At 42.5% G+C, this 71,196-nt stretch overlaps 2 protein-coding genes across 8 annotated transcripts in view; both read right to left on the reverse strand.

Annotated features, from left to right (window-relative positions):
* Nucleotides 1-8,915: 8,915 nt before the first annotated feature.
* On the reverse strand, nucleotides 8,916-50,150 carry RFWD3 (ring finger and WD repeat domain 3). 5 transcript variants are annotated; one of them, XM_079799566.1, is made up of 13 exons: nucleotides 50,052-50,150; nucleotides 45,853-46,378; nucleotides 40,142-40,347; nucleotides 36,147-36,217; nucleotides 34,271-34,462; nucleotides 34,083-34,174; nucleotides 26,446-26,560; nucleotides 25,306-25,525; nucleotides 18,066-18,216; nucleotides 16,569-16,745; nucleotides 14,535-14,749; nucleotides 12,763-12,974; nucleotides 8,916-11,438 (listed from the first exon to the last, which is right to left on the reverse strand). In XM_079799566.1, the coding sequence occupies exons 2-13, from the start codon at nucleotides 46,374-46,376 to the stop codon at nucleotides 11,295-11,297; spliced, it is 2,319 nt and encodes a 772-aa protein (XP_079655692.1). In that variant the 5' UTR covers nucleotides 46,377-46,378; nucleotides 50,052-50,150; the 3' UTR covers nucleotides 8,916-11,294. The 5 variants fall into 5 exon arrangements, with proteins under 5 accessions (XP_079655692.1, XP_079655689.1, XP_079655693.1 ...); XM_079799563.1 differs by having other exon boundaries at nucleotides 34,271-34,465; XM_079799567.1 differs by having other exon boundaries at nucleotides 34,271-34,465; nucleotides 36,147-36,244.
* A 6,486-nt stretch (nucleotides 50,151-56,636) lies between these two features.
* MLKL (mixed lineage kinase domain like pseudokinase) overlaps nucleotides 56,637-71,196 on the reverse strand; it is a 20,514-nt gene continuing 5,954 nt past the window's right edge. For 2 of the 3 annotated variants that reach the window (XM_079800420.1, XM_079800418.1), the window contains exons 3-12: nucleotides 68,071-68,136; nucleotides 67,017-67,200; nucleotides 64,808-64,905; nucleotides 63,409-63,544; nucleotides 62,930-63,011; nucleotides 59,895-60,046; nucleotides 59,637-59,686; nucleotides 59,239-59,379; nucleotides 58,355-58,421; nucleotides 56,637-56,963 (exon numbers count right to left, since the gene is read on the reverse strand). In XM_079800420.1, coding sequence (XP_079656546.1) covers nucleotides 58,378-58,421; nucleotides 59,239-59,379; nucleotides 59,637-59,686; nucleotides 59,895-60,046; nucleotides 62,930-63,011; nucleotides 63,409-63,544; nucleotides 64,808-64,905; nucleotides 67,017-67,200; nucleotides 68,071-68,136 — 953 coding nt within the window. In that variant the 3' untranslated portion in view covers nucleotides 56,637-56,963; nucleotides 58,355-58,377. Of the gene's footprint in view, nucleotides 56,968-58,354; nucleotides 58,422-59,238; nucleotides 59,380-59,636; nucleotides 59,687-59,894; nucleotides 60,047-62,929; nucleotides 63,012-63,408; nucleotides 63,545-64,807; nucleotides 64,906-67,016; nucleotides 67,201-68,070; nucleotides 68,137-71,196 lie in introns of all 3 variants that reach the window. The other variant, XM_079800419.1, reaches the window with a different exon arrangement.

Raw genomic sequence — 71,196 nt, forward strand, 5'->3', positions numbered from 1 at the left:
CTGCGGACTGAAGGGTCCCATGTTCGATTCCGGTCAAGGGCATGTACCTGGGTTGCGGGCACATCCCCAGTAGGGGGTGTGCAGGAGGCAGCTGATCAATGTTTCTCTCTCATTAATGTTTCTAACTCTCTATCCCTCTCCCTTCCTCTCTGTAAAAATTCAATAAAATATATTTTTTAAAAATAATAAATAAAATGAAATTATTTTTACTTAAAATATATATATTTTTAATATATTTTCATTGATTTCAGAGAGGAAGGGAAAGGGATAGAAACATCAATGATGAGAGAGAATCATTGATTGGCTACCTCCTGCACTCCCCCTACTGGGGATGGAGCTTGCAACTCTGGGCATGTGGCCTTGACCGGAATCGAACCTGGGACCCTTTGGTCCACAGGTCGATGCTCTATCCACTGAGCCAAACCAGCTAGGGCTATTTACTTAAAATACTTTTAAAATATATTTTTATTGTTGACAGTATTACAAATCTCTCCCATTTCCTCTCTTTACCCCCCTCTTCCCATCCCCTACCCATCCACCTCCAGGTCTTCACTACCCTATTGCCCATGTCCATGGGATATGGATATAAGTATATAAGTTCTTTGGTTTATCTCTTCTCATCTCCCCAACCCCACATCAAGATATGTCAGCCTGAGGCCGTGGGCCCCTGGATCCGGGTGAGCCTGCCCCCGGGTCGGGGTGAGGCCGTGGGCCCCTGGATCCGGGTGAGCCTGGGTCCCGGGTCCGGGTGAGGCCGTGGGCCCCTGGATCCGGGTGAGCCTGGCCCCGGGTCCGGGTGAGGCCGTGGGCCCCTGGATCCGGGTGAGCCTGGCCCCGGGTCCGGGTGAGGCCGTGGGCCCCTGGATCCGGGTGAAGCCGTGCCCCTGGGTCCGGCCGAGACCAAACCAGAGGGAGTCGGACCTGCATTACCACCATTTGTCCACCATCCAGAGCTGAGGGGTCAGTGCCGACATGTACTCATAAGGAACTGGTGGACATTGATATTGGGTCTCAAAAGAACTGTTGGTCCAGAAAGAAAGTCACTACAGACTGATTCATTTGCCTGTCAGCATAACTATTATTGCTCGTCGCACATTCAATTCTTATAAGTATATCTCTAGTGACACATGATTTCGCTCATCTAGGGGAAATGATGAACAACATGGACTGATGAACAAGAACAGAACCAGAAACAAGGAGGCATCGATCGGACTATCGGGCCTCAGAGGGAGGATAGGGGAGGGTGGGGGGAGAAGGGAGAGATCAACCAAAGGTCTTGTGTGCATGCATAAGAGCCTAACCAATGGTTAAGTTCAACAGGGGGTTGGGGCATCCATGGGGAGGGGTGTGGGATGGGAATGGGGGGATGAGGACAAATATGTGACACCTTAATCAATAAAGAAATTAAAAAAAAAAAAAGATATGTCAGCCTGTTCCATGCCTCCATGCTTTGAGTCTTATTTTGTTGATCAATTCATTTTGTTCATTAGATTCCACAAATATAAGTGAGATCATGTGATATTTGTCTTTCTCAGACTGGCTTATTTCACCAATGGATCAAATTTTAAAAATATATATATATATATTTATTGATTTCAGAGAAAAAGGGAGAGAAACATCAATGATGAGAGAATCATTGATCAGCTGCCTTCTGCACACCCCCTACTGGGGATTGAGCCCACAACCCGAGCATGTGCCCTTGGCCAGAATTGAACCTGGGACCCCTCAGTCCTCAAGCCAATGCTCCATCCACTGAGCCAAAACGGCCAGGGCTGGATCAATTTTTTTAAAAGTGACATGAAGAGGCCTTTGTTCTTCCCTCCCCCTCCGGGTGAGTGGTGGAAATCACTAGCTCTCTTCTCCTCTGGAGGAAATGTCTGAGTCAGGAGCCCCTGGCCAGGGGCCAGACAACACTGTCACATGAAGGTTACATAATACAGACTCCTAGCAAGCATCTTTTATCCAGTGTATGAAGACATTTCTATACACTGCAGTGAATAATCTGAAACAAAATTAAGGAAACAATTCTATCAAAAAGAACAAAATACTGCCCAGCCAGCATGGTTCAGTGGTTGAGCATCAAACTATGAACCAGGAGGTCACAGTTCAATTCCCAGTCAGGGCACATGCCCAGGTTGTGGGCTTGATCCCCAGTGGGGGGTATCAATGATTCTCTCTCATTGATGTTTCTATCTCTCTCTCCTTCTCTGAAATCAGTAACAATATATTTTTTAAAAAAGAGAACAAAATACTTAGGAATAAATGTAACAAAGGAGGCAAAAGACTTGTACACAATACTACAAAACATTGATGGCCCTGGCCAGTGTGGTTCAGTTGGTTGAGTGTTATACCATGCACTAAAAGATCACAGGTTCAATTCCCATTCAGGGCACATATCCAGATTGTGGGTTCCATGCTTGGTTGGGGTGCGTGCAGGAGGCAACAACTGATCAATGTTTCTCTCTCTCTCCCTCTCCCTTCCTCTCTTTCAAAAATCTATAAAAAACATATTAAGGAAAAACACTGCTGAAATGAAAGACATAATTAAGTAGAAAAACATGACACCTTTGTAAACTGAAAGACTTTAATATTGTTAAGTTATGAATAGTTCCAAAAGCAATCTACAAATCCAGTGTAATCCCTATCAAAATCCCAATTATATTTTTTGTAATAGGAAAACCCATCATAAAATTCATTTGAAATCTTAACCCTTTGCACTCGCTTGCTTTTTTCTCGATTCCTTTATTCTACTCGGGATTTAATTTTTTAAATACCCCAGATTTTACAAAGCGCGGCAGTAGAATAAAAAACTGGAGTTTCTTTTCATACAAATTTATTTATTTGGATTTTTTTTATATTTTAAATTATTGATACACTCAAAGAGTATAAAAAGAGCTGCTACCGATGCTAACCGTGTCGAGTCACACTCGACATCCAAGTGCAAAAGGTTAAGAGGTCCAAAATAGCCAAAAGTCTCATAAATAAATGAACAAAAATGAGGGTACCCACTTTCTGATTTGAAAATATACTAGAAAGTAATAGTAATCAAAACAGTATAGTACTGGCAGAAAGACATACAGACCAATGGGATAGAATAGAATGCCCAGAAAGAAACACTCACATGTACAAATGATTCTCGATAAGGGTGCCAAGACGATTTAAGTAAAAAGACAGTTTCTTTGACAAATGATGTTGGGAAGACAGTACCCACATGCAAAAAAATGAAGTTGGACTTTTAACTCACTTTATAAACAAATATTAACTGAAAAAGGATCAAAGACCTAGTGGTGAGAACTGTAAGACAATTAGGCAACAAAAGAAAAAAATAGATAAATTGGACTTCATCAAAATTTAAACTTTTATGCATCAAAACACAATATCGATAGAATAGAAATGCAAACCACAGAATGAGGGAAAATATATCCTAATATATAAAAACCCAGAGTCTGTAACATCCAAAACAACCAAAGGCTCAACCAACTGGAAGTCAGTGCTGGGTTGCAGCGACCCAGCACTGACTGCCCGCCACTGCGGGTGCTGACCCAGCACTGACTGCCGAGAGGGTTGCAGATCAGGCCTGAAGAGAGGCCTGGAGAAAGAAACGGTCTGATCCGTAGCCTCCATGGCAGCTGTTGATCACCCCTTGCCTCTCTCTTTCTCTTGGGGCCTGGCCAGCAGCCTCGCTTCTCTTTCTCTAGGGCCTCTGCTGGGGCTGCTGATCAACCTCGCCTCTCTGATCAGGCCCATTGATAGGCCCAGAGATGCTGACTGGCGTAAAAACCGATCAATCAGAACCAAATCTGGGTGAAGTGCGAGGAGCCAATGGCTGCCTAGGAGGTGGAGCTTTTGATGCTGACTGGCATAGAAACTGACCAATCAGAACCTAATCTGGGTGAAGTGGGAGGAGCCAATGGCCACCTAGGAGGAGGAGCTTTTGACACTGGCTGGCATAGAAACCAACCAATCAGAGCCTAATCTGGATGAACTGCGAAAGGCAGAACCTTAGGTGGGGATTGAGGAGGGGTTTTAAGGGCAACAGCTGTTTGGTGTAAGGTGTAAGAAAGTGGTTCAATTTTTTAATGACCAGTTTGGCAGTATAGTGCATATGGCTGGCTATCAGCCCAGAAATAGGGATTATGTGTTTTTGTCTGCCAAGAGCATCTCCTCCTGATGAAAAAGGCTATCCTCCCACACACATTTAAGCAATCCTATCTTATATAATCTATCTATACTACTAAAAGGGTAATATGCTAATTAGACTGGGTCAACCGGCCATCTTCCGACGTCTGACTTCTTTCTGGACAAAGCCATGGTGGTAGGGGCCAAGGCAGAGGCCATTAAGGGATAGGCCGGCAGAGTAGGGCAGTTGGGGGCGAGATCAGTCAAGCAGTTTGGGGTGATCAGGCAGGCAGGCAGAGAGGTTAGGGGTGATCAGGCAGGCAGGCAGGCAAGTGAGCAGTTAGGAGCCAGTGGTCCCAGATTGCGAGAGGGTGCAGGCTGGGCTGAGGGACGGCCCCCCCCCATGCATGAATTTTGTGCACCGGGCCACTAGTCTATATATATTAAAAAGGCAGCTACTGTAACAGCCATAACGACCTAACAACTGGTTGCTATGACCCCCAATGTGGCCAGCGAACTGGCTGATCAGGGGGAGGGGCCAGCGGCCAACCTTGCAGCCCCTCCCCCCTGCTGACCTGCCTCTGATTGGACTCTCCCACCCCGATCAAGAGTGGGGCCTGTTGGCCAAATGCTCCCTCCCTTCCACCCTGGCCGGCCAACTGCACCCCCAATCAGCCCGCCCCACCTCAATAGGCCCACAGCCCCTTCCCGCACCGGCCTGCCCCTGATCGCACCCCTCTACCCCAATAGGGGGTAGGGCTGGCTGGCCAACCTCCTGCAGCCCCTCCCCCCACCTGGCTCCACTCCAGATCAGCCCCCCTCACCCTGATCAAGGGGCAGGGCCAGCTGGCCAACCATCCATGGCCCCTCCCCCAGGCCACTGGCCCCTGATCGGCACCCCTCTCTACCCCATTCAGGGGCGGGGCTGGCTGGCCCACCACCCACAGCCCCTCCCCATGGCCATCCCCACCCCCAATTATCCCCCCAACACCAATTGGGGGCGGGGCCCACCGGCCAATCGCCTGTGGCCCCTCCCCACAGCCAGCCTGGCCGGCCAACCCCCCAGCATCTACTCTTCCCAACAGGCCCAGCCCCAATCTGCCCCAATCTGCCCCATCTGTGCATGAATTCATGCACTGAGCCTCTAATATATTTGATAAAAAGTTAATGTCCAGAATATATAAAGAGCTCCTAAAATTCAACAAAAAGATAAAAACATTAAAAACCCATGCTTTATTTTATTTTTATTTTTAAAAAATATATTTTATTGATTTTTTTTACAGAGAGGAAGGGAGAGGGATAGAGAGCCAGAAACATTGATGAGAGAGAAACATCGACCAGCTGCCTCCTGCACACCCACTACCGGGGATGTGCCCGCAACCAAGGTACATGCCCTTGACCGGAATTGAACCTGGGACCCCTCAGTCCACAGACCGACGCTCTATCCACTGAGCCAAACCGGTTTCGGCGTCCCCATGCTTTATTTTAAAAAGAAACGATAAACTGTAAATAACATTGCCCCATGAAGTTCTAACACTTTCATCCTAAAATTATTTACCTTTACTGCTTATCTCAGAATTCTCAACTTTTTGAAGCCTCCCTGGGAAAATTTACCCTTTATCAACATGTCATTTTTATATTCATTTAATAATTTATATTCACTTATTTAATAACTAGAGGCCCGGTGCACAAAACTTATGAGCTTGGGGTGGGGAGGGGCCTCAGCCGGCCTACGCCCTCTTGCAGTCTGGGAGCCCTCGGGGGATGTCCAACTGACAGCTTAGTGCCACTCACCACTGGCCTCTCCCGCCACTGCCACTGCACTCGCCAGCCACGAGCCCGGCTTCTGGCCGAGAGGTGCTCCCCCTGTGGGAGTGCACTGACCACCACGGGGTAGTTCCTGTGTTGAGCATCTTACCCCTGGTGGTCTGTGCGCATCATAGGGACTGGTTTTTCCACTGTTTGGTCAATTTGCATATTAGCCTTTTATTATATAGGACTAGAGGCCCGATGCACGAAATTCATACAAGAGTAAGGCTCTTGCAGCCACGGCAGCTGCCTGGATCCCTCCCTTGCAGCCATGTCATCCCAGGACATCCGGTCTAATTAGCATATTATGCTTTTATTATTATAGACTATTTTCTGAGCACTTCCTATGTATTTTCTGCCTTGGAGATAGCACTGTGGTTAGGAAAACCAGCCTAGACTGTCTGGGTTTCATTATCTACTCCACTATTTGCCTTCTGGTGGGTTCACTTGGGTCCTGTAAAAGCAATCTTCAGACAGGATTAGCTATGGAGGACTATTAAGAGGAGAGCTTTCCAGGAATAAGTCTGCTTTAACTTCTCTGCCACATTCAGTCATTGCTTGGGAGTAAGGCTTGGTGAGTGTGGCCTCAGAGTGAACACAATGGATTTCAGAGCACAGCAGCTGGGACATTGGTCAGTTACATTCCCCACAGTTGGAGATCTGAGACATATTTTATTTTCATGATCACAAAGATTTATTTCTCCACACAATTGGGTTACCAAGCTACTCCATAGTTTCCATGGATCTGGGAACAAGCCAGAGCAGTTCCACCTCTTCACCTGATCTGTGATGAGCCTTAAACAGGTAGTTCTAGCCCATGTCATAGACTCTTCCATTGAAGAGTAATGTTCCCAGGCTCACTACCCAGAAACCCAAGACAAATGAGGGCATTTGGAAGAGTGTTAAGAGTCACAATAATGATATTATGCTGCTATAAAAAAGAAGGAATTCTTTTTTTAAAAAAATATATTTTTATTGATTTTTTTACAGAGAGGAAGAGAGAGGGATAGAGAGTTAGAAACATCGATGAGAGAGAAACATCGATCAGCTGCCTCTTGCACACCCCCTACTGGGGATGTGCCCGCAACCAAGGTACATGCCCTTGACCGGAATCGAACCTGGGACCCTTGAGTCCGCAGGCCGACACTCTATCCACTGAGCCAAACCGGTTTTGGCAAGAAGGAATTCTTACCATTTACAGCAGCATGGATGGACCTGGAGAGCATTATGTTAAGTAAAATAAGCCAGGCAATGAAAGAAAAATACCACATGATCTCACTTATTTATGGAAAATAAAGAACATTATAACCTAATAAACAAAAAGATAAATACAGAGGCAGTAAAGCACAGAATAGACTGTCAAATTACAGTGGGAAAGCAGGGGAGTGTTGGGGGAAGAGATCAACCAAAGAACTTGTATGCATGCATATAAGCACAATAAATGGACACAAACACTAGTGGGGTGGGATGAGGGCATGTGACAGGGGGTAGAGGAGGCTGGGGGAAGGTCAATGGGGGAAAAAAAAGGAGATATATGTACTACTACATGTAATACTTTAAACAATAAAAAAATATTAAAATAAAATAAAATGTCACAATAACTTGCATGGCTGCCTGCTTTATTTTTTAAATTCTCACCCAAGGACATGCTTAGAGAGAGGAAGGATAGAGAAACAGAGAGGGAAAGAAACATCAATTGATTGCCTTCTGTACAAGTCCCAACCAGGGATTGAACCCACAACCTCAATGTACCCTGACCAGGAATTGAACTAGCAATCTTTCAGTGCAAGCGGTGATGCTCAACAAACTAAGCCACTTCAGCCAGGCTATTTTCATTTCATTATTATCATTTTTAAGTATGTTTTTATTGATTTTTAAGAGAGAAAGGGAGAGATAGAAACATCATCATGGATCAGCTGCTTCCTGCTTGCCCCCTACCGGGGATCAAGTCCGCACCCCAGGCATGTGACCTGACCGGGAAGTGAACCAGATACCTCTTGGTTCATGAGCCACACAGGCCAGGCAGACTATTTTCATTTTAAATGTAGAAGTTATGGGAAATTATCCCAGGCTATTCTGGAGACAGAGAAATAAAAAAAAAAAAATGAAAGTGAGCTTTTATCCAGGTTTCCCAATTCCTCCTTGGCTAACAGTAATAGAAAGTATAAAGTGGGAGTGGGAAGACTAGGATATGTAAAATTAAATGCCTAAATGTCATTTTCCTTTAATATTTTAACCTATTTCTTCCCCTGTAAATTAGAATAATACTTATTTTATAACATTGCTTAAAAATTAATATATTGGGAAAGGGCTTTATAAACTATTAAGGGATAAACAGTAGAAATTATTACCAATTAACAGTATTTTTTTTTTTTTTGTGTGTGTGATTTGGGGTTTACTTCTGTCATTTTCTGAAGGAACACCAGGTTCCATGACAACAGTAAACTTTACCTATGGATTCAGTCCTCCTGGAATCTGGTAAACTCCATTTGCTATTCAGCTGAAAAACATTTTCAGCCTTTCCAGTCTAATCCTTAAATGCCATCATTTATGGCAATAGAAATTCCTGAGCTAAACAGAACAAAGAAGCTAAGATAAGTAGCCAGAACTGTCCTGAGCAAGAACCCAGGAGCCCATACTTGCCCAATGCTGCTGCCACCACCAGAAAAGCTTTCTTCTTGTATTCTCCCACATTAGTCTCCTGCATTCAAAGAAACTAATAGGAAGCTAGCAGACAAAGGGAGTCTGGGAAATAGAGGCAAATACACAGCTCCCTATTAGCAACAGTAAAATAGAATTGCTAGCTAAAGCTTCAACTAGCTCATCAATTTAAATAATATGTTTACTTCAGATCCAGGGTAACTGTGTAACTCAGACCTTGTACTGCATGAAATGGAGAAATCTACCAGGCTGGGATCATAGCCTTCTCCCAAGAGACAATCATGTTCCTGCCTCTGACAGTTAGAGACAAAAGACACCAGGAGCTGTTACACACAGCAAATTCTTTATTTTCATATTAACATTAAAATAGAAAACACAAACATTAAAACATATTAACAGAGATCCCATTGCTCTGTTTTGAAAGCAGGTACAAGGATATATAAAACAAGATGTTTTGCGTTTGCTTAACTTCATATCCTCAAATGGGAAAACAACCTGAGAGACAGGAATGAAGAAACATGGCAGGGCCTGGTGCTATACAGGACACCAGAGCCTGGATCTACAAATGCAATCTCCTGCCAGGTGCGGGGGTGCAGGGAGGCTAAAGGTGAGGTTTTTTCCTTTGGAGAAATCAGTCACACGAATTTGTTTCTAAAACATACAAATTTACTGAAGGAACCCAAGGATTGGCAAGAGGTGAGATTCACCCAACCTCCCTAGTAGTAAGTCCCTTGGTTCCTATGCTTAGGCCAATCAATCAGCATCCCTTGAGTGTACTTCAAGGCTAGTCAAATCCTAACCCTGTCCAAGACAAAAGGCAGACAGGGTCTGACCACCTGCATCCCTACTGAAACCAGATATGTTCTGCTTTTTAATTCAAATCCCAATCTGCCACTGAAGCTTTAGGCCTGGGCAATCAAATCATCAACATATCAAAAGGAATATATCCTCTGAGGAAAGGGGGCTCTTTCCCAGATCCTGGAAATTGGATTTCTTCTTTTTTTTTTTTTTTTAAATAAATAGGAGGATGCCATTTTTAAAAGGCACAAGTAGAACTTGGAACTCTAGGGAAATCTGCAATAACCCCTTCCTGGTGAGAAATGCTGGAAAAGGCTCAGGAGTTGACAGGTCAGAACTATTTTGAAATAAAAATGTTTCTACAACAATTATTTTAAGAAAAATCACACTCCTGAGCCCTCTACTGGAGAAAAGTGCAGGGCCCAAATGTGGACAATCCAGAGTTAAAATGAATAAACATTTCCCTCAACACTCAGAAAAGTTTAGGAACGGAGGCAAATCAAAGAAACTTGGGCCCTGGCCAGTGTAGCTCAGTTGGTTGGGTGTCATCCTGTGCACGGAAGAATTGCAGGTTCCATTGCTGGACATAACACATAGCCAGGGTGTGGCTCGATCCCCAGAAGCGGGGCCTGCAGGAGGCAGCTGATCAATGTTTCACTCTTACATAGATGTTTCTCTCTCTCTCTCTAAAAATCAATAAAAATGTTTTATATATATATATATATATATATATATATATATATATATATATATATGTATGTATATGTATATATATATATGTATATGTATATATATATATGAATGAAACTTTGAATTAGACATCATCTTCACATGGGGAAGGCTTTATATGGGAATTCTAAACATGCTCAAGAACAGCCTCTCACTCCAAAGGGGTGGCTTTATTCAGATGGGAACTTTCAGAAGTGAAGTGACAGGCCCGTCTTCTATTTTCAGCAGCAGTCTGAGCAGCTTCTCTTTTGTAAGTCTCTTTTGCAAAGTTAACCCATTGCTCCTACTATGATACTGAGATTTAAGCGCTTTAACATATTGCTTGCTCATCTTTTCCTAATGAGGGAAAAGGAACGGTCTTCAAAGCATTGGTTTATATAAAGCTATCCCTGAGATTTTAGGCTGGCTACAAAAAGTCTTCCCCACTGCTCAAACAACTGGCTTCTTTCCTTGGTTCTCACAATGCAATGAACTTAATGCCTTCAGCATCAGGAAAGTTGTCTATAGCTCATTACAGCTGCCTCCATCATAGGGCTTGCCCATATTCTAGCAACTGCACAACTGGAACATAACTGTGGCTGCCACAAAGTAGACCAGATGTGCTCTACCACATACTTCTATGGGGATGAGACCGAGTTACTAAAATGTCAGCCCACAAGGTCAGCAATAGACAAAATCCTACACAAGGTTCTATAATGCCCTCTGTGTTCAACTGAAAAATTCTGCATCCACTTGCATCCAAGTAGCCTCAAATGGTTAGCCCCTTTAGGGACATAAGCATTCCCAAACCAAATAGCCCATGTGACAAGACCACTCAAACAGGGCCTAGAACATGGTTGGTGCACAATTATATCCTAAATAACTGCTGGAAAGATACTCTGTGGTCCAGCAAACAGTCTGAATGAAAATATCGTTTCTCCACAAAGATTCATGAAGGCTTTTAATCCAAGAAATGGTCAATGTAGACAGGAACAGTCACTTACTCTTTTGATGGACATAATACACAATCTGTAGTTTTAGTGACCTGGAGTCTTAGAATCATACTAAACCAAAGGAATCATGTTCCCAAAAGTTCTAGGCCAGACAATAAGCAGGGATCTTGCTCAAGGCTGTTAGATGCTAGCAAACAACGCTGAACATTAACCAGTGGCAATGCCTTGTAAGTTTCAAGACCATGGTCACTCCCACTTATAGATTTGAACCATCTTCTCTGTTAAGGTAGCCACGTGGCTGCTATGGTTCACCTCAAATGGACAGATGTCCAAGACAGGCTGATCAGTCGGCAGACCCTGTAGCAAGGAGCCACTGCTAGCATCCCATACCTAAAGAAGACAAATAAAGATAAAAGGTAAAAAGTCATTCAATTAAGCTAGGGGACTTTCTTTCACATCCACTTTGAAAGAGTTGCAGAGAGCACTGCCTGGGTAGCAAAGTCCCTACCCCTCATCAGGTGGCAATCAGCACATTGACACGATCCAGTATGATCACCTACTATAATCAGCAATTAGTTTATCTGTGAGCAGATCTGAAAATCAAGCCTTGCTAGCATTCATCCCCTTGAATATATGTGCTGGGCAGTCCTCTAGGAATAATAGGGACAATATGACAAAATCCTTGTTCCTGTCTTCATGGAACCTATCATATTCTTTTTTTTTTTATTTTGCCTCATTTTATTTATTTATTTATTTATTTATTTATTTATTTATTTATTTATTTATTTATATTGAGGTATTATATGTGTACATATCTTACCATTGCCCCCCCCACACACGAACCTATCATATTCTAATTGGTACTTTCTTTTTATTTTACTGTGAAATTTCTTTTATTGTGAAATAAAAAATTTTAAGTATTAAAACCCATACACAGCTGATTAAGCTTTTACTACACCTGCTTCATTGATCCTATTTTTTTTTTTTTTCTGATTTCATGTCCTTTTACCCTTAAATTCTTAGGTAAGGCTTGGATTCAAGTTCAAAAACACCTCATAGAAGGCACCCTCTGCTTCATATTGCTTTACATCAAGAGGGACATTATCTGGTAAGCTCACCTACCTAAAGTTGATTGATTTGTTTAGGTGGTAACAGGTCGACTCCTCTCCCCATTGTGAAATTTCCCACTAACCTTTCATCTATTGATAAAGCTGATGCCTGAATCATTATTTTATAGGGGTTTCAGCAGTGTTGTTTTCTTTTTATTAAGATTCAAAGTACAGCCCATGGAACACTTTAGCTCAGGGGTCCTCAAACTTTTTAAACAGGGGGCCAGTTCACTCTCCCTCAGACCGTTGGAGGGCCGGACTATAGTTTAAAAAAAACTATGAACAAATTTCTATGCACACTGCACATATCTTATTTTTAAGTAAACAACCAAAACGGCAAAAACACCCACATGTGGCCCGCGGGCCTTGGTTTGAGGATGCCTGCTTTAGCTTATGTAAAAAGAATGAAGGGAATCTACAGATATTGAAATGAAAAGAGAGCCAAGATAGGAAGTTAAATGGGAAAAGAGCAAACCATAGAAAGCAGTAGTAAAGTGTGACTTATAATACATACTCACTTACACATATGCAAATGTATATAATCATGAAGGAGAACTTTGGCTTTTTGCTTTATAGATTTCTCTATAAAAATATAAAAGGCTCACCAGGGCAGAATATGATGCTTCATCCCCAATACACACCAGGATGCTGCCACTCTTCTCTGGGTTTTGGAAAAGAGCACTTTTGGTCAGTAGTTTGCAAGTGCGCCCCCCAAGGAATGTCTGTACAGGACGGCAGGAGCAGACTGGCTCTCCAGCGTCATCCAGCTTGTAGGACATCTCCATCAGAACACTGCGTAAAGTGTTGTGGTTTTTATCTACGGGATAGAAAAATGTATTGCTCCATGAAGATGGTCCAAATAAATTAACCAAGCACCTCAGGCACAACCTAGTTGAGTGAAAAAGCCTCAATTTATTAAACCATCAAGCATAGCTAACAAAGCAAATATAATAACAAGCCCTATGTGAGTTTATCAGTGGTTAGCCCTCTGGCCAGTGGACTGAAGGGTTGCATTCTGGTCAAGGGCACTTACCTCGGTTGCGGGTTCGATCACTGGCCCTGGTCGGGGCACATGCGGGAGGCAACCAATTGATGTGCCGCTCTCACATTGATGTTTATCTCCCTCTATCTCTCCCCTTTCCCTCCACTCTCTCTAAAAATCAATGTGGAAAAAAAAAATCTTCTGGTGAGGATTAACAACAACAGAAAACAACACACACACACACACACACACACACACACACACACACACACACAGAAATAGTCTGTTCTTAAAAAACACACACAAAAAAACACACATAGTAACAACAAAAATAATACAGCACAAATGAAATTCAGAACCCTAGCCTAGGATGAAGCAGGTTATCTACAAAAGGTTTTGCCTATTAGGGAAACAATCTGAGAATGGACTATCTATCCTTTTTAGTACAATCACTGTATCCTGCAGACCTCTGCTGCTTGGGTTTTTATCTTCCTTAACAGTTCTGACCACATTTTTCTTCCTTTTCCCCAGTGAGGACTCTATTAGCCCCAGAACTGCACATTTTTATAAATGTGTTACTATAGAAGGGAAAACATGTATCTACGGCACTTCTGGGAGGCAAATGAAAACTAGAGAACAAAATAGAGCCCCCAAGTTTTCTTGGAGACAGAGACCTATGAGATACTAAAAACAAAAAGGGTCAGAAGACTCTGCTGAAGCAACTCTACATCTCCAACAAAATTGTAAATGATTACAGAGCCACTAATAGCAGAAGTATAGCACTTTAATGACTATCTCTGATGAAACATCTGCCTAACCATCAGTATAGCTCATCAAAATAGATTCATACCTTTCAGGCTAAAAAGAACCTATGAATTTAAGTAGAGTTGGTTGTCATGGGTTTCAACTTGGTTCTGGAGGCAGTGAGAAGTTCAGTTAGCTAGGCCCACACAACAATGGTTGTCCTTCTATTTTCCACTTAACTTTGTTGGCCCCAAATAAGGAACAGCTAAGGCCCTAATCAGAGTCCTACATGGCTGCCTTCACCGGGGCCTTTCTGTTAAGTGAAGTGAGGAGCAGGCAGAAGACATAAAACTGATCTGAGGGTGGTCCAATGGCCTCAAAAGCAGGCCTCCTCATCCCATTACTGTTTTAAGTCGTAGGGATTCCTAAAGTGGCTAATTTACTTCCAGGAAGTACCTAGCAGAATCTGTCCTAGTTTACACAGTGAGGAGCAGGAAGGCAGGCTCCATGCAGAAACTTGAAGCTATCCTTCTCACTGTAGTAGTAATAGCTGTCAGTCTGTGAGGGGCTTACCAATACTACTGAAGGGTAGGGAAAACTCTCCTCCCAAACAAATCACAGGAGGTCCCATGAGGGCATCCTAACACTCACCAGGCCTGTAGGTCACAAGACAGTGTCGGGTGCTGCTTTCTGTCTGAAAGTCTATGCAGCCCCCTGGCTCTATGGGCAGCACATGAGGCTGATGAGAAGAGTCCGTTTTTCGCTCCCAGAAGGTAGCATTCTCCAAGGTTCCAGCCAACACTCCACCATATGGAAATACAGCCGAGGCAGCTCTGGGTATGTATGACAGGGACACCAGTGGGCATCTGAAGGGAAAAAAGGGAAACCATGCCTCACATTCTAATACTTGGACTATTCCAGACCCCACTATCAGGAGCCCTCCCTTGAGCACATTTCTCTCTCTATAAAAGAGGTTAAAAATCGTCTGAGTCACTAGCTGACATCTGATAAAAATGACCAACCCACTCTGTAGAAATAAAAGGCCATCCATATAATATTCTACATCCAATTCCAGAAGAGATACCACATGCTCTAAATGCAGTGAAAACAAATGGACAAAGAAATTAAATAGTACAAGATCACAATGACAAGAAAAGAGAGTTAGCCACGTAAAGAAAAGTTAGAAAAAAAATACAGCTTATACATCTAAATAAAATAAAGCTTCCAAGCTGTAGTTGACAGACCTCTCGATTAAAATATAGCTTAAAGCAACTAATTTCAATTCAAACAATTATTTCTTTATAGATTTTCTAAATCTCTTTTTGCAAGCATATATCCAGGACTATGTCAAGAATTCTCTCAGAAATATTAGCCTATAGACTATGTCTTTATGAACTTGTTTCTGTTCAAGTTGCCAAAATGATCACTTTGCCTGCCTTATTTCATTTCCCTGTCACAATGAAGGTAACCAAAACAAACTCAAACAGAAATAAACAATATTTACAAATATTTCCTTGCCATTTTCTGTATTTTATTATCTACTCTATGTGGTCCTCTACATCAATGGCAGTTACCTTGTTTGCCTGGGGTTGACATTTGTGCAAGTTTACATCAATCATCTTCAGGCCCACAGACCACATCACTGAAGCATGATTCTACCCCATCCAAATAAAAAGAAAACCCCAAAGTGTTGAACCTAGGTTTCAGTAAATAATTATTACTGTAGTGCTATCTTTTTATTTAGATCATGTTGCCCTCTTTTAATATATATTCAAATTGGAAATGGAAATTCTTTCTTAAGACACTTCTCATTTTGGACCAGGTCATAAACCCCTCTCCGTTTGAAAACTTTGTGTGTCCAGGATTATTATGCCCAAATGGTACTCAACACATTCTGAAAAGCCACCGTGATGCTGATGGCCACCCACCCTCAGAACTCCAGCTGACCTCACAAACCTAACTCTGTAATTGGATTATAAATGATTAAGTCATAGTAATATGGTATCCTTAGACCAGTGGTCGGCAAACTCATTAGTCAACAGAGCCAAATATCAACAGTACAACGATTGAAATTTCTTTTGAGAGCCAAATTTTTTAAACTTAAACTTCTTCTAACACCACTTCTTCAAAATAGACTCGCCCAGGCTGTGGTATTTTGTGGAAGAGCCACACTCAAGAGGCCAAAGAGCCGCATGTGGCTCGAGAGCCGCAGTTTGACGACCAAGGCCTTAGACCAAGTTGGTTTAATTGTGCATTAGGGAAGTTTTAAATCACTTTTTATTGAGCTACCTTTTACTGTTTTCTTCATGTGTTAGACATGTGGCTGTAAAAGCAAGTGTTTGCTAACCATATTTTATAGATGAAGAACACAACAGGCTAAGATGAGATCACTCATATGTAGTGGACCTGTGTGTTGAACATAGATCTGACTTCATTTTGCAATGTTGGATAATGAGTAATTCCATGAAGCTGGTTATACTTGGCACCAGAGTTTTCTACCATGTGAAATATAAATACAAACTTTAAGGATCTTACTGATATTTAAGTAAGAATTAATCAGTGGACTCAGAGAGAACTGCCCTCTGTGAGGAATTATGATCAACTGTGAAACACTCTTGGAAAGAGAGAATTAATACAATAACTGCCCAAGAGAAAGACGCTACCTACAAGTGAATGGCTCCCTACCTGGCTTTTTGAGGTACTAATTCCTGGACATAACAACTCGTGTTTCGAAGGTCATATACCAGAACTGAACCGTTGACCAGTCCAGCGTAGATGTAATTGTTTTCATCAAGACACCAGCAGCAGCTCCAGACAGCACGTCCAGCATTATAAGTCTGGACCACAGTATTTGTTTCCAGGCTGTGAAGTTATAAGAGACTTTTACAACTATGCATTAAAAAAATAAAAAATATAACTAAGATGTAAAGATCATCATCTCAATGCTGATCATTTAAGAATACACCCTCCCATCCAAACTATTTGAATTTCCAATTTCCTCTAAGGAATGCCTAGATAACGCCTTCTATTTCCAAAATATATTTTTTTGGAAGGGAGGAGGTGGGGGACACATGTGTTCCTCTTAAACTGTAATAAAGTAAGAGTAAATTAAAGGGACACAGACAAAGTACATTCCCATCTTATTTCCATTACCTTCTCCATAGTTACCTATTACACAGGTGATCATATTCCATGTTGAAAATATAAAAATATATTATAATTCAATCATCTAGAGAGAGTCATTTATAACAGTTTGGTATTTAACCCCTCCCCATCCCAATTTTATAACACTACTAGAAAAAAAAATAGCACAAACATATGCAAAACATAACAATACATTGAGTTTTGGGGCAAAATTAAGCAGAAGCATTTTTGAAAAGCGCTATCTTGATGTTCCTCAGATTTAGGTGCAGAAATTAAACAGGAAGCCAACTATCAGATATTTAATCAGAACTAATTTCTAAAAGATAAAGGCACAGATCATTCTTAGATTTGGTTCACAGCACTCACAAAGCATGTAAAAGATAAAATGCAGTAACTGTGCCTAGCCTGTGTTGCTCAGTGGTTGAGCAATGATACATGAACCAGGAGGTCACGGTTCAATTCCTAGTCAGGGATCATGCCAAGGTTGTGGCCTTGATCCCCAGCAGGAGGTGTGCAGAAGGCAGCTGATTAATGATTCTCATCATTGATATTTCTATTTCTCACCCACTTCTTTCCATTCTGAAATAAAAAAAGTAAAATGCAGTAACTGAGGGTTATCAATTAGAGAAATCATCATGGCACCCAAGGAGAGTGAGCTCCCAGTATTCCTGTTAGGCAAAATGATCCGGCAATAAGCAGTCTTAAGCTGGTAGGATAACTCAATGGTGTCAGGTATTAAGGCTGCCTCCATATTGTCATTTCATTATCTCAAGGATGTTACTCTTATCTGCATGGCTTAAGATGTATTTTGTAACATAATAATTTTAAAGAAATGGAACACTAGACATATTGTTTTGAAACATGCTGTGTCACCTTTTAAAAGCAATACAGTTTGAATTAAATAAACCTAGATCTCAGAAGACAATGCCTTAGACCAAAATAAAAACAAAAGCTAAGGTCATCATAACACGAATATTAGTTTCCATGCTATTCAACATTCAGCAGCCCAGGTCCTATCTTCCTCCCCAAAGCACTCACCTGGTCAGTTTAACAGTGTTATCTAGGGAAGCAGAGAGAAGTAAGCCTTTGGACTGATTGCCAAAAGCCAGTCCTCGGATCTGTTTGCTATGCATGGGAATGTACTGACTGCTTTTCATGTTGGCAGTACTGAACATCTTAACACCAAAGCCTGTCAAAGATAAGAAGAGAGTGAGATATGTCACTGATAGTCAGCTTATGGCAAAGCAAACTCTTTCAAGTAGCTCCTTTGTCCACCTTTCTTTCTTTCTTTTTTTTTTTTTAATATATTTTATTGATTTTTTACAGAGAGGAAGGGAGAGGGATAGAAAGCTAGAAACATCGACGAGAAACATCGACCAGCTGCCTCCTGCACGCCCCCTACCGGGGATGTGCCCGCAACCAAGGGACATGCCCTTGACCGAAACCGAACCTGGGACCTTTCAGTCCACAGGCCGACGCTCTATCCACAGAGCCAAACCAGTTTTGGCTGTCCACCTTTTTTGACATGTAAGTTCCTGGAAAAAGTTAGTCAAGCAAAAAGAATAAAAATTTCCTGTGGTTTTAATTTATTATAAAAAATATATTCCAGCCCAGCTGGTGTGGGTCAGTGGTTGAGTTATCGACCTATGAACCAGGCAGTCAAGGTTCAATTCTGGTCAGGGCAGAGGCCCAGGTTGCGGGCTCAATTCTTCCTCTCAGAAATCAATAAAAATGTATTTTAAAAAAAGGATATTCTATTTCGAATATCCATCAACAGGTAAGTGATAAACCATCACACACACACACAATGGAATATTACCCAGCAATAACAAGGAATAAATTAAATACACACTATAATACAAATTAACCTCAAAAATCTTATGCTGAATGAAGCCAGACCAAGAAAGTAAAGAGCAATACTATTTATGACTCTATTTATATAAAACTAGAGGCCCGGTGCACGAATTCATGCACGTGTGGGAGTCCCTTAGCCTGGCCAATGATCAGGGCTGATGGGGGCTGTCTCAACCAGTCCTGATTGAGGCCAATGGGGGCCGGCCAGCCAGGGGGAGGAACTACGGGAGGTTGGCTGGCCACAGGTTGTCTATGGGAGCACACTGACCACCAGGGGGCAGCTTCTGCGTTGAGCGTCTGCCCTGTAGTGGTCAGAATGCATCATAGTGATTGGTCAACTGGTCGTTTGGTCGTTCAGTCGCTTAGGCTTTTATATATATATAGATTCCAGAACAGGTGCACTAATCTATAGTGCAATAAATCAACTAGGGAACCTGAGTACTAATCTATAGTGACAGAAAGTCAATCGGTGATTGCCTGGGAATGCCTTAAAAGGGACAGGTGGAAGATAGATTACATAAAAGCATAAGAAAACTTTTGGGGTGATATAGATATTCACTATCTTGATTGCAGAGCTGGTTTCAAGGTATATACATATGTTAAGAAATCATCAAATAGAATACTTTAAGTATATATAGTTTATTATATATCAATTATACTTCAATAAAGTTTTTGAGAGAGAGAGAGAGAGAGCAAGAGACAGAAAGTGCGCTCTCTCCCACAAGGCAGGACCTAAATAGATACTTTTCAAAAGAAGACATAAGGAAGGTCAAGAGACATGAAAACATGCTCAAAGTCACTAATCATCCAAGAGATGCAAATCAAAACGACAATGCGGTATCATCTCACACCTGTCAGAATGGCAATCATCAACAAATCAACAAACGACTAGTGCTGGTGAGGATGCGGAGAAAAAGGAACACTCATGCACTGCTGGTGGGAATGCAGACTGGTGCAGCCACTGTGGAAAACAGTATGGAGTTTCCTCAAAAAACTAAAAATGGAACTCCCATTCGACCCAGTGATCCTACTTCTAGAAATACACTGAGTGGCCAGATTATTATGATCTCTGAACACATAATAATCTGGCCACTCCGTGTACTTCTCTTGAGTACCTCATTTACCTCATTTATTTGATATCAAAGATACTATAAATTGTGCACCTAATCAGTTTTCCCCTTTGCACTGGCTGATAGAAAGCTCAGGGCGAATAAGTGGTTGATCTCCAGCAAAAGTCTAGAACAGAGGTCAGCAAGCTCATTATTCAACAGAGCCAAATATCTCAGTACAACGACTGAAATTTCTTTTGAGAGCCAAAAACCGACTTCTGCCCATGGGCCATGAAGTTTCAATCGCACTGTACGTGTGCGCCCGCACGTGGTATTTTGTGGAAGAGCCACACTCAAGGGGCCAAAAAGCCGCATGTGGCTCGCGAGCTGCAGTTTGCCAACCACTGGTCTAGAATACTTTTGGTACCCATTTGAGATACAAATACACTGAGTGGCCAGATTATTATGCGTTCAGAGATCATAATAATCTGGCCACTCAGTGTAAAGCAAAAGAAACTAGAAACACCAGTCAGAAAGGATATATGCACCCCTATGTTCATAGCAGCACAATTTACCACGACAGCTAAGATTTGGCAACATCCTAAGTGCCCATCAGCAGACGAGTGGATTAAAAAACGATGGTACAACTACACAATAGAATACTACGCTGCTGTAAAAAGGAACTCCTCCCCTTTGCAAAAACATGGATGGACCTGGAGAACATTATGCTAAGTGAAATAAATCAGTTGAAGAAAAGATAAATATCACATGATCTCACTCATTTGTGGAATATAATGAACAATATAAACTGATGAACAAAAACAGATCCAGAGACAGAGAAGCATCCATCAAACCGTCAAACCTCAGAGGAAAGGCAGGGGAGGGCAGGTGTAAGGGGGAGAGATTGACCAAAGAAGTAGTATGCATGCATATAAGCCTAACCAATGGACACAGATACCAGGGTGGGGGTGTGTGGAGTGGGGGTGTGTGGCGGGGGGGTGTGGGGTGGGGGGGGCGGTTTGAGGGCATGAGAAGGGGTGGGGGAGCAATGGGGGATAAGGACACATATGTAATACCTTAATCAATAAATAAAATAAAACAATAAAAAAAGAAATGAACAGTAAAAAAAAAAAAGGACAAGTAATAAAAAAGTGGTGGCACATACATACAATGTAATATTACTCGGTCATGAAATAGAATAAAATCTTACCATTGGTTACAGCATGGATGATCTAGAGGGTATTATGCCAAGTGAAATAAGTCAGTCAGAGAAAGACAAACATCGTATGATTTCACTTACATGTGGAATTTAAAGAAAATAACCGAAGAAACAAAATTGAAACAGACTAATGGTTACCAGAGTGGAGGGGGGTTAGGGAACTGGGTAAAAAAGAAGGGTTTAACCTTTTGCACTCGGATGTCGAGTGTGACTCGACACGGTTAGCATTGGTAGCAGCTCTTTTTATACTCTTTGAATGTAGCAATAATTTGAAATATTAAAAAATCAAAATAAATAAGTTTGTATGAAAAGAAACTCCAGTTTTTTATTCTACTGCCGCGCTTTGTAAAATCTGGGGTATTTAAAAAATTAAATCCCGAGTAGAATAAAGGAATCGAGAAAAAAGCAAGCGAGTACAAAGGGTTAAGAAGTACAAAATAGTCACAGGAATATATAGGGAATAGAGTCAATAATAGTGTAATAACTCTGTATGGTGCTAGGTGGGTACTAGAAATATTGGGGGGAACACCTTACACTTATGTCTATCCACTATGCTGTATACCTGAAACTAACACAAAATAATACTAAATGTAAACTGTCATTAAAAAATAAAATTTAAAGGAAAAAAAAAGAATGGAGATTAGTAGTTTCTGTATCAGGTGGTCAAGATAGGCTACATTTGTCTGAAATAGAATGAAAATAAATGACATCTCAATTAATGTATATCATTCAAGGAGTGGAAAAGAAAACCAAAAACTTGTCCTTTAAATTTTTTTGTTATTGTACTCTTTCTAGGCTATGATATCAATTTTTTAAATCAAATTATAAAAGAAATTTTATTTAGAACGTTAACAGAGATAGAAGTGAGCCAGCTGGGCTGCTTAGGCTCAGGAAACAAGTTACAAGTTACAGAGGCAGAAGAAAGGCCTTTGGAGCTTAGGAGAAAGGCCAAGGTTACCTGTCTGTGGAAGAGGGGGACGGGAAAGGTGCAGGCGAGCCCTAGCTGGTTTGGCTCAATGGATAGAGAGTCAGCCTGCGGACTGAAGGGTCCCAGGTTCGATTCCGGCCAAAGGCACATGCCCGGGTTGTGGGCTCAATCCCCAATAGGGTGCGTGCAGGAGGCAGCCGATCAATGATTCTCTCTCATCATTGATGTTTCTATCTCCCTATCCTCCCCCTTCCTCTCTAAAACCAATAAAGAAATATATTTTTAAAAAAAGGAAGATGCAGGCATGTTCCCTCTATCTATTATTATTTTAATTATATATTACCCTCTCCCTTCCTCTCTGAAATCAATAAAGAAATATATTTAAAAAACAACAACACAGATGCAGGCGTGTTCCCTCTATCGATTATTATTTTAATTATACATTAACAGAATTTGTCAAAATACCCTTGAATCACACTTCAGCTTCTCTAGGGAACCAAATAGGAGAAATTTCATTGTTTTTTCCTGAAACAGAATTAGAAGAGCCAGTGAGACAAAGAGGGAAACTATGAGCTTTAAATCAACAAGGGAACATGAATACTTGCCTAGTTAATCAACAAGGGAAACAAAAAGTTAGAACCAGCAGGCTATCAAGAGCTAGCTATGCAGAGTGGAACAGATATGTAAAAAAAAAAGGGGGGGGGGGATTAATATTTTTCTAGCTTGTAGGTAAGATTTTAATTGATGATACACCTTTTTAATTAAAAACCTGGCCCTAGCTGGTTTTGTTCAGTGGACAGAGCTGGGACCTACAAACTGAAGGGTCCTGGGTTCAATTCGGGTCAAGGGCACATGCCTGGGTCGCAGGTTTGATCCCCACTAGGGAGTGTGCAGAAGGCAGCCGATCCATGATTCCCTCTCCCTTCCTCTCTGAAATCAATAAAAAAGATATTTAAAAAAATATATGTTAAAAATACATATATATATATATATATATATATATATATATATATATATATATATATATATATATATATAAATAAATAAAAATCTGGATAGAATATGGGAACACTATAAACAATCCTTTTACTTTTCCCTCAAAGTCTTCTAATAGCTTCTTAACTCACAGCTAATATCAGTGAATAGAAAAATATATGAAAATGTAGGAATTCCACTCCCTAACTTGTATATACCTAAGTTTAGGGATATAGTTTTGATACATTTGATGGAATTTGTAAGTGGGGTAACAGAAGATATCAGGCTGAAGCAAAGGGACCTGACAGTTGGCAGAAAGCATATGCTGAAGACAGTAGAAACATCTACAACATTTAGGAATGATTTAATTTGTCATGTAGAGAGATTTGGTTTTCAACATTAAGACAATGTAAAATTAAGCTTAAAAAGCACAAACGACCCAGCTGGCATGGCTCAATGGTTGAGCATAGACCTATGAATCAGGAGGTCATAGATCGATTCCCTGACCGGGAATATGCCCACGTTGTAGGCTCGATCCCGTGTGGGGCGTGCAAGAAGCAGCCAATCAACAATTCTCTCTCATCTCTGATGTTTCTCTCTCTCCTCCTCTCCCTTCCTCTCTGAAATCAATAAAAACGTATTTTTTTAAAAAGCACAAAATGTTAAAATTAGTATAGTATTTTTTAAAATATATATTTTATTGATTTTTTTTTACAGAGAGGAAGGGAGAGGGATAGAGAGTTTGAAACACCGATGAGAGAGAAACATAGATCAGCTGCCTCCTACACATTACTGCTGGGGATGTGCCCACAACCCAGGTACATGCCCTTAACCGGAATTGAACCTGGGACCCTTCAGTCCACAGGCCAATGCTCTATCCACTGATCCAAACCGGTTAGGGCAAAATTAGTATAGTAATAATAAAATAATAAATGTATTCCAAAATTCCTTTATTTGGAATTTGTAATTTCTCCGCCTAAAATAAACTCAGGTTAAGTTCAATGAGTTTTAAAAAAATACATTTTTTATTTGTTACAGAGAGGAAGGGAGAGAGATAGAAGTATCACTGATGAGAGAGAGAATCATTGTGCCCACAACCCGGGCATGTGGCCTGACTGGGAATCAAACCGTGACCTCCTAGTTCAGGCGTCCTCAAACTATGGCCCGCAGGCCACATGCGGGTGTTTTTGCCGTTTTGTTTTTTTACTTCAAAATAAGATATGTGCAGTGTGCATAGGAATTTGTTCATAGTTTTTTTTTTAACTACAGTCCGGCCCTCCAACGGTCTGAGGGACAGTGAACTGGCCCCCTGTTTAAAAAGTTTGAGTACCCCTGTCCTAGTTCATAGGTTGACTCTCATTTATTGAGCCACACCAGCCAGGCAGGAATCTGTCAATTTGAATAATTCTAAAAATAAGTATTAAATCTTATTTTAATTTTAATTAGTCCTCAGAATAGTGGTGTTGTTTTTTTCAAATATTTCCAATCTAAAATGCACCTATAACTCCAGTGGGACATATAGTCCTTCTTGGACTGTACCAGTAATGAACATTTCCAAGTACCTCATCTTCTCTTACTTTATCATGGATTTTCAGTATTTCTGCTCTCTTGGTTAATTAATTTACAGAAGGAAGTCAACAGACAGTAAAGACATTTTGCAGCACCCTGAAGTATCTGCATGAGCAGGAAACTAAGAAAAGCTTATTTGGTGGGCTATGGACAGTGTTCTGGATACAGGAACACTAAATACTCCAAAAAGAGAGAAGAGAAATAGAGTTCAATAATGTACACGAAAACCGAGGTTTTAGACCAAGCATGTCAAACTCAAAGGCTAACACGGCTAAATAAACAAGGTTTAAGTTTATGTGGCTGTAAAAAAATAAAAGTTTCGCCGAAACCGGTTTGGCTCAGTGGATAGAGCGTCAGCCTGCGGACTGAAAGGTCCCAGGTTCGATTCCGGTCAAGGGCATGTACCTTGGTTGCAGGCACATCCCCAGTAGAGGGTGTGCAAGAGGCAGCTGATTGATGTTTCTCTCTCATTGATGTTTCTAACTCTCTATCTCTCTCCCTTCCTCTCTGTAAAAAATCAATAAAATATATATTTTTTAAAAAATGAAAGTTTCAATTTTCATAGAAACATAGGTTTATTTCAATAGAGACATGCTGAATACAAAGGGCTGAAATAAATGAGTAATTGTTAATGAGTATTTGTTATGGGCCTCAAGTTTGACATGCTTGTTCTAGACTGTTCACCTGGAACAAAGGTAGCCTGAGGAGAAGGTTGTGACACCACCAGACAGTTCAGAGCATCACAGTAGGTCATAATTCGGCAGTTTCCACTCTGAGACACTGTGAAGGTCTTCTGGAAAAAGTACTTGTGCTGGGGCTGTTTGCAGGGCGAGCCGCTTAGCCAAGGTCCTTGGGAGCTCAGTAAGAGCTGATCCCGATGTTGCAGAATAAGTTTTTGCAAGTCCTAAAATGAAAAAGATTTTATAAATGTGAAGCTTTTTTGTTTCGTCTTGTTTTATTAAAATTTTTTAAAGTTATTTTTATTGATGAGAGAGAGACATCAATTTGTTGTTCCACTTCTTATTCACACACTCATTTGTTGATTCTTGTATGTGCCCTGACAAGGGATCAAACCCACAATCTTGGTATGTTGGGATGATGTTCAAAAAACTGAGCTAACCGGCCAGGGCCATGTGTAGCTTTTTTGATTATTATTCCCCTCATGCAAAATTCCTTGATCTAATACAAGGAGGGTTGTTTTTTTTAAAAATATTTTTATTGATTTTTAGAGAGAGAGGAAGAGGGATAGAGATAGAAACATTGATGAGAAACATTATCAATCAGCTGCCTCCTGCACACTCCCCACCAGGAATTGAGCCCACCACCTGGGCATGTGCCCTAACCAGGAATGGAACCGATGACTCTTAATTCCTGGGTCTACACTCAATCACTGAGCCACACCAGCCCAGCACAAGGAGGTTTCTTATCCATTATGTGAAAATGTTAACATAAATCCTAGAGAATTGCTGTAGTTCTGGCAGTATTACAACAAGCAAATGAAAAAAAAGAGCATAGAATCATAAATAATAGGGTTGAAAATTGTTTTTGTTTAAAACATCATTTTATTGGTAGATGCAGGAAGATGAAAGGACTTACGTTTTGAGTTATCCAGTTTAATCTTTTTAAAAATTCAGATTGCAATAGAATTAATCATAAAACATGGAAGCTTTGGACAAATGCTCTAAACAGAAATAAAGTTGGTCATGTTTACTTGCTGACAATTTTGATAAATCCTATTTGTATCTGAGATGAACCTTAGTAATATTTAGATTCTTTTTCAATTCCTATACAGAAAGTCATTTGGATTAGAAAGGGCAAACTTACCTGGACACGATTATGAAGCTTAGTGCATTCCTCAGTGAGGACTTGAAGTCGGAGCCGGCACTGTGCTGCTTCTAACTCTGCCTGCTTCCTTAGCATCTGCTCCTGTAATAAGGTACTAGAGGGGGAAAGCCAGCAAGAGGTAGAAATTAGGAAGACTACTGAAAACTTCCCATCAAGGTAGCATAGTAAGTTCATGCTATGATACAAGCACTTTTCAGTAAATATGTCATGACTGAATAAAATATAACGAGAAAAATCTCAACTCCAGAAACAATACAGAAATGTAGCACGCACGGCTAAACTCACGAGCCTACTAGGTTTGGTGTTAAAGTAGGCAGTGATGACCAGGAGTTTTGGCTCCTTAAGCAATGAGGACTAAAAATGCAAAATGAGGGATCAGAACTAAGCTCTATTTGAGTAGAGCCAATTATGAAAGCGTAAAATGACATGTTAAAAGACTAAGGTTATCTGCTGGAGTAAAAGAAAAAACAAGCTATAAGATTAGATACTCAAATAACACTACAAAAAAGAGGCTGAAGTGAAAAACATAGGATGCATGTAACAGGAAAATGATAACAAAAGACCAATTAGAATTAAAAAGAATGAATACGCATAAAGATAAACAATGCATAATGAAAGGCACATTCACCAAAAATAAAAATCATAAATTTGCATGTACCTGAAGACAATTTGAAAATATGAAATACAAAAAAGGGAGAGATTTCCACTTCAATGACACAGGATAGAAAAAAAGATGAAAACTGGAAAGAAAGGAATAAAGCTGCTCTATTTATTTCATGTAAAATTCAGGAGAACCTACAAACTATTAAGAGTCCAGTAAGGTGATAGAATAAAGATCAAGAAAAGGGATTAATCACATTCCCCATATTCCATATAACTGATTGGTAAATTAATAACAATAAAAAAATTCATTCACAACAGCAATTCTAACAATAGCAACCTAGGAATAAAGTTAAAGGGTATGTAAAAATTTTATGAAGCAAAGTACACTTGTAAAAGACACAATAAAACAGTGAATAATTGGAAGGATATTATATATTGTTCATGGCTGAAAAGACTCAAAATCATGAAGATGGCATTTCTCTAAAAATTTAATGCAACTTTAATCAAGATATCAAAGGGCTTTTCCTGGAACTTAGCAAACTAATTTTAAAATTAATATGGACGAGCAAAACGCCAAGAATAGCAAAAACAAATTAAAAAAACAACAACATGTTTTTATTGACTTCAGAGAGAGGAAGGGAGAGGGAGAAAGAGATAGAAACATCAATGATGAGATAGAATCATTGCTCTGCTGCCTCCTAACATGCCCTCTACTGAGGATTGAGCCCAGAACCCCAGCATGTGTCCTGACCAGGAATCGAACCATGGCCTCCTGGTTCATGGGTCAATGCTCAACCACTGAGACATACCAGTGAGTCAGCAAAGTCACTTTTAAGGAACAAAGTAGGAGGACATATTTAAGCTACAATAAGTTATATATTGGAGAACTGGAGAAATTAACAACCAGCCCTAGCTAGTTTGGCTCAGTGGAAAGAGCGTCAGCCTGCAGACTGTAGGGTCCCAGGTTCGATTCTGGTCAGGGGCATGTACCTTGGTTTCAGGCACATCCCCAGTAGGGGGTGTGCGGGAGGCAGCTGATTAATGTTTCTCTCTATCCCTCTCCCTTGCTCTCTATAAAAAATCAATAAAATATATTTTAAAAAAAGAAAGAACCACCAGATCACAGAACAAAAAGTAGTCCATTCATACACAGACACTTAATTTAAGATAGAGTTGATAGGAAAAAACCTATTATTTAATAACTAGAGGCCCAATGCATGAAATTAGTGCAAGAGTAGGCCTTCCTTCCCCCGGCTGCCAGCACCAGCTTCCCTCTGGCACCTGGGATCTGGGCTTCCCTCTGGCTGCCAGCAGGCACCCAGGACCCAATCTTCCCTCTCAGTTCCCGCTTTGTCGGGAAGGTCGTCCAGTCTAATTAGCATATTATACTTTTATTATTATAGATTATGCTGTCACAGTGGTTATCCAAATACTAGATTTTAGATAGATTAAAAGCCTGTATAAAATGTTAAGACTTTAAAGACCTTTAGAAGAAGATATTCTATCCTTATGACCTTGAAGCAGTGAAGACTTTAAAAAAAGCACAAGAGACTAAAAATCGCATTAAAATTAAAAGCTCATGTTCAAGAAAAGATTCCATAAACAAGTTAGAGACAAGCCACACATTGGAGAATTATTTGCAATGTATACAAATAAAAAAAAATTAGTATAGCCCAACTGGTGTGGCTCAGTGGTTGAGTGTTGACATATGAAACAGGATGTCACTGTTTGATTCCTGGTCAGGGTGCATGCCTGGGTTTTGGACTCAATCCTCAGTAGGGTGCATATAGAAGGCAGCCAATTAATGATTCTCTCTCATCATTGATGTTTCTCTCTCTCCCTCTCCCTTCCTCTCTCAAATCAATCAAAAAATATATTTAAAAAATGAGTATAAGGAATACATTAAAAACTATCTACACCAGTGATGGGCAACCTTTTGAGCTTGGTGTGTCAAACTTCGCCAAAAAAACTGAGCATAACTCGGGTAGTGTGTCACTTTGAGGAAAAAACATTATTTCGCAAATGTTTCATCCTCAGCATGCGGCCACGTGTCATCAGAAATGGCTACGCGTGTCAATGCTGACACGTGTGTCATAGGTTTGCCATCACTGATCTACACTAATAAAAAAGATGCAAACTGACCACCCACTAGCCAATCAGGAGTGAGTATGCAAATTAACCCAACAAAGATGGCAGGTTATTTTGCATACACAGGCACCTAGCGGCCAGGGGCAGGATGCTTGCATCGTTGCCATAGTGACAACGCAGGCGTTCCACACTGCCCCAGACTCTCTGGGCCTCTGGGCAGCGTGGGAAGGCGGAAAGGTGGCTCCCGGCTGGAGCAAAGGTGGAAAGGCGGTTCCAGCCTGAGCGAAGGCGGTGCCAGCAGCCAGAGGAAGGAAGGCCCATTCTTGTACAAATTTTTGTGCATCGGGCCTCTAGTAAATCAATAAGAAACAATGTTTTGCGCGAAATGAGCAAAAGATGTGAACACAATTTATAAAGAGTATGTTCATTAGTTACTGAGGAAATGCAACTTAAGTAAAATACTACCTCACCCCATGAGTCTGGCAAAATTAAGCCTGGCCCTAGCTGGTTTGGCTCAGAGGCTAGAGCACTGGATTGCAGACTGGAAGGTCCCGGGTTCGGTTCTGGTCAAGGGCACATGCTTGGGTTGTGGGCTCTACTCTCTCATCATTGATGTTTTTATCTTTCCCTCTCCCTTCCTTTCTGAAATCAATAAAAATATATTTTTAAAAATTAAGTCTGATAATATAAAGTAGGCGAGGGCATTAAAAAAATGAAAACTATCTTATATTGTTGCTGATGGAAGTATAGACTGGTAACAGCTTCTTAGAAGAGCAATTTGACAATATCTAGTAAAGTTGATATTTTACATGTGACCTACTCAATTCCATTTCTAGACTGAAAGAAACTCTTGCCCATCTCTCTATAGCATGGCTTTTATTAACAAAAACTAGAAACCATCTTAACTGTCCACCAGCACAAAAGACACATAAGTAAATTCTAACTAGAGAACTAAATATTATAAAGAAACTGAAATGAATAAACTAGAGTTACACGTATCAAACATAACATTAAGGGGAAAAAAAGCTACAGATAGAAAATTATAACCCAGTAGCATTTGCCTAAAGTGTAAAAACATCCTAAATCATATATATATATATATATAGATAGATAGATCCTCTGGGTAAAAATATGGAATTAAGGAGAACGTAATTCACAAGTAAGCTTTTATTGTATCTATAATACAATTGCCATCTTAAAATGCTGCAAATAAGTTTTGGTTGGAGTGAATGAGAAAAAAAACACACAAAGAAAATTAAAATCGTCCGTAATCCCACTCCTCAAATGACTATCTGTAGTATTTTCTTCTTCTAGCTCAAAAAAAAAAAAAAAATCACACTAATATACTTTCACATGACAACATATTATATGCACTTCAATAGCAGTTTTAGTGTAGCATTCCATCACATAGATATGCCAGAGTTTACTCAACTCATTAATTCTCTTGGCTTGGATTATTAACAATGCTAAATGAAAAAACTCATTAAGTAAAATTTTCCACACATCCTTAATTGTTTAGAATAAATGCCTGAAGTAGAATTACTTTTAAAGCATATTGTTGAAGCACACTGGCAAGGGCTTCTCTAAATGATTGTGCCTGTGTACTTTCTTACTGGTAGTGTGTCTGAGAACCCATGTCACTGAACTCTCACAGTGGTGAGTATAAAAATTCTTTAATATTCTTAAAGCATATTTTAAATAGTGTTATTAGTGATTGTTCTTGAGCTTCCAAGAACAATTTCTTTCATTACACTACAGTGCAAAGCTTCATTTTTGAGTCTTCTGTATAGGGTGCTGCTGTAGGAGTTTTTAGGAACACCATAAGCAAAAAATGGCAACAGAGACGGGCATTAAATGTAATCCCTAGGTTAGAATCTGGGCAGGCTACAAAAAACCCCAGAATATCTTTCTACTTGGATCTGCTGCCCTAGCCAGGTATAAGGTATTATAGAATTGTAGGTTTCTCTCTGGCTTTTCATTTCAAGGGGGCTTAAGACACCATGGTCTTGATCTCCACAGGTCATATTTACCAAAGGCTTAAGTCTTAGAGCTGATTCCAATTTCATGGGAATGCCTAAGTGCTCCTGCAGAAGGAACAGCTACTCCATTCCTTCTGAACCTACCTATTCCAATTAACACACAACACTCAGGCTCTGAAAGCAGAGGCTTACAGGTGGTGCCAAGCACATAGAAGGAGTAAGTGGCAGTCTTCTCCCTGCTGCCCTTTCATGTCTCTCTGCAACACTGGTTAGTACTCCGTATATTACAATGGAAGCTTTTTTAAATTGGCAAACTAAAATTGAAAACCAATGTATTGACTTGTGTAACTGAGAAATTCATTGGAGTTTAACTTCAGGTATAGCTGAAACCACATTTGTCATCTTGATCCTCATTTTTAATGCTGTATGGAAAGCAAACAATGCAGACCTCTTTGAGAAGATGATCAGATATCTAAGCCTATCTAATAATAGACAAATATGCAAATTGACCATACCTCTGACACACCCACAAGCCACACCCACCATCCAATCAGAGTGAGTATGCAAATTAACCCAAACCAAGATGGCTACAGCTACAGAGAGCAAGGTTTCCCAGGTAACAGAGGAAGCCAAGCTTTCTGCCAGCCGTTGCAGGCCTAAGCCTCCACTCAAGCTACAAAGTTTCAATTATAGAAGGTAAACAAATTCAAACAAATGGCGGCAGAATGGAGCTTGAGAGAGCAGGTCAGGGTTGCCGCCGGCAACAGGGGAAGCAAAGCTTTCTGCACACCCTGGCTGGGCCCACCCGCTTAAGGCAACAAAGTTTCAATTATAACCCCAACACAAATGGCTGCGGGCCTCGGAGGGAGCCCCAGGCTTGGCTCTGCTCCAGGCTACAAAGTTTCAATTGTAGAAGGAAAATAAATTCCAGATACCAGGGCCTCCGCTTGCATTGGCAGGGGGCATGGCCGGCCTGCAAACCACCACAGGCCCCTCGCTCAGGCCGCCCCATGCCCCAAGGGAACCCCACCCTGATCAGGGACACCCTTCAGGGCAAACCAGCTGGCCCCCACCCCTGTACCAGGCCTCTATCCTATCTAATAAAAGAGTACTATGCAGATTGATCATCACTGCAACACACAATATAGCTGCCCCCATGTGGTCAAAGATCCTGCCCCCATGTGGACACAAGATGGCCAGCAGGAGAGGGCAGTTGGGAGGCACCCGGCCTGCAAGGGAGGGCAGTTGAGAGGGATCAAGCCTGCAAGGGAGGGCAGTTGGAGGTGATCAACCCTGCAGGAGAGGGCAGTTAGGGGTGACCAGGCCGGCAGAGGAGGGAAGTTGGGGGAAAACAGGCTGGCAGCAGAGTGGTTAGGGGGTGATCAGGCTGGCAGGCAGAAGCGGTTAGGGGCAATCAGGAAGGCAGGCAGGCAAGCAATTGGGAGCCAGCAGTCCTGGATTGTGAGAGGAATGTCCGACTGCCCGTTTAGGCCCGATCCCAGGGATCGGGCCTAAACGGGCAGTCAGTCGGACATCCCTTGAGGGGTCCCAGATTGGAGAGGGTACAGGCTGGGCTGAGGGACAACCCCCCTTGGTGCATGAATTTCATGCACCGGGCCTCTAGTATCCTATCTAATAATAGACAAATATGCAAATTGACCATACCTCTGACACGCCCACAAGCCACGCCCACCATCCAATCAGAGCGAGTATGCAAATTAACCCAAACCAAGATGGCTACAGCTACAGAGAGCAAGGTTTCCTAGGTAACAGAGGAAGCCAAGCTTTCTGCCAGCCGTTGCAGGTCTAAGCCTCCACTCAAGCTACAAAGTTTCAATTATAGAAGGTAAACAAATTCAAACAAATGGCGGCAGAATGGAGCTTGAGAGAGCAGGTCAGGGTTGCCGCCGGCAACAGGGGAAGCAAAGCTTTCCACACACCCTGGCCGGGCCCACCCGCTTAAGGCAATAAAGTTTCAATTATAACCCCAACACAAATGGCTGCGGGGCCTCAGAGGGAGCCCCAGGCTTGGCTCCGCTCCAGGCTACAAAGTTTCAATTGTAGAAGGAAAATAAGATACCAGGGCCTCCGCTTGCATTGCCAGGGGGCGTGGCCCGCCTGCAAACCACCACAGGCCCCTCGCTCAGGCCGCCCCATGCCCCAAGGGAACCCCACCCTGATCAGGGACACCCTTCAGGGCAAACCAGCTGGCCCCCACCCCTGTACCAGGCCTCTATCCTATCTAATAAAAGAGTACTATGCAGATTGATCATCACTGCAACACACAATATAGCTGCCCCCATGTGGTCAAAGATCCTGCCCCCATGTGGACACAGGATGGCCACCACAAGATGGCCAGCAGGAGAGGGCAGTTGGGAGGCACCTGGCCTGCAAGGGAGGGCAGTTGAGAGGGACCAAGCCTGCAAGGGAGGGCAGTTGGAGGTGATCAACCCTGCAGGAGAGGGCAGTTAGGGGTGACCAGGCCGGCAGAGGAGGGAAGTTGGGGGAAAACAGGCTGGCAGCAGAGTGGTTAGGGGGTGATCAGGCTGGCAGGCAGAAGCGGTTAGGGGCAATCAGGAAGGCAGGCAGGCAAGCAGTTGGGAGCCAGCAGTCCTGGATTGTGAGAGGGATGTCCGACTGCCCATTTAGGCCCGATCCCAGGGATCGGGCCTAAACGGGCAGTCAGTCGGACATCCCTTGAGGGGTCCCAGATTGGAGAGGGTACAGGCTGGGCTGAGGGACAACTCCCCTCCGTGCACGAATTTCGTGCACCGGGCCTCTAGTATATTATAAATCACAATAAGAGGCAGATTGCTAACAATCCCTAGAGATCCCCAGTCATAGCCCAAGTAAAGCATCAGAACCACACTAAAAGTGACTCATACAACCTATTTCTACAAGGAACCAAAAGGGAACATTCCAGCGAGGCAGGTTCTTTTTACCTACCTTTTCATGCGCTCATGTTCAGTAGTGTCCAAAGCTCTCAGGGTTCGGGCATAAAGGACAACAATGTCACTGTGCTTGGCTTTCTTGTTGCACTAAAGAGCCCAATAAGACACAATTAGTCAAGTTCCAGGAATCCTCCTGACTTAAAATGACTGTGCACATGCACAGTCCCTATCTACAATCCTTACCTGGGGACATTTTCGTGCCGGTCCTTTGAGCCACTTAGAAATGCACCTAAACCCAAAGAGGTGCCCACAGCGTAAAGCAGAAAGCCGGTGATCCCCAGCATTAGTCCACTGTTCTAAACATATTGTGCAAGTGTCCCCTTCTTCCTCATCTGTAGAAACTGAAGGCAGGAGAAAACTGGACTTCTGGGGCGACTGCTGGATGTAAACCAGAACACATTCATATGAAAGAAAATGCAAAAATCAATCTTGAAGAGGATGCACAACCATCAAATTAACAAAACCACACAAAAATTATACAAACCCAATTGAAAACACTGCAGAAAAACTACAACACCTATGAATCACTTGTCATTCTTTCTAGAATGCAATCTAGTCAAATCTAACATAAGGCACAAAAATATTAGTACCCTTTGACCTTGAAACTTGGATTTTTTTCCATTCAAATGAAGAAAAAGGGCTATCTTTACAAAGATAAACGCGCGCGCGCGCACGTGCGCGCGCGCGCGCACACACACACACACACACACACACACAAATTAGCAGTTACTCAGATAATGAACAGGAAACAGTTAAGTTTGTTCTTTTTCCAAAATAAGGTTTCATAATCAACTTAAGTGGTTATAAAGTACTTGGTTCATGTGAATCAAAGAAAAATACCACAAAAACAAAATATAAACAGCTTACAAAAAATTACAAATGGTCAATAATCGTTCGCTTATAATAAAAAAAAAAAGCAGTAAATTTAAAAAAATGCAAAATTTTCCATCTATTAGATGGTATAAATTAATATCTGATGACACCAAGCACTGTTGAGAGTGAGGGAGAAATGGGCATGCTTACATATTGTTGCTGCAAGTAGAAACTGGTACAAATTTCCCAGAGGGCAATTTGGCATTATCTATTAAAACTAAAATACATATCTTTCCTTTGACATAACAATCTCTCTGCTAGGAATATAAGTCACGAATACAGACACAAAATTTGCTAACACATTTCTACAAGGATGTTCAGTGCAGCCCTTGGCCAGTGTGGCTAGGTTGGTTGGGGTGCCATCCTGTATTCTGAAATGTTTTGGGTTCCATTCATGGTCAGGGCACCTACATCAAAGTCACCCCTCAACTCACACCGCCCTCCCACCCCCGCTTGCCCTCTCTTTAAAATCAATACATATATGCTTGGGTGAGGATTTAAATAAGTAAACAAAAAAAGAAAGAAAAGGGAATGACCATAGTACACATAAGGGAAAATTAACGAAAAGTTAATTATATGATGGAACACTATTATTTAGTTATTAATAAAAACAAGGTTCAACTTTATGTGCTGATAATAGAAAGCTCTCCAAAATGTAGTCGGTGGGAAAAGGAATAAAAACAAGATATAATATAATGCCACTTGTGTAAATTTAAAACATTTTTACATATAAATTCACATGTACATAAAATTTTTTTCTAGAGGGAAGAAATAAAAACAGAGACCATACACAAACATGCAAAAAGTAGATCAATGATGTTTTGGGATTGGCTAAGTCCACAACTAATGTAAATAACTTATATTAAGAACAATAATTTGTTATTTTTTAAATTAAAAATTGCTTATCACATAGCTATCACCTTCTGCCAGACAGTTCATAAACTATATATTATTTTAATTGATACTTAACCTTGTTAGTTAGACAGGACAAGTTACCCTCACATCTTCACCCCCCACCCGCCAACCCTTTTTAAAACTAAGAGAAAGAAGTCAAACAAATGACTAACTTAGATTAAGATCTACTCCTAGACCTGCTTATAAAGCCTGCAAGTTTTTCATTTTAGCCTGCAGTCTCCTTTCTAAATGAAAAATCCAACCTTTTCATTTAAAAAAATGTTCATATTACCTGCTTGGGGAGTGTCTCTCTTCCACCACTACATGTAATATCTTGCTCTGCTGAAACACCTCCTGGTTGTTCTGCCAAGTTGTTTCCAGAAATAACAGAATAGGTAATAACAAAAGAAGACATATGTCATAAGGTATCAGAGGCTAGGAGAGCCTGAACTCACCACTTCTAATTGGTAGCGTTACTGTAAAAGGCAGGCGTCCTCAAACTACGGCCCGCGGGCCACATGCGGGTGTTTTTGCCGTTTTGTTTTTTTACTTCAAAATAAGATATGTGCAGTGTGCATAGGAATTTGTTCATAGTTTTTTTTAAATTATAGTCCGGCCCTCCAATGGTCTGAGGGACAGTGAACTGGCCCCCTGTTTAAAAAGTTTGAGGACCCCTGGTAAAAGGGATGACAATGTTCCCAAGTAGCATTAATGAATTTCCCCCACTTATTTTACATATTTTCTAATATATATAAAAAGTAGACAGAACAGCTTAACTACCCATAGGTACCCATCATCCCATTTCAAAATAATCAATTCTTTTTATAATCTTGTTCCAGCTTAGCCCAATTCCCATTATTTTCTTTTGGAATACTTAATAACAAACTCTTAAATATCATTTCACTTGTAAAAACTTTTGTAACACTAACTGATAAGGATTTACTTTTACATAACATTATTATACCTCATAAAATTAACACTAATCCCTTAATACCTTTTAATACCCAGGCACCCGGTTCATATTTGAAATTTCCCAACTGTATTTACTACATTAAATTTATTCCAACCAGGATCTAATAAACAAGGTTTCCAAAATGAGCGTGATTGTTATGTCTCTTAAGTCTTTGTTTTTCCTTCATAACAATTTTCCTTTACTAATTTTTATCCCCTCCTTGTCACTGATATGTTGGGGGGAGTTTGGTCATTGGTCTTATAAAAAGTGCTACATCCTGGATTTGGCGGTTTTCTTGTGGCACTGCTCACATTTCCTATGAACTGACAAATCCAGAGGCTTCAATAGATTCAATTCTGGTTTTGGGGGAAGAGGAGGGGCAGCAAGGTACTTCTTAGGTTGTGCATCTCTGATTATAGCACATCAGGAGGCTCATATTGGGTTCCGGTGTTGTCAGTCTGACCCCTAAACTATCAGGGTTTTCATCAATGTTTCACACACACATTAATGGTCAAGGAGGTGATTTTTAATTTTTAGTCATTTTTCTTGGATTGCTTCTAGATTTTGAAGTACTCCTTATTTCTGGATTTTATCACTCATATACTCTTCTAATACCAAAATGGTTTCATTTTTTATCCTAGATCTCCAATCCACTTACTATATCCTGTTTTATAGTATTAGGAATGAATCCACTTTTATTGTTTTTCAGTTAGATATCCAGTTTTAACAAGAATTTAAGTCTCTTATCCCCACTGATTTGAGATTTTCCCTTTACAAAACTAGATTTTCATATATACATTTAGGTATTTTTGTAGATGTTCCAAATGTCATACATTTTAGATTTGAATGATTGCATCTTTGAGATATTGCTTACAATGTTCCTCTATTCCTTTCTAAAAACTGTGAAAATTAGTTATTATATCTAGTTTTAAATAAATTCATGTTTTTTGTTTAACAACAATACTTCTTAGTGGTGTGGATATTTCTGACTATAGCAAATCAAAAGGCACATAAGTTCTGGAGATTTTAGCCTGGTCCCTCTAGAAAAAGAATTCCATTAACCTTTCAACTGAATGACTTTAGGATCCATTGATGATCTTTACCTGCACACATTGTTTTATTAGGAGCCACAAAATGACCCCCCTCCCCATCATTTCTGCCATTACTAGGTAATTCTTTTATTTATTTACTTATAAATATATTTTAATTGATTTCAGAAAGGAAGGGACAGGGAGAGATAGAAATATAAATGATGAGAATCATTGATCAGCTGCCTCCTGCATGCCCCCTACTGGTGATCGAACCCACAACCCCGGACAATCAAACCCGGGACCTTCCAGTCCACAGGCTGATGCTCTGTCCACTGAGCCAAACCAGCTAGAGTGGTAATTCTTCTATTTAAAAAAATATCCCTTTGGCGTGGGTGGGAGGGATACAATGGCAGAGCAGAGAGTTTTTAGGGCAGTGAATATGCTCTGTATATTAGAATGATGGTTGTCCAAACCTATAAAATGTGTAACACCAAAAGTGAACCCTAAAGTAAACTATGGACTTCAGGTAATTATGATATACTAGAGGCCCGATGCACAAAGATTCATACAAGAATGGGCCTTCCTTACCCTGGCTGCCGGCACCACCTTCACTCTGACCAGAGCCGCCTTTCCGCCTTCCCACGGTGCCCAGAGGCCAGAAGTGGCTGGGGTGGTGCTGAAAGCAAGTGTCTTGTCCCGCCCCTGAAGTGCCTGCATATGCAAATTAACTCACCATCTTTGTTGGGTTAATTTGCATACTCACGCCTGATTGGCTGTCATGAAGTTACGGTTAATTAGCATGTTACTCTTTTATTAGGTAGATAACAAATGCTTCATTCTGGTGAATGATGCTGATAATGGAGAGGCAGGCAATGCCTGTGCAGAGATAGAGGGTATATGAGAAATCTCTATCTTGCTCTCAATTTAGTTGTGAACCCGTCTTTTCAATTACTCTTAAAATAAAGTCTTTAAAAACAACCCTAAAACCTCCATCAATTATTTGGTTTTCCTTGAATACAGTTCACACAAGGAAAGGCAGGATAAATGTTTACTCCTTTATTTTTCAGCTTTCAGACTAATGAGTTAGGGCTCTTATAATGTATTAAAATGACTGATAAACGAGTTTGTTTTTATTGATTTTTTTTTTTTTTTTGAGAAACATCAATTTGTTGTTCCACTTATTTATGCATTCACTGGTTGATTCTTGTATGTTCCCTGACTAGGGATGAAACTGCCAACCTTGGTATATTGGGACAACACTCCAACTGAGCTACGTGGCCAGGGCAATAAATGAGGTTTTTTAAAAATACATAATTATTAATTTATATATTTTCATAGATTTAATGCATTTCAACCTATTTAAATACAAATACACACTTATTATTCTTTTTGATGCTCAAAGTGTCCTATTTCATTTTAGGTCACTAAGAACCCTTTCTAGGTTGTTCTTATGACATAACTCTATGAGACTTAGATTGTCTCCTTGCTTTCTAGCCTAATAAAATGCCCTAGACTCATATTTGAGATTCCTTATCCTGGACCTGGAAAGCCATTTCTCCAAAAGGCCCTAGTTTCAGTTAGTGGGAAAAGCCCACAAACTGGGGTATCAGAGGGTTTTTAATGTAAGCAAGATATATGCTTTAGGGGTCTCTGCCCACCAGTTGCTAAATAAAGTTCAACTGCACAATACAAAACATTATACTAGGACTTAAAAAGTAGAAGACTAGATAGGGCACTGAGTTTACAAAGCTTTTCTTTAAAAACAATCAAACAAACAAACAAAAATCTACTTCCTTCTTAGATGTCTAAGGAAATGAAAGGGAATATAAAATGTCATTATAAAATAAGTGATTCACTGGGTCACAAATATATTAAATTGCAAGTCAGATCAAATCCTCTCTATATAATTATAGCCAGTGAAAGCTGCACTATAAAGCAGAAATCTATCATTTGTGGGTAAAAAGAAAAAGTATCAAAACACGTATCCAGAGACTCTAGCCTTTTGAAGTGTGAATATTTTTTGTTTGTTAATCCTCACCAGAGGATATTTTTTCCATTGATTTTTAGAGAGAGTGGAAAGGAAGGAGGGGGAGAGAGAAACATCAATCAGTTGCCTCCCACAGGTACCCTCACCAGGGGTGCAAACTGCAACCCAGGTATATGCCCTTAACTGGGAATTGAACTGGGAACCCTTTGGTACACGGGCCAATGCTCTAAACACTTAGCCACACCAAGCCGGGCTGGAGTCTAAGCTTTCTATACATTAGATTAGCCTTGTGAATCCAAACCTGAATACTCACTCACCTTCTAAAATGGCAACTTCAGGTTCATCTGTCTGCACAACCACCTCTTCATACTCTATGGAACTTTCATTGTCAGAATCAGAACTACTTGGTACCTGCAAGTCTTCAGATACAGGATTGCTAGCCCCTGAATCATGAGAAGTAGTTGGCAAAGAAGGTTGGCTCCTGCTCACTTGAAAGTAAGCATCCAATGGTGGTGCTCTGGACCTATTTATGAAGAAAGGCAATAGAATGTATAATAGACCACCATCATAAAAATAACCCAATGTGATTTGGAGGCAAATCCTAGTCATTTGAACCCATCTCCAGACCCTTAAATGCTGCCTTGTCTGTATACTCTCTTCCACTCAATTATATTAGCCCACACTGGAGCTTGACTCTTCTACTAAAAGCTAATTCTACTTTACTGGCCCCTTTGGCTATGTGTTAATACCTTTTAAAAGATATGACTCAGCAATCTGTCTGTCAATATTAGGGGGTTGGAAAGAGAAAGTGAGCATGAAGAAAAAGGGCCATTGGTCAAATATGGTCTCATGGATTCTGCTGCTAGTTAGGCAGATCAGGCCTTTTGGGATACAGAATGAAGTCTGGCTTCAGTCATCGTTTCAGCTCTTATTTTAAGACACTAGAGGCCCAGTGCACAAAATTTGTGCACTCGGGGGATCCTTCAGCCCGGCCTGTGCCCTCTCGCAGTCTGGGAGCCCTCAGGGAACATTGAGCCTGGCTTCTGGCTGAGAGGCGCTCCACCTATGGGAGCACACTGACCAGCAGGGGGCAGCTCCTGCCTTGAGCATCTGCCCCCTTGTGGTCAGTGCGCGTCTCAGCAACCAGTCATTCCGCCAAAGGGCCGAAACCGGCTCTCTGACATCCCCTGAGGGGTCCTGGATTGCGAGAGGGCCCAGGACAGGCCAAGGGACCCCAGCAGTCCACAATGGGGACCAGGGAGGGATGCAGGCAGTTAGCCAGCTGGGGAGAGATTGCGGGAGGGCTCCAGGCATGTCTGGCCTGTCTTGCTCAGTCCCGATCGGCCAGACCCCAGAAGCAAGCTAACCTACTGGTCCACTGTCTGCCCCCTGGTAGTCAGTGCATGTCATAGTGAGTGGTTGAGCAGCCTTAGCACATCATCAGCATATTACGCTTTGATTGGTTGAACAGGCAACTGGACACTTAACACATTAGGCTTTTATTATATAGGACTAGAGGCCCAGTGCACAAAATTTGTACATGGGGAGAGGGGGTCTCCTCAGCCTAGCCTGCACCCTGGGACCCAATCTGGGACCCCTCGGGGGATGTCCAACTGCCGGTTTAGGCCCAATCACATCCCTCTCACAATCTGGGACCACTGGCTCCTAACTGCTCACCTGTCTGCCTGCCTGATTGCCCCTAACTGCCTCTGCCTGCCAGCGTGAATGCCCCTAACTGCACCCCCCTGCCGACTTGGTGGTCCACAACTGCCCACCCTGTTGACCTGGTCACCCCTAACTGCCCCTCCCCCTGCTGGACTGGTCACCCCTTACTGTCCCCCCCCCCGCCAACCTGGTTGCCCCATGCAGCCTGCTGTTCAGTTGTTTGGTCGTCCCTCACTAATCTCCCTGCTGGCCTGGTTGCCCCACGCAGCCTGCTGTTCAGTTGTTTGGTCATCCCTCACTAAACCCCCTGCTGGCCTTGTCGCTCCACGCAGCCTGCTGTTCAGTCATCTGTCTAGTTGTTTCGGTCGTGATGGCCTCTGGCTTTTTATATATTAGGATTATTTTTCTTCTCAAGCTTAATATCTGGTTAAGGTTAAAAACACAATATATCAAAAAAGAACTCAAGATGAGGAGAGTTGGGAGCAGATTTAACATTCCAATTCATTCTGGCTGGCTGAGTTTTAACCATAACTACTTTTATATCTCAGTTTTCCTCATTTTCAAGGTAGCAAGCCATACTCCACCCAGAATTAATGACATTTGATATTAAAAATCCAAAAGGTGTCCGAAACCGGTTTGGCTCAGTGGATAGAGCGCCGGCCTATGGACTCAAGGGTCTCAGGTTCAATTCCGGTCAAGGACATGTACCTTGGTTGCGGGCACATCCCCAGTGGGGGGTGTGCAGGAGGCAGCTGATCGATGTTTCTCTCTCATCGATGTTTCTAACTATCTCTCTCCCTTCCTCTCTGTAAAAAATCAATAAAATATATTTTTAAAAAAATCTAAAAGGTGTTCTGAACTTTAGAACATACTACCAAGCTAATAATCACAAAGTATTAGTGAAAGGTGACCTACTTTAAGTTTTAATAACTGTTTTTATGACATTAAGATATATTACTACCCAGAAACATTATTGGAGATTGCTCATGCAGAAAACTTTTGATTTCTCATAGGATTGCTAAAATTTATGACTAACTAGGGCTTTCTATTTAAAAAATGGATGATTGCCCTAACCGGTTTGGCTCAGTGGATAGAACTTTGGCCTGCAGACTGAAGGGTCCCAGGTTCGATTCCGGTCAAGGGCATATACGTTGGTTGTGGGCACATCCTCAGTAGGAGTTGTGCAGGAGGCAGCTGATCGATGTTTCTAACTCTCTATCCCTCTCCCTTCCTCTCTGTAAAAAAATGAATAAAATATATATTTTTTAAAATGGATGATTAAATGGAACAAAACATTATTTAGTATCCCATTCAATAGATAGAAGATTCATCCTTATAAGAAATGTGAATAAATTAAAATTAGTAGCAATTGTGAAGCCTCTGATTCACAATTTAAGAGCACAAACCAGTGATTTTTAGCATAATCACAAGATTCTAAAATGACCTCTGTACCCATAATCAGTCATTTTCTTTTCTCCTTCCCCCACAGCCTATGGAACCACTAATTTACTTTGTTTCTACAGATTTGCTTATTCTGTATTTTCATGAATAGGATCATATAATATGTGGCCTCTTGGGTCTGGTTTTTTTCACAACTTGATGATAAATACAAGGTTTATATCATCTGCAAATAGCTATAATATTATTTATTTTAAAAAAATATATATATTATTTTTATTGATTTCAGAGAGGAAAGGTGAGGGAGAGATAGAAACATCAATGATGAGAGAGAATCACTGATTGGTTACCTCTTGCACACCCCCTACTGGGGATTGAGCCTGCAACCCAGGCATGTGCCCTTGACCAGAATCGAATCCGGGACCCTTCAGTCCACAGGCTGATGCTCTATCCACTGAGCCAAACCGGTCAGGGCATTTCTTTCTAATAGAAATGCCTTGTTTATCTAGTCTAGTCTAGTCTAGTCTAGTCTAGTCTAGTCTAATCTAATCTCTCTCTCTCTCTCTTTGCCTAACCTGGAACCTCCACTACAATAGTTAATCCAGGGGTACTCAAACTTTTTAAATAGGGGGCCAGTTCACTGTCCCTCAGACCGTTGGAGGGCCGGACTATAGTTTAAAAAAAACTATGAACAAATTCCTCTGCACACTGCACATATCTTATTTTGAAGTAAAAAAACAAAACGGCAAAAACACCCGCATGTGGCCCGCGGGCCGTAGTTTGAAGACGCCTGAGTTAATCAAAGTGGCAAAAAAGTTTTAATGCACATTTATCTGGCTCCAGAATCCATGTTCTTTACACTGAACTACACAGTCCTTGGCCTTTTAGGTTTATTCCACTTTGTGGAGACAAACATGTGACTGTCAGTCAAATAGCTTAATTAATATCTTTCAAATCTAAATTCTATAACCTGAGCACAGATTCTACATATGTCAGCAATTTTCTAATTATTGTTTGGCTTGTGTGTGTAAATATCTTCTAGGAGAATCATGATGAACATGCCAACAAGATAATTTGTTTTCTGTAGAGTTCCTATTTCTCTCTGTAAACTGGCACTTGGTTTATAAGTGTCATTCTGTGAGGTGGTTAACACAAGTGTCCCCGACCAAGAGCAATCACTCAACTGAGTGTGTGGACAACCAAGGCTGAGGAATACTGTGAGAGGCCTCTTGGTCAGCCATTCCCTGGGGACACCACTCTCAACTCTCAGCCCATTTACTCACTTCAACAGAGGCCCCAAACTGCACTACAAGGTACTGTCACCTATCACACAACTGTGTGAAGTCTTATTTTTGCCTTCATAATCTAAAGGAATGACACCTTAAAATAACCGAGTTGGATGCATTTGTAACTCTTGTTTACCACAGAACTAGGCACCCACCCCATCTTTGATGGGTCACATCCAGGAGTGACCAGGTCCTACAGAGGCTGGAACCACATTAATAGCTGGCCCTGCTACAGTAATCAGCAGGATCCATGAAAAAGGATGCTGAATCCTGAAACCGAAGGCACAATCCCAATTCCAGAGTTACCTCAGACAAATCACAAATTATCCTATCAGCTTCCTCATTTGTAAAAATAGATGACCTAGCCACTGTTTTTAGTACCATCTCACTATTCTCATATTGTTAAGACAAAAGGTTTAAGCTCCCTCTATATGTGTCTATGTAGAAAACGAGTCCAATCCCGGTTCAATACCAGCTCTACTTCTTCTGTGTGGTAGCTATGAGACCTTGAACAAAGGGGTCCATAAAATGAATTCCACATCTTTAATGGGGTCCATAAAATGAATTCACATCTTTAAACATGAAAATATTTAAAAGACCAAATATGAAATAAAGTCTTTCAAATAAAGCAGGGGGACATTAAAAACAGGTAAGCATAGACAATTGTTATTCTTTATAATAATCCTGTCAATACTTGACAACTTAGCCCTTCGAGAGGTAAATTCAAACCAAAAACTATGAAAAACATTTTTCAACTCTTCAACATAGTCTCAGGTGAGGAAGACTGGAACAAAGGCTCCCCACTCCGTCAGATAAGCTCTTAATTCACATTCTCCTTTTCACAAGGATTCTCTAAATCTAGCCTACACCACTATGTAGAGTGCCAATAAACAATGGATCTTGGGTGAGTGGAGTGAACTTGCAAATTAAGAATATATAGAATCATTGATTGGCCGCCTCCTGTACGCCCCCTACTGGGGGATCAAGGATGCAACCCAGGCATGTGCCCTGGGACCCTTCAGTCCACAGGCCAATGCTCTATCCACTGAGCAAAACCAGCTAGGGCGTGAAATATATATATATTTTTATATACAAGATGCAAATGATCTAAAGAAAAGCCAGCCTCTACAAAAGCCATTGCCAATAAACTACCATCAGTTTTCAAAGCATCTGAGTATAACTTATCCCTTGCCTGGCCAGAGTGGCTCAGTGGTTAAACGCTGTCCTGTGCACTAAGAGGTGGCTGGTTCAATTCCCGGCCAGGACACATAAAGGGCTTGCAGGTTCCATCTCCGGTTGGGGCACATTGGAAAGGCAACTGATCGATGTTTCTCTCTCTCTCTCTCTCTCTCTCTCTCTCTCTCTCTCTCTCTCTCTCTCCTCTCTCTCCCTCTCTCCCTCCCTCCCTTCTTCTCTCTAAACATGTCCTCAGCTAAGGATAAAAAAAAAGTGAGAAAAACTAAGTATAACATACCCCCTCAATTACTTTGTTAGGTAAATAAAGCAAGCACTTTTATTTTCATCTGACCTGTGAGAAAATAGGGATTCAGAAAAGTTACCTGACTTGCCAAAAGTCACAATGCCTATCTTATCTTAAGCAGTACTAGGGTTATGACCAGAGCCCAAGTTCAAAATTCCCAATCTGGTACTAATCCCATAGCCCATACATTATTATTTACCTGGCACTGTCCGTCCTCTGAGACCCTCCGGTTCTCGCTCTGCGTGAAGCAGTCCCTCTCCTCCTCCTGGCTCTTACTGGCCCCACATTGTTGTCTGGAGGGGGTCTCAGGAATTCTAGCATGCCATGAAGTCTCTGTAGCCCATTAATGAAGCTGCTCACTGAGTGCAATGAAGCCACTCGGATGGTGGGGTTAGCATCAGATCCCTGCCTACGCTCCTCTGAAGTTCCTGGATTGATGTTCTCCACATTCTCTTCTCCCAAGAGCTCCACTTCCTCTGTCAGGTCAATGGACACCTGTGGAGCAGGCTGCAGCAGGTGTGGTTCCCCTTGGCTGCTGACCACTTCAGCAGGAGCAGGCTGCAGCAGACGTGGTCCCTCTTGGCTGCTGACCACTTCAGCAGGAGCAGGCTGCAGTAAGGGTGGTCCCTGTAGGCTGCTGACAAGTTCAGCTGGAGCAAGTTGTCCTAGAGCATTATGATCTAACTGCATCTGAACATCATATTCCATTGCTTCTTGAGCCATCACTGAGGAAGCAATATTTGTAAAAGGTATTAGCAAAATAGATAAAACATGTCATATAGTTGATATAATCATATCTAGTTTTGTAGAATTCTATTTAAGATCATTCTTGGCAAAACTGAGAAGATTTTAGTTAGTTAAGTCAGAGATGTTTTGGTAATCATCCACTTTTTTCTCCATAACAAGCACTTACAGCCAGTTGTCCAGGTCATCCTTTGAAAACATAAAGTCATATGACCATAGTACGATCTTCTTAAATAGAAATAAGGGGATTGAACTATTGGGTCTGAAAGTAATATCCCATACCTCTTGCAGTTCTTTGTCATGACCTGAATATGGACATTTACCAAATTAATTCAATTACTAAGTAGAAATTACCTAATTTCTCCAAAAAGGTTAAGCAACCTTTATTTACGCTATCCTTTTCATTATGTTCCCCATCTCTAATTCCATTTAACAAATATTTATTAAGCATTGTTACGTAGACACCCCACAGACAAGATGCTGCATAACAGAGTTTACATTCTAGCAAATGGGAGAATAAATGTGAAAATTAGACATTGTGATATTTGGTTTTAAGAGTCGGAGGCAAAAAGCATAATTTCAGACACAATAGTGAGGGAAGGCCTCTCAGAAAGAATAAAACTGAGCTGAGGAATAAAGGATTAAATGAAGTTGGCCATATAAGAACCAAGTTTCAGAAGGAAATCAATACACAGGTCCCTGGCAAACATGGAATTTGGTGCATTTGAGAAACCAGGCAGACCAGTGTAATGAGTACAGTAAGGAAGAGCAGACAACATGGGATGAGCTTGATAGGGCAGGACACTATCGCTGAAGGCCTTGTTAGAGAGTTTCTTCTTGTGTTAGGAATGGGCTTTAGGGAAGCAAGATTTCAAACCTGGTGACTAGTTTATAAGTTACCATGGCAGTGTAAACTAGTGGTTACAAAGGCTTGGACAAGAGTGGACAGCTCTGCCCTGCCAGTATTTTGAACATCATCCCATGCACCAAGAGGTCGAAGATTCCATTTCCGGTCAGGGCACATGCCCAGGTTTTGAGCTCGACCCTCCCTCCCACCCCTCACCCTGTAGGGGGCATGCAGGAGGCAGCTGATCAATGTTTTTCCGCTCTCTTTAAAGAAAATCAACAACGTATTTTTTATAAAAGCCCTAACCAATTTTCTCAGTGGTTAGAGCGTCAGTCCTAGCACTAAAGGATTCCGGGTGGCTCTGGTCAGGGTGCGTGTGGGAGGCAACAAACTAATGTGTCTCTTTCACATCAGTGTTTCTGTCTCTCCCCTTCCCTCCCACTCTCTAAAAAGTCAAAGGGATTTTACTGTTAGAAAATGACTGGGTCTCTGTCCATATATCTAACAGTAAAATCACACGGTTAATAAGGTTCAGCCACTCATACAGAGCTTCCAATACAGAGCTTTTCTGGAGGTCTCCCCTTAAAAAGATTGCTAGAGAAAAGGACAAACCAGAAGAGTCCTTAAAGTGAAAAATAATAAGCAAAATGAGAATGGAAGATAAAGTGGTAGAACTCTTCCAGAAAGTAGAAGAAAAAGATAGCCAATTAAGACAGTAATAAAATTAAAAGATCAAGCCAGGATATATGATTAACTGAAGTATCAAAAAGAAAGAACTCAGAAAATGGAGAACAAAGTAAAGCAAAACCTTGGGTCAAAATGGAATCATAAACTCTCTTCCAACTAAGAACCCCAACATAATACAATTTCTACAAAAATAATATCCGCGGGGGTGGGGGAAGCAGGTTGCAAACAAATCCTTTAGGATTCCATTTTCAGGACACTTAACATGTAAAATCATGCTACTATCTAAACTTAAAATACCAAATTTAGGAGGGGGAGGGTGCAGGGATACATGAGGCTTTGACTGTATGTATAATATTTTTATTTCTTTTAAAAAATGGAAGCTATTATATCAAAAGATAAAGGCCAAGACTTGTTAGGACTGGGTGGTGAAAGCACAGGTCTTTTTAAAGTTATTCTCTGTACTTTTCAGTATAAATACTAAAAAGTAAAATTTCTTCCCATCATATATCAGTTGTGATTAGAGAGCAATCAGTTCTCATTAGAACAGGAAAACCGAGAGCCAAATCTATTGGCTTCATCACTTTTATCTTCCACAGCATCAAGTACATAGCAGATGCTAAATGCCTATTGAATTATCCACCATATAACTAAAAAAATTGCGCAAAACCAAAAAAACCCCAAAGCCCAACAACTAAGAACATATCAGCATTCAATAAACAGAGCTACAGACACAGGAGAAATATGGAACATTTTCATCCTGGCATAAAGTTCTACAGAACAGTGCTATTCTGGATCAAAGTTTCCTAACAATGTGGGGAAATATTAATCCCTCCAGCCCTTGGGGTAATGGGTACCTAGAACAATGATTTTCAACCTTTTTCATCTCATGGTACACATAAAATAATTACTAAAATTCTGCAGCACACCAAAAAATATGTGTTTTTTTTGCCAACCTGACAAAAAACTAAAAGGTATAATTTTGGCCGAAACCGGTTTGGCTCAGTGGATAGAGCGTCGGCCTGCGGACTGAAGGGTCCCAGGTTCGATTCCGGTCAAGGGCTTGTACCTTGGTTGCAGGCACATACCCAGTAGGGAGTGTGCAGGAGGCAGCTGATGGACGTTTCTAACTCTCTATCCCTCTCCCTTCTTCTCTGTAAAAAAATCAATAAAATATATTTTAAAATAAAATTTAAAAAATATATATTTAAAAAACAAACTTGACAATCTAAGGGGGAAAAAAGGTCAGTGCCCCTGACTAAATAGTCAGGTATTGCATGCTTAAAAAACCCTTGACACACACACACACACACACACACACACACATATATCAGCTCAAAATCTCTGGCCTAGAGCAAAAGACGGTCCTACTGCCACCCCAAGCCTTAAGCAACCTTGACCTCGATTTTCTACTTATTTGTGCCATTAGAGTTGGGAGTTTAAAATGTTAACCTCCCACTATTCATCTTACCAAGCTTTGTTACTCAGATTTCAATCAATGTCCACAACAGGCCGGGAGGAGATGGCACCCCAATTAACAAAATAAGAAGCGGCGTCAGGGAGCCGGGCCGCAGGCCGACCTTGGCTCAAATCCTTGCTCCGACACCTACTATACCGGTGGGGCCTTAGGCGGGCTTCCCCTAACTAGTTCACCTGTAATATAATAATAAAAGTATGTACGTCGCAGGTGTTGCTGTGAGGTTAAGCTAAATAAAAATTAAAAGTTAGGTTCTTCAGTCACCTCGGAAGTGATGCAACTAACCAGCGCTCAAACGGAGAACAATTATTTGCAAATGAAGAGTTTAAGGGTCGGCTCCCGGGAGACGGGCAGGGGAAACCTCCGGCCTGCAGCGAACTCGCCTCCGAACTCGGTAACTTCCGGGATCGCTCGAACTTCCTGTCTTCCCCGCCCCCACCCCGACCAAGGGCCTCTCAGCAAGCCCGAAACAACCGGGATTCCGGCGCCTCAGCCCTGACGGTTGGGGCCGCCGAGAACGGCCGAACCTTCTCAGGGCGCGGGGTTCCACTGGGGCGTCCCTAACTTCCGCATCCTGGGACCAAGCTAGGAAGTTATTCCGGAGACAGAAGTGCAAGGCCTGGGGAGAGGTAAGCGCCCTCCTCACCTGCCGCCGGAAAGACGCAGTCGGGCTCGCGAACCCGCCGCCGTCCGTTTCTCAGGCAGAATTCACGTCTCCCGACTCCAACCTCCCTTCCCCAGCAGCTCAAGCTGCCCGCCTAAATCGCGGGCGCGGCTTGCTCCTATTGGGCAGTAGTCCCGGCCGTCGACCAATACCGTCTCTTCTTCTTCCTTTGGTCGCCGCTGGCTAAAAGAGCGGCGCTCTCATTGGCTGGTCCTTCGCAAACGGACTAGGCGGGACCGCGCGCGAGGAGCCTTGTACGATTGGTTAAAAGCTACGGCCCGTCCCCTCGCGTTCAGCCCCCAAACGGGACGGAGGAAGGCTTCTACCGCTCTTTATTTGAACTTTCTGGCGGAAGAAAAGTTGTAAGAAGAAAGTTTAACGGTACATTTTGAGGAGAAGATGAAAATATTAAAATTGTGGCTCCCGATGCTTCTGCCTAACAGTTTAGTAAAGGAGCTGTCTTCAGCCAAAGGCTGGTAATTAATAATAATTTCAAACTACACCCCCTCCCCGTCCCGTTTGTATATATTCTCTCTTGGGTTTGGAAAGCGCATGCGAATTTGCTAATATGATCTCTTCAATCCCAAATCACTGCAATAAATTGCCTGCTACTAAACTATTGTCACATCACTTGAACAGCTAATATTTTTCAAACATCTTCCTGAAAGATGAAATCTCGATAAAATCTAAACCTTGGCACAGACTGCACATTGCCAGAATTTTATTTACTCAGCTGCCAATTTTCAGTGGAAGTGGTAGCAGAGGAGAGCATAAACAATTGAAAATCTTGGCCAATACGAATAATTACAATATTTTTATCCTGCAAAACGAGCATTAGTATTTTTACTTTTCCCCCTTTTCTTGCTGTAGCTATTGAGCTTTTAAGCATGGCTACTCCCATGGCTAAAGAAATTTGTACAACCCAAACGGCTGCTTAGTGAAAACTACAGAACGTTACTAGATGGTTCTGAAAGTATATTCATTCATGTCCACCTAATGGCCAGGTTCAGAGGAAGGGAATAAACAAAGCCAGAAATAGTCTTGTCTCCAATTTTTAAGTTACATATAGTTAGAAAAAATGTGTTGGCTGTGTTCCCTTTAAGAGTGAAATTCCAAACTTTATGGGTGGAAAATACCAACCGTTCTATTGGCTTGTGGAACCTAAGAAGATTCATTTGATGTGAATCACGAGAAGGAATATATCTGCTGAGATGGACTCCCATGATCAACCAAGGGCCCACATTTTACAAATAATGAGAGCTGAGCCACTGTTTCCTGGCAGGGGCTTCTCATGTGCTCTATATAGCAAGCAGAGCTTCCAGCACTAGGCTCTGCTTGTTTATGTCTTCCTATGAGGGAGCGCCTAAGACTTGCCCTGTCCAATCAGAACTGTCCCGTGGTGACCAATCAATCAGGAGTGGAAGGGCGTGATTTTAAAGGAGCATGAGAAAACTTTAGGACTTGATGGATATGTTCACTATCTTGATCGTGGTGGTATCTACATAAAAACTTATCAAATTGCACACTTTAAATGTGTATGGTTTATTATGTAATTAGTAGCCCTGCGCACAAATGGGTGCGCCGGTAGCTTTTTGCGGGGCCTGGCCGCTCCGTGCCCACTGCCCAGAGGCCCATCCGTGGCTGGGTGCGGAACACTTACCTCGTCGCTGCGGTGACGAAGCAAGCATTCCGCCAGGCCTCTACGCAGCCCGCTCTCAGCGGCCGCCCCCCTGGATCTGGGGGACTCCGGCGGGGCTGAGAGGACTGGGCGCCACCATCTTGTGGCTATGGGTGCCGCCATCTTTGTGATGGAGTGATGGTTAATTTGCATATTGCCCTTTTATTAGATAGGATAATTATGCCCCAAAATGCTGTTAAAAATCAGAATTGTGGGACAGGAGTAAGGAGAAGGGTGGATTGTACAGGCATAACAGAACTTTCTAGCATGATGATAATGTTCATTATCTTGATGGGGTTTGGATTATTCATGTGTATGCCATTTGTCAAAACTCATTGAGTGGTGTATTTCAGATTTGTGCTTTTCACAACATAGAAATGTTAACTGCTCATCCCCCTAACCCCGTATAAATAAATATTAAACTTAAGTTTAATATAAATGCTGAAGTGTTTTGGAATGAAGTGTACTGATGTTTGAAGTTTTCTTTCAAATGCATAAAAAACTAGAAGGATTAATGGGTAGAGAGAGTCATGGATAGATGAATAAGTATGTGATAAACTAAATATAGTAAATCATTAGCTGTAGATTTTAGGTGGTTGGTATATAGGTGTCCAGAGTATAATTATACTGATTTTTCTGTGTACTTGAAATTTTTCATAAATAAATGGTGTGTTGGGGGGAATGAATTACAGGGCCTTGGAAGATATCCTGTGCAAAGTGAGGGACGCTGGAGATTAAGCTTTATTAGTTTCACAGTAAATCCACTTCTGCCTGTAGGTCTGCCAGAGTACAAACAATTAGTCTACAAGGGAGAATTTTCATTGTAAGCCCTACAGTAAAGACAACAAAGGATTTTAAAGATGAAAATAGAACCTAAAGAAAAACTCTAAAAAAAAGAATAATTTTAAATGCTCAACCTGCCCATGCTTAGTCTACATTTTTTATTTATAAAATCACTAGAGGCCCAGTGCACGAATTCACACACCTTGAAAGGAACTGTGGGCCTTGAGGCAGCGGTGGGTACAGGGTGGGTCTTGGCCCATCCTCCGCACGCCCGCCTGGCCCCTCCAGCAGCAGCCCCTGGTCCCCATTCTGCTGGCAGTCCTGCTCCCGCCGTCACCGCTCACACATGCTAATGGCTCCAGCCCTGTTTGTACCTGCTGACGGCACGGAGCGATTAGGGCCAGCACCAGCAGCAAGTGCAAGCAAGGCCTGCACTGTCAGTGGGTGTGACCGGTGGCTGCTGTCCCGAATTGCCCCTCAGGAGCAGGGGGAGGTGGAGAAGCCCCCAGAGATCAGTGCCAGGTGCTGGCTGCGGATGCAAGCAGGGCTGGCACTGGCAGTGGGTGCGAACGGTGGCTTTGGCGCCATTAGGAGGGCACAGGAGCAAAGAATTTTCAGTAACCACCAGAGGCTCACCCTGATGATAGCAAGCAGCACCCCGTCTTGGTCTGGCACCCCTGCTCACCTGCTCCACCATCCTGCCATGGCCAACGCCCACCATGGTCCGCATGTGCCCCCTGGTGGTCAGCGCATGTCATAGCAACCGGTTGTTCAGTTGTTCCACCGTTTGGTTTATTTGCATATTAGCCTTTTATTATATAGGACTAGAGGCCTGATGCACGCAATTCGTGCAAGGGGCTTGGCCCCTGCCACTACAGCGAGAGTGTCCACCTCTGCCTCGGCCACCTCTGCCTCAGCCCCCACCACTGTGGCTTTGTCCAGAAGGTCATCTGTAAGGACGTCCAGTCTAATTAGCATATTACGCTTTTATTATTATAGACTAGTAGCCCGTTTGCACGAAGATTCGTGCAATAGACCTTCATTCACCTGGCTGCCTGCACCAGTTTTCTGCCGGCACCGGGAACCCAGGCCTTGGCTGTGGCCACCGCCTTCTGCCTTCTTTCAGGGTCGGGGCTTGGCCCCAGGCGGTGGCCTTGGGCTCGGCCGCACCCAACATCCCTGCTAAGGATTGCAGGAGCCGACCCCCAGTGGTTTCCTGCGATCCGTGCAGGCTCCCCGCTGGTGCCCAAGGCCGGGAAAGCCTCAGGCGGCTTTCCCGGCCTTGGGCTCGGCCGCACCCAGCGTCCCTGCAACGGTTTCCTGGTAGGCATGGTTGGTGGGCTTGGCTTGGTTGGTGGGCGTGGCTTGGTTGGTGGGCGTGGCTTGGGCGTAGCGAAGGTGCGGTCAATTTGCATATTTGTCTATTATAAGGTAAGATGCTCTAGTTTTAAAAGAATAGCAAAATATACAAAAGAATAGAAATCAGCCATATTACACCTCCCCCCCCCCCCCGAAATTACTAGAATATAAGCTCCCAATGTATTTTGTTTATTGTATCTCCTCAGTGATTGGAACATTTGGTGTTGAATGAATTGGGATGAGTTGGGTTTTTTTGGGGGGGTGGGGACAGGTATTTAGAGGTAGGGTTAGTGTATGCTATGTAAAGTATTCACCATGAGCAAAAGTATAAAATTTCAGAACAAGAGGACCAGGTTCAGGAGACACAGTTTGAATCTAGCAGAGATTACAATATCGTAGTTCCCAGACTAACATATTTTGTTTGTCCTGTATGGGATTAAAATAATTTTTGAAGAGAAACCAAGATGGCGGCATAGGTAAACACCTGAAATTGCTGCCATGCACAACCACTTCAAAACTACAACTAAAAGACAAAATGGACATCATTCAGAACCACAGGAAGGCTGGCTGAGTGGAAATTCTACAACTAGAAGGGAAGAGAAAAGCACACTGAGACTCACAGGAGCTACGGAAGTAAAGTGCAGAGGTACGGAGGTGCGCGCGCGGAAAGGGCTGGCAACTGAATATGCTGTTGTCTTTTTCAATCAGGAGGGAGACACAAGCTCCCCACTGCTCTGAACTCCAGTTCTGGGTGAGACTCTGGTGACCCAGACTCATAAGGGGAGAAACTGGACTGTCTGGCAACGGACGGAATGTGAGGGCAACTTTCTCTCAGAGGTGCTTGCAGTGATTACTGAGGGACACTGAGACCCAGGGGCCTCTTAGGGCAGGGCTGAGGATCAGCCATTGCTGTTTGCTCCACCCTGAGGCCCCGCCCCTCCCAAGCTGTGCACAGAGGCTTTTGCATATGAATGGCCTGGCCCTTTGCAACCTAAAATTACCTAGCAAACTGCAGCTGGGTCAGAGAGCCCCAGAGACGCCAAAAGAAGGCCCAAGGCCCCACAGCAGCTTGCATTGCTTTACAGCTGGGCCTCATCTGGGCACCTCCAAACCCCAAACAAAGAAGAGGAATTTGCAGATCTCTCTGTAGCTCCAGCTGGGTGGCCTCAGGCAGAGGCTACATTTGCACCTCCTTGGATCTCCCAGTGGTCAGAGTGGGACCACCCAGATTACAACTCGTCAGATCCATAAGGGACACACTCAGGGGGGCAGACTCAGTGAGCACCAAAGCCCCACTGAAGCAAGTCTTTCCCCATAAGGGTGTCTCCAGCACAGAAGTTCTCCCATTGTAGACACAGCTGATCCTCACAGCCAACTGGCCTGGAGGTCAATTCCTCTCAGTGATACCAACAACAGTGAAGGCTTAACTACAACAAGACTGCACACACAGCCCACAAAGGGGTGCACCAAGAGTGTCCACCTCAGGTAATTGGGGAGGCTGAGCCACTGGGCCCTATAGGACACCTAGCACACAAAGCCACTCTATCAACACAGGGAAGCAGCCAAAATGCGGAGACAAAGAAATAGGTCACAAATGACAGAAATGGAGGAAAGCAAACGACTGGATATAGAGTTCAAAACCACAGTTAAAAGGTTTTTCAAGAATCTTCTAGAAACTGCCGATAAATTTAGTGAGACCCTCGAGGATATGAAAAGGGACCAACTAGAAATTAAGCATACACTGACTGAAATAAAGAATAATATACAGAGATTCAACAGCAGACTAGAGGATCGCAAGAATCAAGTCAAAGATTTGAAATACAAAGAAGCAAAAAACACCCAACTGGAAAAGCAAAAAGAAAAAAGAATCCAAAAATATGAAGATAGCCCTAACCAGTTTGGCTCAGTGGATAGAGTGTCGGCCTGTGGACTGAAAGGTCCCAGGTTCAATTCCGGTCAAGGGCATGTACCTTGGTTGTGGGCACAACCCCAGTAGGAGGTGTGCAGGAGGCAGCTGATCGATGTTTCTAACTCTCTATCCCTCTCCCTTCCTCTCTGTAAAAAATCAATAAAATATATTTTTTAAAAATATATGAAGATAGTGTAAGGAGCGTCTGGGACAACTTCAAGCATACCAAATTCCGAATTATGGGGGTGCCAGAAGAAGAGAGAGAGCAAGATATTGAAAACCTATTTGAAGAAATAATGACAGAAAACTTCCCCCACCTGGTGAAAAAAATAGACTTACAAGTCCAGGAAGCGCACAGAACCCCAAACAAAAGGAATCCAAAGAGGACCACACCAAGACACATCATAATTAAAATGCCAAGGGCAAAAGACAGAGAATATTAAAAGCAGCAAGAGAAAAACAGTTAGTTACCTACAAGGGAGTACCCATACGATTGTCAGCTGATTTCTCAACAGAAACTATGCAGGCCAGATGGGAGTGGCAAGAAATATTCAAAGTGATGAATAGCAAGAACCTATAACCAAGATTACTCTACCCAGCAAAGCTATCATTCAGAATTGAAGGTCAGATAAAGAGCTTCACAGATAAGAAAAAGCTAAAGGAGTTCATCACCACCAAACCAGTATTATATGAAATGCTGAAAGGTATTCTTTAAGAAGAGGAAGAAGAAAAAAGTAAAGATAAAAATTATGAACAACAAATACATATCTACCAACAAGTGAATCTAAAAATCAAGTGAATAAAAAATCTGAAGAACAGAATAAACTGGTGAATATAATAGAATCAGGGGCATAGAAAGGGAGTGGACTGAATTCTCGGGGGGAAGGGGTGTGGAGGGTACAGGAAGAGACTGGACAAAAATCGTACACCTATGGATGAGGACAGTAGGGGGGTAAGGGCAGAGGGTGGGGTGGGAACTGGGTGGAGGGGAGCTATGGCGGGGGGAAAGAGGAACAATTGTAATTATTTGAACAATAAAGATTTATTAAAAAAATAATGTTTGATGAGATGCCAACCTTTAAAAATATGACAACTTACAGAGAAATCTGGATATCCAGCTTCTTTTGACAAAATGGAAAGCTCTGGAAACACTGGGATCCCATCACTACCTTATAAAAAAAAAAAAAAAGCTGAAGTGAGCAGAGGCTGTCCTTAACAATGCTCATCTGTTCACCAAACTCCACTTCAGGCTAGCACACTCATGGGGGTTTCCTCTGAGACACAATAGGCATTAGAGTTTGCAATATCTGGTAGAAGAACTCTGGAACTTCATATAGGAAGTAAGGTTGGAGTCAGAGATACAGGCTATGGTTACCCTAATGGGGAGTTTGTATTTCGTTCAATGGTCAAGAGGAAGACTGAACAGTGTTCGCTTACTTACTACCATTGTGTAACAAATCATCCCAAAAGTTAGTGGCTTAAAACAACAGTAATTTATTTAGATCATAATTTTTGAATGGGCAGTTTTTAAAAACAAAATATTTTTATTGACTTCAGAGAGGGAGGGAAACATCAGTGATGAGAATCAGATTGGCTGCCTCCTGCACACCCCCTACCGGGACCTGCAACCCGGGCATGTGCCCTCGACCGGACTTGAACCCAGGACTCTTCAGTCTGCAGGCTGATGCTCTATCCACTGAGCCAAACTGGCTAGGTCTGAATGGACAGTTTAGTCTGGTTTAGCTGTGTGGTTCTTCTGGTGCTGACTGGACTCACTCATGTGACTGGACCAGCTGGGTTAGGTTGTCCCTGCTCCATGTGTTTCTCATTCTCCAGCACAGTAGCCCAGTTCATGTCTGGGTAGGGTTCCAAGAGACGGAGTGGAAATGTATAAGGCCTCTTGAAGCCTAGGCTTGGAATGGGCACACTATCACTTCTACATTTTATTGGCCAAAGCCAGTCACAATACCACCCTAGATTCAAGTAGTGGAGAAGTAGGCTTTATTTTTTTTTTTCCCTTTCAAAAAAATCATTTTATGTGGAAAGTTTTAAGCATATTCAGAAGAGAAGAGTACATGAACCACTATGTGCCCATCATCCAGATTCAATAGTTAGCAACTCATAGCTAATCTTATTTTAGTTTTTTCTTTATCTATAATTATTTCCCCTCCCCCACCGGATTATTTAAAATTAAACCCCAGATATATCATTGCATCAGTTTGTAAGAGAGAGTATTTCTTTCCAATTGAAATATAATGGACATACAATAATACATTAGTTTCATGTGTAGCTTCCACTTTGCCATGGGAGGAGCTGCAAAGTCACAGTGCTAAGAGGTGTCCATACAGAGAGAGAGACATTTTTGTGAAACATCGATCACAGTTACTATCCGAGACATATTTTTGACAGTATCGTTTGGAGGGGGATGTGCTCTGCATGACTGGACTGTTTTCTCTTTGTAACAGAGAAGTGCTGCTTCCCTGAACCCATAAATAACTTCATGGCAAGGATAGGAGAGAGAAAGATGCCCAGCTTTCGCCTCTTCCAGTTTCTTACCCAGGGACTCCTTAGTTTCAGTTTCAGTCCACAGCTTTGCGAAAGATAGACAGTTTCTCTGAGATTTCTGTGAATGAATGAGCAGAAAGTTAGACAAGAGAAGGGAGCTGAAAGCCAAGCTAGAAGCACAAAGATGTTTCTACACTGCACAACAGTGTATGAACTGCACTCCCTTTGGCCTGGCTGGGTGGAGCCTAAACCACCATCTGCATTCATGCCTTAGTGATATGATGTTCCTTCTTACTTGGTCAACTTCTCAAATACAAGTAGCTTCTCAAATACAAAGGAGGGATAAATGCGCATCTTAGTGTGAATTAGTCTCAGTTTTAGATTCTCTAATACCAGGGTGACCCTGAGTTGCAAGGGAGCCTAGAAGAGGGAAGAAGGAAAGAAGGGAGGGGAGGAGAGGGGAGGGGAGGGGAAGGGAGGAGAGAGGAGGGGAGGGGAGGGGAGAGGAGGGGAGAGAGAGAGAGAGAGAGAGAGAGGGAGAGAGAGAGAGAGAGAGAGAATGAGAATATGAATATGAATATAGTGAATATAGGCTGGAATAATCTACTTCCCCAACCCACTTTAGACTAAACACCATCCCTTAACACAGGGTTCCTGAAATCCGGTAGTATTGATATTTGGGCTGTAGAATTCTTTGTTGTAGGAGGCTGTCCTGTGCATTGTAGGATATTGAGTAGCATCTATCTACTAGATGCCAGTAGTATGATCTATCCCACCCATCTTCCCTGAGTTGTGACAACCAAAAATGTCTCTAGACATTGCCAAATGTCCCCCGAGGGGCAAAATCACCCCTGCTTGTGAACCATAAAGGAAATCTTTCACAAATGTGAACTAACACATGGGACTCATATTCTTCGGATCAGAGAGGACCTTACCCTTAACAGAGAGCCGCATGGAGGGCTCATAAGCCCGGCAACTATCAATGATCTCCTGCAACTGTGAAGGGCAATCTTCACCCAGTGGCTCCTGGTGCTTGTCCTTAGCCACCAGCTGGCGGATCTTCCTAGAATCATGGCCTGGCATAGAAACAAGAGGATGAGAGGCTTAAATATTGTTCTGGCACTCACACATCTCTCTGGATGATGATTGCTGGCATCAGACTTAGGGACTTTAAGTAGTGAAGAAACAAGAGCTTCCAATGACTTCACTGACCAGCCCAGGCAGTGCCCACATTGGAGAACAAAGCACCAGGACAGCACTGATGGGGAATATCTAGTCTTCTGGAAAGGGACCCAATCCCAGCACCATCTGAGCCAACCTTCACCCTGGTTACCTTCAAATGGGATCTTCCCAGTGACGATTTCCCAGAGGACAATTCCAAAGCTGAAAGAAAACCAAGAAGCTGAACAATCAGAATGTTTCTGTTTTCCCACACCTCTTAGCCATTTCTAGGAACTTCAGTGAATTTTTTGATTGTCACCCAATTCCATTCAATAGAGTAGAGGTATGATGGTGTTTGGATGTGGAGTTTGACTTGGGCTTTCCTATCCTGTTCATTTGAGTTAGAGTCTGAGCAAGAACATGAACATACCTGTATATTTCAGCTTTTATGTCATATTCAATGTACACATTTTCCAGAATTTGAGGTGAGATATATGCTGTGGAATTGACTCTCTCTTCTTTTTTTCTCTTAGTTGTTCTGCAAATGGAAGTCTGTGTTTTGCTCAACTCAAATCCTGAAAGCTAGATAGAGAGGTGAATTAGAGATAGAAAGAAACAACACAATCTTGGGTTGGTAGTAGTGGGCAAGGGCTTGGTGCTACACACGATTGCCAGAGATAGTCTTTTACCTTTGAAATGTATTTCCAGTGGTGTCTTCTCTTTGTGTGGCTACCATACTGGCTGGCATTATGGGTTTAATTTATTATGGTGTATTGACTAAGAGTAACACAGAGGTTTCTTCTCTATAAAATGGGGCAATGAGGATTACCTGAGATACTATCTAATAAAAGAGTAATATGCAAATCGACCATCACTCCAACACACAAGATGGCCAGCGGTGGGGGGGGGCAGTTACAGGTGACCAGGCTGGCAGAGGAGGGCAGTTGGGGGTGACCAGGCCTGTAGGGGAGGACAGTTTGGGGGCAACCAGGCCTGCAGGGGAGGGCAGTTTGGGGCGACCAGACAGGCAAAGGAGGGCAGTTAAGGGTTACTGGACTAGCAGGAGAGGGCAGTTGGGGGCAACCAGTCTGGCAGGGGAGGGCAGTTAGGGGCAATCGGGCTGTCAGGGGAGCAGTTAGGTGTTGATCAGGCTGTCAGGGGAGTGGTAGGGGCAATCAGGCAGGCAGGCAGGTGAGCGGTTGGGAGCAAGCAGTCCTGGATTGTGAGAGGGGTGTCCGACTGCCTGTTTAGGCCCCATCGCTAACTGGGCAGCCGGACATCCCTTGAAGGGTCCCAGATTGGAGAGGGTGCAGGCTGGGCTGAGGGACCCCCCCCCCCCCCGTGCACGAATTTCGTGCACCGGGCCTCTAGTAATGGTTATAAAGCACTTGTAAGACTTGGTAAGTTGTAGCTGTTCTAGTATCACTGTATTAGATGCAGTGCTTTCTCAGTTGAGGATTCAACTCCACTAAGTGAGGGTGGAAGAGGTGCACAGAGCTACCACATGGCTTGCTTTCTCTCAGAAGCAGTTGAAAAAATGACATAGGGTACCCTCTCTGTTCTATCTGACCCTATAGAACAGCCAGCCTGTTGCTTTGGATTTTACATGACAACTGTGAGTTACCCCCATTGACTCTGCATGGCCAATGCCATGCTCTTAAAGAAGCCACAACACAGTTAATGGGAGCAGATATTCTTTTTTCTCCATGTACACCTGTCATTAGTATCATCAGTGTGCAGAGGTTTGCCACCCCCAAACTTGGCTAGATATGCAAATCTAGGGGCAAGGTCAGGAAAAGGATAAGACACTTAGAGGGCTTATCCTCCACCCTTTTTTAAAAATATGTTTTCATTTGACTTTTTTAGAGAGAGAGGATGGAAGAGGAATGAATAGAGAGTTAGAAATATCAATGACAGAAAAACATGGATCAGCTGCCTCCGGTACACACCCCACTGGGGATTGAGCCTGCAACCCAGGCATGTACCTGGACTGGTAATCGAACCAGTGACCTCTTGGTTCGTGGGTCCATGCTCAACCACTGAGCAACACTGGCCGGGCTCATCCCCTTTCCATTACATGTTTACTGAGCACTAACATCCTCTGACATCTGGCACCATGCTAGATACCAGAGAGGAAAGGCTGAAGAGCACATGTTACTGTCAGGCGGGATGAGGACCCTGAGTGATATAGTCATGGTGCTTTGGGAGCATTTACATCACACCGATGAGGAGGAGTGGCAGAAAAGAACTATCTTCTGTTTTTTGAGGGCTGTCTCTGAAACTCATAATGCTGGAAGAAAGAAAGGCATCTACGGGTGACAAAGAAAATATTCTTTTAGCACTTGGGAATTGTGGACATTGAGTTAAACCCTTTCTCTTCCTTATGAGAATCTGACTTTTTAGCTCCGTTCCCTTGGGAACCTGATAAAAGCAGACTGTCACCTATGCTCCTAAGTAATACTATTGATGACAAAAAATGATCACTGATTGGTAAAGCTTATTGATGGGGTATGCAGACTATAAAGAGCTGATAGGGAAGCTGGGCTTTGTGGTGAATCTTATAACTGACGTGCCTCCTGTGGGGACACTTGAAGATATGCCTCAGAAGTTGTTATAACTTCTGAGGGTCATGAGGCTTCTAACGCTAGAGCGCTAGAGCGCTGCACACCGACCAGAGCGGAGCCTCTTTCTCTAGCTCCTGGGGCAGGGCAAAGAGAACAACCTCCTGGATGACTGGGGGGCAGCTGTGGGGACTCCACTGGAGAGAAAGATTTGACGCTGCCGTGCTGGCAAGCTATGTTTCCTGCATGGTACCCTTCTAAGTGACTCCAAATGCCAAGTGTGGCCTGTGTCAGTCCTGTAAGTCTGAATGCCTAGTTGGGCCTGAGAAGATCCCCCGGTGAGTATTGGGGGGATGTAGAAGTGGTGTCCAGGCATCTAAAGGAAATCACTCTTACCCAGCCAGTGTGGCTCCATTGGTTGGGCCTCATCCTATGCACCAGGAGGTGGCTGGTTCAATTTCCTAGTCAGGACACATGCCCAGGTTACAGACTCGATCCCCAATAGGGGGTGTGCAGGAGGCAGCTGATCAATGTTTCTCTCTCATCAGTGTTTCTCTCTCTCTCTCTCCCTCTCCCTTCCTCTTTCTGAAATCAATAACAACATATTTTTAAAATCATTTAGTCCCAATCTCTTAAAAAAATAAATAAGGGAAATGACTCTTTGCCCATCCCTGCTAAGCAGGTGGTGAGTGAAGATAGGCATCCTAACAGCAGGCAGGATTGAGTCTGACCTATGGTGGGCACACGGAAAGCTGTCCAGGCAGGGAAAGAGTTTCGAGTTCAGTTCTAAGGTTAAGGCAGAGAAACAAGCAGGCACAGCCTTTCTGGGAAACAGGTGTCCCTCTCCCAGCACCAAACATCACAAAGGTTGAACTCAAAGAGCCCCCTGGACGGCCACGCTCACCTTCACTTCGTAGCCGTTAGTTACTAGGAAGCTCCTGCTGCTGATGTTTCTGTGGAGTTCAGGGGTTTCAGAATGGTGCAGCCTGTCGTGACCAAAGGCAGGGAGCATTAGTGACCTTTGCAAGACCTTCCTGGGGGGCTCGACAGTTATTACCGGAACAAGGAGGCTGGTCAGTACCATGCCTCTTCCCCTTGTACCTCCGTTGTGGGCTCAATCCCTGGTCAGGCAAGTGCTGGAGGCAACCAATTGATGTGTCGCTTTCACATCGATGTTTCTCTCTCTTTGTCTCCCCCCCCTCTCCGACTTTTTCTAAAAATCAATGGAAAAATATCCTCGGGTGAGGATTAACAACAACAAAAACGCAAGGAAGGGGAGACTGTCTTGGGCTTCTGGCCTGTTCTCTCATCATCTCTGGGATTATCAGCAGGGGAGGAAGTCCCATTCTGTTCCTCTGAGCGTCCTTTTAACCCATACGGTACCTGCATAAGCCATTGGCTGCCCCCATGGCCAGGACGATGCGCTCAGCCAACGTGAGGTCCTTTTTCTGATCCAGCAGTTCCCTCAGGGTCCCGAGCTCACAGTACTCCATGACAATGGAGAACTGGTGTGGGGTCACTGGTGGGAAGAAGATCAGCCCCCCTCAGAGGTCCTGCTCTGCAGCCCATCTCCCCCTGTCTCTCCAGACACAGACTCAGCGCTGCACTGCCTCTCCCCCACCCTCTCACCCGCTCTCACACAGTTTGCATCCTGACCTCATTGAATGGGTCACATACCCACAGAATTCCCATACCTCTTCTTCCTAGTATTTGGCATGTTGTAATGACACAGTCTCTTAGTTATCTGAGTAATGTCTCCCCCACTCAAGTTCAAGCCCCAGGAGGCAGGGTATGTTTTGTTCACATCCTCAGATGCAAGAACCAACACACAAAGAATGAGTCAGTCACCTCAGCCGTCACCCAGGAGACCAAATATCACTGGAAGTTTTCCTTTAGTTGAGGGAGGCTGTAGAGAGACGTCTAAAGGGGATAAAACATTTAAAGAGGTTGCTCTGTCCCCTCTGTAGGCAAGAGCAGCAATGCGTAACCCACAGGAGAGGCCATGCTATGAGGGAAAATGCAGCCACATTAAAAAATTAAAATGAGCCGAAACCGGTTTGGCTCAGTGGATAGAGCATTGGCCTGTGGACTGAAGGGTCCCGGGTTCGGTTCCGGTCAGGGGCGTGTGCCTTGGTTGCGGGCACATCCCCTGTGGGGGACATGCAGGAGGCGGCTGATCGATGTTTCTCTCTCATCGAAGTTTCTAACTCTCTATCCCTCTCCCTTCCTCTCTGTAAAAAATCAATAAAATATATTAAAAAAATAAAAAATAAAAAATAAAAATGAAAAAGAATCTGATGCATGAAGTTCTTGGTTAAGGGGCAGGTTAATTGAGTTTTTAGGTTTGATCTACACTAATGATATGAGCAAGGATAGATTCCTTATTCTTGATAAAGGGGCAGGTTAATTGAGTCTTGGGATTTGATCTACACTAATGATGATCCAGGGTAGATTCCTTATACTGGTCAGTCAGCTTTATAATGTTCTATTGCAACAAAATGCTTCCATCACTCAGGCCAGTATCTGAACAAGATCCCCAGTAGCCTGGGAGAAGAGGATGTGGCCACATTAGTGTAAATAAGCACTCGGGCTGAAGCCAAATTCAAGCCCTTGTTTCCTGAAAAGATATGGGAACCTGCATCTTGGGATGCAGAAAAACTAACACTGATCATAATAACACTCTGTAGATCCCACCCTTTCAGCTCTTCTTTAAAAATGCAATGCATTGTAAGATATATGACAGACCACCAAAAGAAGGACCAACCCCAGAAGCACTCCTTACCGGTTTCATCAATGCAAATCCCAAATATACGCAGGATGTTAGGAGAATCAAATTTCTTCATGGTTTTGACCTCATTATTGAAAACATGCCTCACTGTTCTATGAGGATGAAAGGGGCAATTAAGATTTCAAGATGGGAGGGTCCCTCTGAGAACATTTAGTGTAGGGACCATCTGTGTATGTGTGGAGGATTGTCAGCATCTTGGGGTGAGATGAGCTTGGCCACTGATGGCAGTGTTTAGCAGCAGAATTAGCAGGCACAATACATGCTACAACACAGATTTACCTTGAAAATATCATGCTAAGTGAAAGGAGCCAAACACAAAAGGCCACATATCGTATCATTCCATGTGTGCAATATCCGGAACACACAAATTCATAGAGACAGAAAGTAGATTAGTAGGTGCCTAGGGTTAGAGATGGTGGGGGTAGCAGTATATGGAGAGTGACTGCTAAAGAGTATAGGGTTTCCTTGTGGGATGATGCAAATGTCCTAAAATCACTTTATGGCAATGGTTGTACAACTCTGTACATTAAAAGCCATTAAGTTATATACTTTAAATGGGTGAATCTTATGGTATGTAAATGATGTTCCAATAAAGTTGTTAAAAATACTATCCCAATCAAAATCTCAATGTGTATGTTGAGGAACGTGATATTTATTTAGCTTAGTAAACCTGAGAAAGAAGAGCCAAGATGGAGGGAGTTACCTTACTAGATACTGAGAATTACTAAAAAGTCATAATAAAAACAAAACACAGTGTTATTGGTGCAAAGACAAATTGACCAGTGGAATATAATAGAGAGGTTAGAGCCAGATCCATGTCTAAATAGAAACTTAACACACAATAAATGTGGCACCACAAGTCAATGGGGAAAAACATTTAATAGCTGGTGTAGAGAAAATGGTCTCACTGTGTAGATAAAAATAAAACTAGGCCCTACATAATATCAAAGGTGGTCTCCTGGGTGACGGCTGAGGTGACCGACTCATTCTTTGTGTGTTGGTTCTTGCACCAGGAGAATTAAAGCCTTATGTGAGAAATAAAACTCAAAGTTAATAGAAGAAATCTAGAATGCCTAGGGTAGTGGAAGGGCACCTCAAGAGCACAAATATATAATAATGTAACATTTTGGTAGAATTAATAACATCAAAATTTAAGATGTCTGTTAATGGACACCACTGGCAAAATTAAAGTATAGGAAATACGATGAGAGAAGACCTTTGCAGTATCTAAAACTTAGAAATGATTAATTGCCACAATATACATATTACCTTCTACAAATTGACATGACAAAAACAGCAACTGTGACAGAAAGAAGGGCAATATAGAGAAGTGGAAACCCAAATAGCTAAAAGCCATATGAATAAATGTTCAAATTCATTAGTAAACAGAAATGCAAATCAAAATAACGATAAGATGTTACTTTATAAACATAAGCATAAGAAAAATGAGAAAGTTGGATAACACTAAGAGTTGGTAGAGATATGTAACTATAGAGCTCTCACACATTGCTTGAGAGAATATAGGCACCTGCAACCCATTCTGGTAGTACTTAGTCAATTTCATATAAGCATGACCCATTGATTCCCCTGTGACCCATTGATTCCCCTCCTGGCAACACAGCCCAAAGAAATTCTCATACAGGCCCATAAAGGGATACTTGTGGTGGTATTATTTTTGGTGGGGGAAACGTTGGAAACAGGTTGGGTTCCATCATTGGGAAAATAGGTAAAATGTGGGTCTACACCATGGACAGCAGCCAGAAGGAAAGGGCTACAAGTACAGTACATGTTCCCTGATGCTGAGTGGAAAGGTAAGAATAGTAAGTAGGCAACAGACATATAACACTATTGTTTGTGAAAATTAAAGATGCACACACATATAACAATATACATTTTATAAGAACACCTACAAACAAAACACATTTTATTGCCTGTGGAGGGGATGGGGAACTGAGAAATAGGAATGGGAGGGAATACACATTTTTAAATAACTAAATGTATGAATAAAAGAAAAGTTTCTAGAATTGAGGTTAGAAGACATGCACTTAAAGTCTAGGCTCTGCTCCTTAAGAGTAGAGGGCAAGTCATTTCAGCCCTTGGGGCCCCCCTTCTCCCACCTAATGGAGACAATACGCCTCTCTCCTTGGGGAGTTATAGAGAGGAAGTGAAATGATACATGAGAGAACTATACAAAAGGACTTACCCAGGGTTTCTGGCCTGGACGTTGTTGAATACTTTTATGGCCACTGGAGACTGGTAATATTTTCCTTTAAAAACCTCGCTGAATTCATTTTTCTTTATCGAGATCCAATCAGTTTCTGAAAGCTCCTCCTTCTTAATCTCCTTGACTTTATATGTTAGGACCGCCTTCTTTGACCTCTCGAAGTCTGACCATAGGACAGAAGGAAATAAAGAGTCAATGAGCTGAGGAAGGTGTCCTAAGGGAAGAGGTGTCTCTGTAAACATGTAAGTGGGAAGCCTTACGCCATGACCCAAAGCTGGGCCTGGCGGGACCTTCTGACTCTCAGCCTGGGGAAGAGGTTCCAGAGCCTCTGAGTGACCAGTAGAGACACAGCTGGATGGTTAACAAAAATGTGTCATGCACTTCCTTCCCCTCCTCTTCAAGTCCTGTCTGTCTCTCCAGCTTAAACCTCCATCTCAATCCATCTCTCTCATTTTGGAGGTCTTCCTACTCCTACTGCCACTTGAGCTCGGCACTTGAACGTTTAGCATCTTATTTAGTCATTGCAGCTCTAATAGTGAGATACGTATTTCAAGCTGAGTGACTCCACTGCTGGCCTGTGTTCACACGACTCTCTCTCCTCTCCCTCCCTCCTACCCTGTGGCTGTGAGCTCCCCTAAGGCAGGGGCTTTTTCTGCATCAGACCTGGCTCTATGTATAAGGCTCTGACAGCGGATACAGATTGGTCAAATGAGAGATGAAAAAGTATTTTAAATTTGATTTGAATTTGTTCTTGGAAATTCAGCAAAAGAAGCTTCGGTACCATCTCGAGGAAGCTGTCAGCGCTTAGACCGGTACTAGAAGGTATCTTGCGGGTCAAGAAGTTCCCTTCACATGCTCCTCCATGGACAGAAGCCTGGGCTAAGTTATGAGCACATCCGCAAACCTGTGGGCTGTTCCCAACCATCCAGCCTAGAAAATGGGCAGTGGTGGGTGGGGGAAGACTGGAGTTCCTACTGAACAAATGACTTCTGGTTTGGGGGCAGTCAGAAGCAGCAGGTCACAGGTAACTCACGGTGCCTCATGATTTTTTCCACTTCATTTTTCATTTGCTCCACTGAAGCTTCGATAATTTCACTTTCTGCAGGAAAAAAGAGTAGCAAATACTCAAAAATAGAAATGCGAATTAAAAGCACACCGATGTCCTATTTTCTCTAACATCATATTCATTACAGTAGGGATTACAACTACTGCTCACGAATATTCACCTTTCTACTTCTAAACTAAGCACACAGTAAATGCCTTGAAGCATGGCCGTGTCACTCGCTTTGACCAAGAAATGAAGTGAAAGAAATGCAAAGGAAGTTTGTGTCAACGTGAAAGTGCATTAACCTTGAAAGTTCCTGGAAAGGACAGCTACCTCGTAGTCTCCTGGACTTTGCCTAAAATAAGAAATAAAGTTTTCTTTCTTTGAGACACTGTTGTTGTTTTTTACACCATAGCATAATCTCATCTATCCTTATTTATATAATCAGAAATACATTTAAAAATTGATAGGACCTTCAGTGCTAAAACTAATGAAGAAAAGTGTGGAGAAACACAATCTCATACATTGTTGGTAGGAATGATATTGATATAACCTCTGCGGAGGACAATCTGGCAATCTCTATCAAAATTTTAAGTGCCGGGGCGGGGGGAGGGGAGGAGGCTGGGGACATCAATAAAAAAAAAAAAAAAAGTAAAGTGCTCATACTCTTTGACCCACTTATAGGAATTGTTCCTAAAGATATCCTGAAGTATATACGAAGATGCTTAAGGCAGGACTATTTACAATTGTGAAAAACTGGGCACAACTCAAATGTCCATTAATAGGGAATTGTTTAAATATATATGGCCCATGTATACCAAGGAATACGAGGCAACTCTATGGAAATTAATATGGACACATATTCAAGATTTAATGAGAAAAGCAAGAAGCAGAACAGTGTGTTTAGGATGCTACTGATTGTGTAACAATGACAAAAAAAAATCTATATTCTTAAATATCTGGAAGGCTATTCAACGAACTGGTAAAGGAGATCATGTCTGGGAAGGAAACAGTTCCTTTGAGGTCAAGGGTGAGGAGGAGATTTACTTCTCATGCTGGGCCCTTTTTGTGCCTTGTGAATGTATCACTTGATAAAAGTGTTTTTAAAAACTGAAAAGCAAGAGCAGAAAGTAAATCCTGTCCTCCAAGTTGATGACACCAATATGCCCCCCACCTCTCCCAGGAAGTGGACCAATGAGAGCTGAAGATTAGGAAGGCTGAGGGCCAATCCTGTCTTTCAACTGGATTGGCCCCTGCACACACCTCTCTCCCCTGGTCCCCAACCCCTGATTCTCTTTCTCTTTGTTGGGTGGTTGGTTGGAGGATTACAGATGCCTCATTCTCCCTCGTCCAGAAAAGAATCCATTTTGCCCACAGGTCAAAATTGTGTTTCTCCACACTTTTCTTCATTAGTTTTAGCACTGAAGGTCCTATCAATTTTTAAATGTATTTCTGATGATATAAATAAGGATAAGACGAGATTATGCTATGGTGTAAAAAAAACCCTCTAGTTGCAGTATGTCCGGGTTGTGTGTCTCCTGCTGACCTGATTGGGGATGGACCACCTTCCACATGAAGGTGGCAGAACAGTTATTTTGCTGGGCTCCAGTGCCCAGAAGGTTCATTCAAATGTCCTTTACCCTCTCCTCACCGCCTCTCTCTCCACCCACAATCCTTACAAAAGGGAAGAGTTTAGAATTCATATCACCAGGATCTGCAAAGGGGTAAAGAGGCCACATTTGTTTCCATCCTTCTGCTCTGTTCCCTCTTCTGGTGGCCCTGGCTCCACTGTCACCCCCTATTCCAACCTAGTCCATGTTTCATCCCCTTGGAGCCTGGTCCTCCACTAAGTCCACCAAGTTCCAGGGCCACTCTAGTTCAAGCCACCGTCATCTGTTACCTAGTCTCCAAAGTGGCTCTTAACTAGGCTCACATTTCCACTCTTGCCCTCTGGGGTATGTTGAATTATTGGTCCCAATTCTTCACTCCTATGTAATAGTCTTATACATCCACACCACTGTAGCTTCATAGTGGGCACACTATATTTCCCTGACCCTTCATGTTGGGCTTGGCTTTATCAATGGTTTTGAATATTAGCGGACACAAGTAGAGGCTTGAAAGGTGCTGGTACTGTTGAGCTTGCCTTCTTGCAATTCTGCCATAAGAACATTCTCCAAGTACTCACTGCTCCTACAACTTTGGCTCCAGAATGAGACATGTTAAACAGACCCAAATTAGACCTGCTGCCTGGAGCCCAGCCCAGCCAAGGTCCCTGAGATCCGAAGAATCCGAATGGACCCACAGATCTGTGAGCAGGAGAACTTTTTTTTATTTTTATTGATTTTTTACAGAGAGGAAGGGAGAGGGATAGAGAATTAGAAACATCGATGAGAGAGAAACACCAATCAGCTGCCTCCTGCACACCCCCTACTGGGGATATGCCCGCAACCAAGGTACATGCCCCTGACTGGAATCGAACCCAGGACCCCTTCAGTCCGCAGGCCGACGCTCTATCCACTGAGCCAAACTGGTCAGGGCATGTGATCAGGAAAATTAATGACTATTGTTTCAAGCCTCTGAGTTTTGGGATGGTTTGTTATGCAGTATTAGTATAGCAACTGACTAATACATATCATTACAGTTCATTGCCACATGGCAGCCCAAGTGATGTTCTTTAATACAAGTCAAATCATGACAGACGCATGTTTAAGACCTCCCTTTACTGGCTCCTATGACTCAGAACGGTGGTCGGCAAACTCATTAGTCAACAGAGCCAAATATCAACAGTACAACGATTGAAATTTCTTCTGAGAGCCAAATTTTTTAAACTTAAACTTCTTCTAACGCCACTTCTTCAAAATAGACTCGCCCAGGCCGTGGTATTTTGTGGAAGAGCCACACTCAAGGGGCCAAAGAGCCGCATGTGGCTCGCGAGCCGCAGTTTGCCAACCTCTGACTCAGAATAAAATCTACATTTCTTTTCATGCCTTCATGGCCCTGTAGGACCTTGCTCCTGTATCTTCTGGCCTACTTCTCCACATCCATCTCATACTACTCTCTCTTCCAAGTCTACCCCACCAAAGCCATCTTGCACTTGCCACATTTATTCCCCAT

This window comes from Cnephaeus nilssonii (genome assembly GCF_951640355.1).
Source record: "Cnephaeus nilssonii genome assembly, chromosome: 20".
Classification (NCBI taxonomy): Eukaryota; Metazoa; Chordata; class Mammalia; order Chiroptera; family Vespertilionidae; genus Cnephaeus; species Cnephaeus nilssonii.

Coding starts and splice junctions, on each gene's coding strand:
- RFWD3 (XM_079799567.1), bottom strand. CDS start 46,376: ATGGCTCAAGAAGCAATGGAATATGATGTTCAGATGCAGTTAGATCAT. Junction 40,348..45,852: donor CAGAGGACGGACAGTGCCAG/GTAAATAATAAT, acceptor CTTCATAAATAG/GTCCAGAGCACCACCATTGG. Junction 34,466..36,146: donor GAGAGACACTCCCCAAGCAG/GTAATATGAACA, acceptor GTTTACATCCAG/CAGTCGCCCCAGAAGTCCAG.